Source organism: Sminthopsis crassicaudata, chromosome 5 (assembly GCF_048593235.1).
Source record: "Sminthopsis crassicaudata isolate SCR6 chromosome 5, ASM4859323v1, whole genome shotgun sequence".
In the NCBI taxonomy this organism is placed as follows: Eukaryota; Metazoa; Chordata; class Mammalia; order Dasyuromorphia; family Dasyuridae; genus Sminthopsis; species Sminthopsis crassicaudata.
In genome coordinates this window covers 99960902-100032990 of record NC_133621.1, presented here as the reverse complement: position 1 = coordinate 100032990, position 72089 = coordinate 99960902, and the positions used below count along the sequence as shown (strand labels likewise).

The following is a 72089-nucleotide window of genomic DNA, read 5'->3' as shown; positions in this document are numbered from 1 at the left end:
AGAGTTCCTGTCATACCAATTGCTAGTACTGCTCATTGAGATTGATATCATGTGAGACTTTGCTATATCTTATGCTTTTTCTTTTATTTGGTTTTTGGCTTTGCAATTTTTTGCACCTCTCTGTTTCTTCCCCAGCACCTTTCTAGCAAAGTTTCTGCTCACAAAGCAAGTACTCAGTAAACATATTAAAAGAGACTGATGATCTGCTATCCAGATCTCTCTGCTTCTCTAGCAAGAGACACTAGAAGGTTTAATATCACTCTACTCCCACATTAAAGTACTACTTTATCTATCATTTTATTGTTGTCAACAAAATTCTAGCATTGCATATTTTAAAAAATCCATTGTCAGTCTTTTGTTTCATACTCATTTCTCAATGCTTCAGTTGTAACAAAGGATATAAAAGAGAAAGAAAGGATTACATCAGCAAAAGTAAGCTAGGCGGCAATTAAGACTGATAGTATATATAGTATTCCATGCCATAGACCCTCATTGCCTCTTAGTTCATGGAGAAGAACTCTACCCCATTGACCACTAGGAGGCACTGAGGTTACACTAAAATTGGGTAGAAATTGTGTCTCCATGGAGGAAGGGAAAAGATTTCAAAGACTTGTTTTGGCTTTATCTATCACTGATGATCAGCTAATTTTGAGAAGGAAAACATATGTCTTGGCAGTTAGGCCTGAATTATAACTGTACTAAAGGAAGATGAGCTTGTGAAGAAGAAGTCTTTATTTTCTAGGGACAGAGATAAACACCATTGAAGCTATTAGGAAATGGGATTCATAATCCATCCCATATTTTTATCTGGCTGTCAGTCAAGGCCTGCCTCATCTTGTGGGCGGATGGCAGCGCAAAATGTGAATGGGATAAGGAAGAAGCAAAGTGGGAGTGTGTATGTCTGTGTGAAGGGGAAGGTATGTGTATAGTGGGAAACAGAAGGAGAGAAAAAAAAGAGGGAGGCAGGAGAAAGAGGAAGTCCTGTGTCATTTCAGGACACTCTGAGACTGGAGAATGAGAAGGGACAATAACATTGCAGTAACAGTGCACCTATCATGGGCAAGATCCCCGGGATCCTAGACCGCTTACACCAGAGCTAAGAGATATCCTCTTCTTCCCTAACCTTGGTATAGGTAGCAAGTTTTTCTGCTGTGTGTGTGGTAATTTTTCTCATAAGAACAGGTTTGTTCTTGGTGTAGATTGGAAATTGCTGATTCCAATATAATTTTTTTCCTAGGATATATGTCTCAGTTTCTTCTTCTACAGATCCAATGGCTGCCAGTTACTCAAACCCAAGAGTGTGCTGGGAAATGTCTAACAGTTGCCTCCTCCTCTATAATGTATGAAGCAATTTATTACTTTAATCTATATTATTAACATTTTATCCAACACTTTCTTAAATCTAGACAATCAATAAAAAATAAATCCAGCTCTGATTTGAGTATTTGTCAATTTCTGAGGTATAAATGTTCCCACTTGACTTTCACCAGCAGATAAATATTGACTCTGAAACTCTCCTGACCAAATCCCAAATTATCTAGTGACTGTGGAATATAACCTTTTCTCTGGACCCAACAGTATCCTGGTATCATCAGGGGCAAGATTCCCAGATGCTATTTTATATTATGCAGAAGGAAATAATTTTTGATTGATTCATTGCTGAGTAGCAAAAGAATTTTCATTTCACGATTTCCACCATTCTTAGAAGCAGGATGATAATCCTGAATTTCTGTGCCAACATTAAAGTCTCAGAGCTGTGGAATTTTCTTTATTTTGTGCACACTCTGAACTGTTTTCTTTTCCATAGAACTTAAAAGTTCTCATTCCTCTGCTTTTCCCCCAATACTGTGTAGCTACTGATTCTCATACTCCCCCAGTCCTTCTATCTAGTGAAAAACAAACAAACCCCAAACAATATTTTAGTTGATTCCCATGTGAATAAAAGCTACATTAATATCTTTAAAGAAATGTCAGTTGCATGGTGAGATTAGAAACTAGATATTAAGATTGGGAGGTGAAGAGTACATAAGGAGTATTCTTTTTCAGTACTTTGTAAAAGGGAGAGAAGACACCACATATTTGAGGGGGGGGATGCTGCAGTCAATTGAAGAATTTTTTTTTTGAAGGATGAAGAAGACCCGGGCATGTTTGTAAGTATCTGGAAAGGAACCAGTAGATAAAGAAGGATTAAAAACAAGAATGATAGAGTTAAAAGTTTTCAGAGTCAACAGGAAGGGATTACATCAAGACTATAGAATCAATACTTCTCCTCATCAAGGAGAAGGCAACATTTCTCCTTCTGAAGCTGAAACAAAGCAATAAAGAATGGAGACGTGATGTATATACTACTGGGGGTGAAACCCTGAATCAGTCCAACATCTCTGGAAAAAAACTGGGAATTTTACCAGAAAAATATAGAGAATTGGCAAAGAAACAGTAAAAATAACTAACAAAATTTAATAAATTTAAATATTAAATATTAAATTTAAGAATTAAACATTAAATTAAATGTTAAAATTAAAAAATAAAAATAATAACTTCAATAAACTTTAATAAAATAATAACTTTAAAATAAAACCCAATAACTTTAATAATTTGGCAAGATGAAAAGCAGATCTGCAAAAGACATTATCATTTCAATAAAGCAATTAAAAAGGGATAAACATGACAGAAAGAGAAAAGTTATTTAAAATAACTTCAATAGACACAAAATTTTGGGAGCCAATCTATTAAAATATTCTTAAGATAATAAAACTGTAACATATTCTTAACAGAAAAAAAGGAAGAAGAATAATTGTATATGTTATTTATGTATGTATGCATATGTGTATCTATATATGTGTATGTGTATCTATCTATCTATCTATGCACACACACAAGAAAAAGATGCTTATGAAACTGACTGAATGGCAAGAATCAAAAACAATTGTATTCATTTGTCCAGAGTTTAGTTGTTCAAGATTATGAACTAATTGGGGAAAACTCTGACAAAAACTTGAAAAAAATAATAAGCAATTAAATTTTTCAAAGTTTTAAAATAATATCTAATACATTTTAAATTCTCAATGTACACTTGAATTCAATATGAAACACCATGTTAAAAATGTATGAAAACAGAAGGAAGTGTCTATCACAATTACAAGAAGGAAGAAGACAGCAGAGATAAAAAATAAATAATTACTTTTATTTCATATACTGAAAAGCATCTAAGCAAATAAAACCAATGCAGTTAAGATGAGAAAAGAAACTGTTAAAAGGGAAAAATTGCATCAAATATCTTTGATAAGTGTTTGATATCCAAGATATATAGGAAATTAATAAAAATATGTAAAATCAAGGGCTATAAATAAGTGATCAAAGAAAATGAGTGTAATTCTTAAAAGAATTATAATCTGCTAATAGTCAAATGAAAAAATTTTCCAAATCAAATTATATTTAAAGCAAAGACATTATAAAATCATTTTATTCTCCCACAAATTGGAAAGATGACAAAGAATGGAAATAATCAATACTGGAAATCATCTAACATGCTGATATAAGACTGATTGTTCCATTCATTCTGTAAATCAACTTAGAATTATGCTGAAAAAATATGACTAAATTGTCCATACTCTTTCATTCAGAAATCTCACTGCTAGGCATATAACCTAAGGAAGTCAACAAAGAAATGTCCCATGTTATCAACATTTTATGTGGTAGTAAAGAACTAGAAATTAGAAAATGGATAAACAAGTTGTGGTAAACAAATTCATCAGAAGAAACAATGGTCATGAAAAATTCAGAGAAACCCAGGAAGATTTGCCTAAGTTAATGGAAAATGAAGTAAATAGAAACAAGAAAATTATATATATATATACATATATATATATACATATATATGTATATATATATATAATGACAAAACAACACAGAACAATAATAACATGTAATTAAAGTGTCTATTCTTGGATATGGAAAAAGAAAGGAGGAAACCTATTCTTTTCCTTTCATTTGAGTGTTGAAGGACTATGACTATAGAAAAATCAAGCATGCTGCCAGAATTGGATAATACGTTACTTGACTTTTTGTCTTTATTTTTTTCTTCCTCTGTGACAAGGAAAGATTTGCTGGGTAGGAGAAAAAAGAGAGAATATATTCAGAAAAGTCTGTGATATAAAAACAAAAGGCATCATTGAACATAACTTTAAAAGACAAGAAAAATAATTGAAAGAATATCCTCAATAATTGGCAGAATTAGGTCTCATAGGACATTTGAAATATTTGAAAAATGCTTCATAGTAGAAAAAAATTTAAATAAATTCAAAACATAAGAAAGGAGAGAATGAAGCTCGATGTTGGCCCTTTTCCAGGTTGATGAAAAATGCATAAGGATGACTATTAATTATTGTAAAGCACAAGATTCTTTTTTTTTTTTTTTAAATGATCTGACTAAACACAAAAAATATGCCTTTCTGTGGAAGGCAGCAATCCCTAGGAACGCCCTTGATCACGTTTCAACTTGGAACATCCTAGTGCTTTTAAAATCTGGTCAAAATTGCAACATCACAGATAGTCCCCCTCAGGGTAGGTGTAACCTTAGTGTCCCAGCTCCTCTCCTAGTGCATCCTAGAGAATGAGCCCATGCTGAAGAGAAGCTACAAATCTCCTCTGACATCAACATGAGCACCGGATTCCTTTATTTTGTGACCTGCTCTTTCCTGTGGACAGGTAGGGCTGCTTAGACTTTGGGAATAACTCAGTTTTTCCTTTGCTGGGGCTTAGCTCAAAACTTTAATATTTCACTAACTTTCAGGATCTATATAGTGACTTTTTTTTAACCTTTTCCCATAGTCCCCTTGAATGCTGGTTTGATTCAAACCCCAAGGAATCTAATCACCAGGACTGGACAGAATGCAAACCTGATATGCAAGCAGAATTTGGGTCACAATGCTATGTTTTGGTATCGACAGGATTCCAAGATGGGACTTCAGATGATGTTTTACTACAATAATAAACAGCTTATTGAGAATGCTACTGTCTCCGATCGCTTCAGCCCAAACAATCCTGAAAATTCTCTCTTGAATCTTCACATCACATCCTTAAAGTCAGAGGATACAGCTACATATCTCTGTGCCAGCAGTCAAGCCACAGCATTGTAAGATCACCTGTTCTCTGTGCACAAACCTCTCCAGGCGCCCACAAGAAGCAGCAGGAGGAAGGATGGGACATGAAATGTTGGTCTGGGAGACAAGGAGAACATCTCATTTTTTGGAAGAACCTCAGTGGAGCTGGGTATGGGTATTCTCATGCTCATCTTCACAACCTCAAAAACTCAATGTTGTCGAATTTCCCATAGGCGATCAGGCTCTGAGAAAAGTAGTCATGCTATCTAAACTCTAAAAATGAAGTCATTTCTTTCATCTAGAATGAAAAATATAGCTGCTGAAGTGAGATGAATTTTCTTATTGGCTCTCACTTTACTTTCCCAGGAAGGGAAGCCTATTCAAAAATTATAATTTAAAGTTATTTGGTAAAAAAAAAAATACAAAAAGAACTGCAAAGTAACAATGAATTTGTTTTCCCAACTATATTAATCCAAGATATTGTTTTCCATTAGAGATGTACCTGTTGAGACTGGGATTGGCTGGTCAGAGGAGCCCCCCCCCCTCACAGCACAATGCTGGGCACAAGAATACTTGCACAAATCAAAAAGGATATCACACTCACACCACATAATGTCTTTTTTAAAATTGCTTTCTATCATTTGTTTTAATTTTGCTTTCAAATAATAAAATTTTATTTCCTTTTCCTGTTAGCTCTCTCTCCCATTCACAAACTCTATTTTGGAGAAAAATTGTAACAAATGTTAATAATCAAAAAAAAACAAATTCTGCATTGGCCAAATTCAACAAATAAATATCTCAATCTGTGTCCTGAGTCCATCACTTCTCTGTCAGGAGGTAGATTGCATGCTTCCTCATGAGTATTCTGGAATCATAGTTGGTTAATAAATTGATAAGAGTTCTTAAAAGACATGGCCTAGGAAAAAAGGTTTTGTTCCTCTGCCATCCCGTATAAGCTAATTCTATTGTACGGGGATCGCACTGTTTTTTTGGAGGTGGTCAATACTGTGAGATCCCTAACTTACCCCACTTGAGAGCAACCTCAGTGTCCCACACAAAATTTTTGTCAAGTGAAAAGTAACAGCTGCTTCTCAAGCCTGACTTTACTCCTCAAGTCCAGGGTTTTTAATCTCATCTTTGAAAGCTCTGCAATTCAACTTTATCAGCCAACTCACAGGTAATTTGGTTCTGGGAAAGTAGTCATATTAACCAAACTTACAAGATATTGTTTTATAAACCAGAAATAGAATAAATACATTGCATTTATAATTACTGTAAGTAAATATATATACACTCTTGACTATCAGTAGTTAGTCAATAAACATTTATTAAGTGTTTACAATGCATTAATTCTAAGCATCTCTTGCCATGAAGAAAAATTTGTCAGAAAACCTAATTTAAAATTAAATGGTACTGGATGAAAATAGAGAACAAAACAAACTGCAGAGAGATGAGGTGTATTTTTCTCGAATTGTAATAGCCCTATGCATTTTTCTTCACCAGAAATAGACTTGTTGAAGAGACTGGAATACTTGGGTGTACTGATGGAATACTAGTCAGTGTGATCTCCTTTCATGACAGTGCTGGGTCTACAAATACCCTACAGTTAGCAAAAAAAATAAGAAAATTGCAATGGGATGGGGATTCATGTGATCATCAAGAAAGGTTTCTCAAGTAAATAGAAATATGAATAATCTAAACAAAACAAATAAATGTCTCAATCTGTACTCCCAGTCCATCACCTCTCTGTCAGGAAGTAGATAGCATGTTCATCATGAACCATGGGTTGGTTAATAAGTTGAAAAGAGTTCTTATTTTAAAAAAATTTTTATTATAGCTTTTTATTACAAGATGTATGCATGGGTAATTTTTTAGTGTTGATTCTTGCAAAACCTTCTGTTCCAACTTTTCCCATTCTTCCCACCTACCCCTTTCCTTAGATGGCAGTAGACCATTAAATATGTTAATGAAAAGAGTTCTTAAAAGGCTATTCTTTTCTGAGGGAGGCAATAATCTCTAGGTTTATCCATGATTCAGGGAAAGATTTTATATCTCTCTCCTCATTATGGATCATAGCGGATCCTATTGTTTTTGGAGACAGTTAAGACTGTGACATCAAAGACTTACTCCACTTAAGAGTGGGTGGAGCCTTAGTGTTAAAGGTAAGAGGAGAGAGATGCAACTAATAAGTGACCTCATTCTGAGTGATAGATAATGCATGAGATGCTCCAGACAAAGGATCATAAAACACATACAAATTTGGCCATTTGAACACAAAACTCTGAGAAGCAACAGTAGCTGTGGTTTAGAAAAACATCTCTGCTCACCTGCACACAGTATAGACCAGCTTCTCAACTAAGAAGACCCTAGTGTTTTTGGAGCTAGTCAATTATTTTTTTATTAATTTTTATAATTATAACATTTTTTGACAGTACATATGCATAGGTAATTTTTTTTTACAACATTATCCCTTGTACTCCCTTTTGTTCCAAATTTTTCCCCTCCTTCCCTCCACCCCCTCCCCTAGATGGTAGGAATTCCCATACATATTAAATATCTTATAGTATATCCTAGGTACAATATATGTGTGCAGAACCGAATTTTGTTGTTGTTGCAAAGGAAGAATTGTATTTGGAAGGTAAAAATAATCTGGGAAGAAAAACAAAAAAACAAACAAACAAAAATGCTCACAGTTTATACTCATTTCCCAGTGTTCCTTTTCTGGATGTAGCTGATTCTGTCCATCATTGATCAATTGGAATTGGATTAGCTCTTCTCTATGTTGAAGATATCCACTTCCATCAGAATACATCCTCATATAGTATTATTGTTGAAGTTTATGATCTTGTGGTTCTGCTCATTTCACTCAGCATTGGTTGATGTAAGTCTCTCCAAGCCTCTCTGTATTCCTCCTGCTGGTCACTTCTTACAGAGCAATAATATTCCATAGCCTTCATATACCATAATTTACCCAATCATTCTCCAATTGATGGGCATCTGTTCATTTTCCAGTTTCTAGACACTACAAAAAGAGCTGCCACAAACATTTTGGCACATACAGGCCCCTTTCCCTTCTTTAGTATTTCCTTGGGATATAAGCCCAGTAGTAGCACTTCTGGGTCAAAGGGTATGCACATTTTGATAACTTTTTGGGCATAATTCCAGATTTGAGCTAGTCAATTATAAACTCATAGATTTACTTCCTCTAGGAATGGATATGACTTCAATTCTCATCCTATTTTAAAGCTTAGAGCCCCATGTCCATGAGAAGGCATTACCCTCCCATGACACCATCCTAAGTACTCGTTTTTATCCTGTGTGACCATTTGTCTCCTGAGGAAGATGAGGCTTTTCACATTGGGGATGACACAGTCCTACTCTCAGTGGGCTTAACTCCTAAGATTCCATTTCCAAAAATAGAATACAGAGAGAAAAGACAAAGGAGAGAACAGAAATTTACAGCTGCTGCTCCTCTATCCCCCAAAATATATACACGAGGAGTTATATGGTTTCTGGTGTATATTCCATCATCTTTCGAGGAGGAGATTTAGTAGGAAGCAATATTATCTATGATCTTTTCTATCATTTTTTACAATCTCAACTTTGAAATTGTTCAAAAACACCCCCAACCAAAAATTAAACTCGAAATACAAAAATTAAAAGGAGAAATCAATAAAATTGAAAGTAAAAAAACTATTGAATTAATAAATAAAACCAAGAGTTGGTTTTATGAAAAAGCCAATAAAATAGATAAACCTTTGGTAAATTTGATCAAAAAAAAGAAAGAGGAAAATCAAATTGATAGTCTTACAAATGAAAAGGGGGATCTTTCCACCAATGAAGAGGAAATTAGAGAAATAATAAGGAGTTACTTTGCCCAACTTTATGCCAATAAATTTGATAACTTAAGTGAAATGGATGACTTTCTCCAAAAATATAGGCTCCCTAGATTAACAGAGGAGGAGATAAATTGCTTAAATAGTCCCATTTCAGAAAAAGAAATAGAACAAGCTATTAATCAACTCCCCAGGAAAAAATCCCCAGGGCCAGATGGATTCACATGTGAATTCTACCAAACATTTAAAGAACAATTAGCCCCAATGTTATATAAATTATTTGAAAAAATAGGGGATGAAGGAGTCCTACCAAACTCCTTTTATGACACAGACATGGTACTGATACCTAAACCTGGTAGATCGAAAACTGAGAAAGAAAATTATAGACCAATCTCCTTAATGAATATTGATGCTAAAATCTTAAATAAGATATTAGCAAAAAGACTTCAGAAAATCATCTCCAAGATAATACACTATGATCAAGTAGGATTTATTCCAGGAATGCAGGGCTGGTTTAATATTAGGAAAACTATTAATATAATTGACCATATTAATAATCAAATTAATAAGAACCATATGATCATCTCAATAGATGCAGAAAAAGCATTTGACAAAATCCAACATCCATTCCTACTAAAAACTCTTGAGAGTATAGGAATAAATGGATTATTCCTTAGAATAATCAGGAGTATATATTTAAGACCGTCAGTAAGCATAATATGCAATAGAAATAAACTGCAACTTTTCCCAGTAAGATCAGGAGTGAAACAAGGTTGCCCACTATCACCATTACTATTCAATATAGTACTAGAAACGCTAGCCTCGGCAATAAGAGCCGAGAAAGAGATTCAAGGAATTAGAGTAGGAAATGAGGAAATCAAACTATCACTTTTTGCAGATGACATGATGGTATACTTAGAGAACCCCAAAGACTCTGCTAAAAAGCTACTAGAAATAATTCAAAATTTCAGCAAAGTGGCAGGATACAAAATAAATCCACATAAATCCTCGGCATTTTTATATATCACTAACAAAATGCAACAGCAAGAGATACAAAGAGAAATTCCATTCCAAACAAATGTTGAGAGTATAAAATATTTGGGAATCCATCTACCAAAGAAAAGTCAGGAATTATATGAGAAAAATTACAAAACACTTGCCACAAAAATAAAATCAGATTTAAATAATTGGAAAGACATTCAGTGCTCTTGGATAGGCCGAGCGAATATAATAAAGATGACAATACTCCCCAAACTAATCTATTTATTTAGTGCTATACCAATCAGACTCCCAAGAAACTATTTTAATGACCTAGAAAAAATAACAACAAAATTCATATGGAAGAATAAAAGGTCAAGAATTGCAAGGGAACTAATGGAAAAAAACTCAGAGGAAGGTGGTCTAAGTGTACCTGATCTAAAGCTATATTATATAGCAGCAGTCACCAAAACCATTTGGTATTGGCTACGAAATAGACCGGTAGATCAGTGGAACAGATTAGATACAAAGGACAAAAAAGGGTACATCTATAGCAATCTAATCTTTGACAAACCCAAAGATTCCAACATTAGGGATAAAAATTCATTATTCGGAAAAAACTGTTGGGAAAACTGGAAATTAGTATGGCAGAAATTAGATATGGATCCACACTTAACACCATATACCAAGATAAGATCAAAATGGATCCATGATTTAGGCATAAAGAGGGAGATAATAAATAGATTAGAGGAACAGAGGATAATCTACCTCTCAGACCTGTGGAGGAGGAAGGAATTTATGACCAGAGGAGAACTAGAGATCATTATTGATCACAAAATAGAAGATTTTGATTACATCAAACTAAAAAGTTTCTGTACAAATAATACTAATGCAAACAAGATTAGAAGGGAAGTAACAAATTGGGAAAATATTTTTAAAAACAAAGGTTCTGACAAAGGTCTCATTTCCAAAATATATAGAGAACTGACCCTAATTTATAAGAAACCAAACCATTCTCCAATTGATAAATGGTCAAAGGATATGAACAGACAATTCTCAGAGGAAGAAATTGAAACTATATCCACTCACATGAAAGAGTGTTCCAAATCACTACTGATCAGAGAAATGCAAATTAAGACCACTCTGAGATACCACTACACACCTGTCAGATTGGCTAAGATGACAGGAACAAATAATGACAAATGTTGGAGGGGATGTGGGGAAATTGGGACACTAATACATTGCTGGTGGAGTTGTGAAAGAATCCAGCCATTCTGGAGAGCAATCTGGAATTATGCCCAAAAAGTTATCAAACTGTGCATACCCTTTGACCCAGCAGCGCTACTACTGGGATTATATCCCAAAGAAATACTAAAGAGCGGAAAGAGACATATATGTGCCAAAATGTTTGTGGCAGCTCTTTTTGTTGTAGCTAGAAACTGGAAGATGAATGGATGTCCATCAGTTGGAGAATGGTTGGGTAAATTGTGGTATATGAAAGTTATGGAATATTATTATTGCTCAGTAAGAAATGACCAGCAGGAGGAATACAGAGAGGGTTGGAGAGACTTAAATCAACTGATGCTGAGTGAAATGAGCAGAACCAGAAGATCACTGTATACTTCAACAACAATACTGTATGAGGATGTATTCTGATGGAAGTGGAAATCTTCAACATAAAGAAGATCCAACTCACTTCCAGTTGATCAATGATGGACAGAGGTGGATACGCCCAGAGAAGAAACACTGGGAGGGGAATGTAGATTGTTGGCACTAATGTCTGTCTGCCCAGGTTGCATGTACCTTCGGATTCTAGTGTTTGTTGTGCAACAAGAGAGTGGTGTTCACACACATGTATTGTACTTAGACTATATTGTAACACATGTAGAATGTATGGTACTGCCTGTCGTCGGGGGGAGGGAATAAGGGAGGGGGGGTAATTTGGAAAAATGAATACAAGGGATAATATTATAAAATATATATATATATATATAATAAAAAAAATTAAAAAAAAAATAACAACTCTAAAAAAAAAAAAAAAAAAAAAAAAAAAAAAAAGAAATTGTTCAAAAACAATCCTAGAGTGCAATTAAAATTTTGTTGATTATACACGGCATGGATTTCTTATGTATTTGATAAAATAGCAACACTCTGATTTCATCTTCTTGAGTATACTGGTATTGCCTAAAAATGTATGTCAATTAAGTTTTGAGGAGCTCAAGTACAAGTGTAGCAGCTACACTGTCATTCCTGATTCGGAGATGATTTAAATACTGGTAGATCTGACTGATCTTGTGCTTTAGCTGTTTATTTCTACTAAGCAGAGAAGGCTCAAGGGAGCATTAGCAACACAGGAGGAACTGGAAACTTTGATCTCGAGGTCTCCTTTTTCCAACATAGCAAAAGTCTTTTTGATTATTTCTAACAAAGTTGGACATAGAATGGTGTAAAAGAAAAGGATGGGGAAAAGGACATACTAGAAAGTCATATTTGAGAGAGCTCTTGGGGCATGAAATAAATAGGAAAAGAAGAGGGCAGAAGAGATCATTTGGGAATATACAAGTCCTATGCCCATGCTCTGATGTCTCTTTAGATAATTTCCAGAGAAAAACTAAGTGGAATGGCACAGGATAAAATTTTTATATGCAAAGAAATATCTCAATGAGGAATTTCTTCATTATCTACCTATAAATCATCTTTACTTTTTATGTCTATACCTGTCATCTACATTAATATCCCTGTCTGTGTTATTACTAGGCAAATATACTTATAACTTGATATAAAGATATATCTGAGGCATCTCTGACTTTTTTCTGTATTTCTCTTTCTTGGCCACTTTGGAAATCTCTTATCTCTCTGTCTCTCTCTGACTCTGTGTATATTGTGTGGCTTTTCCTCTTAAAAAAAAAGTAACTTCTTTCTTTCCCCTGAATCTATTTGAATTATTTTTATTGTCATTTCTAATCTCTCAGAGTTTTACTAGCTGTATTGTTAAAGACCATCATCTTTGGAAGAAAAACAAAACAAATAAAATTGATATAATTAATAAAATATGGATATTACATGTACATAAATAATTATATATAGAATATCTGAAAATTTGTGCATATACACTATCTCCAGATGACAGGAATACATGTTTTTTATCTGTGTGTGTATATATATGTGTGTATATAACATATATGTATAAATACATATATATATATATATATATATAAAATCATATATATATATACATACATATACATCACACAAACATATTTCTATATGAAGGAAGTCCAAAAACTGGGCTTTTTAGAAGTTTCCCTTGTGTTTTTGTGTGAATGTGTGTGTTTCGATTCAGATAGTAAAAATGCTTTGAACATTGTAGCAAAGTAATACTTTCTCTTTTAGCCTGTTATCCAATCCATACTCAAGAGCTACTTGGCCACTAAGCAATTCATGTACTAGGCTTTGAAGGGGTGTTTCTTCCTCTTCATATGAGGTGTTTTTGTCCTATTTAAGAAAGTAACTCTTGGATGAGGAGTCTCTGGAGAGAGTGATAGCACAGATCAAGGCATCTTAAAATGGAGAGGGAAGATTTTAAGATGATCAGCATAGTTTATTAACAAGTGGTTTAGGTTAGGAGTAGTTCAGTGCTATTACGAGTGACTCTACCTGCTTTGACCCCATCATGAATACCCAGATCCTTTGCTATATGGTCATTATTCTTTTGAGAACAGGTAAATTCTGGGGACAGATGGGAAATTCTTACTCTGAATTTATTAACCCCTAGCTTTCTCTCAGACAGAAGTCTTCCTTAATTTCAGTCTCTCTATTTCTATCTCTTTTCTCATAGGTCTAATGGATGTTGGAGTTACCCAGACCCCTAAAAACCTGATCACAAGGAAAGGAGAGAATGTGACATTTAGCTGTGACCCTATCAAAGGACAGACTTGGGTTTATTGGTATCAACAGCTTTTAGAAAAAGAGATTAGATTTTTGATTTATTTCCAAAGCAGCACTGCTATGGATGATTCAGGGATGCACAAACCTCGATTCTCAGCAAACTGTTCCCAAAACTTACTCTGTGTGCTGTCAATACAACCCACAGAGCCTGGGGACTCAGGCATCTACTTCTGTGCCAGCAGTTCAACCACAGTGCTGCAAAGTCTTCTTTTTCCTGTGCATAAATTTCTAGCAATCCTATACAGGAAACTGCAGCAGTTTATTTTATTTATTTATTTTTAAAAATTTTAACATGGAATCTGTGAACTTGGGTTTTTGTTTTAAATATATAGTTTGGCAACTATATTTCAACAAATCAGATTCCCTTTGTAATCTTGTATATTTTGTATTATGGATTTAAAAATATTATTTTGAGAAGGGATCCATAGACTTTACCAGACTGCCAAAGGGGTTCATATCTCTCTCTCTCTCTTTCTCTCTCTCTCTCTCTCTCTCTCTCTCTCTCTCTCTCTCTCTCTCTCTCTCTCTCTCTCTCTCTCTCACACACACACACACACATACACACACACACACGAATTAATAATTTTTGAGGTAAAGTATAACATGAGTGACATAGGGATTAAGGTAAGCACTGGACATAGAAGTCAACCGCAGATTATTTTACAGAATAAAAATAATTTCATGTCAGTTCTCCATGTTTGCAATAATTCTCCAGTGGAACTGTGATTTCACCCAGGTGAGTCCTTCTTCCAAGTGTGCAGTTTAAAAATCTACCTTTCTGTCCCTGCTGTTGGAAAATGCAAAGGGGAAGAGAAACAGATTGGACACATCAGGATTCATCCGCATCATGAAGTACACAAGGGCAGTCACTCATAGCATAAAAGAGTCAATATTATTTATTTTTTAAAAATTCAGCTACAGCCTATTATACATTTAGAGCTTTGTGCTTGGAGACTAGAAGACCTGGGATGCAATCTCACATTAATCCTAAAACTGCTAACTATGTGATCCTTAGTAAATCACTTAAAGTATTGTGTGAATTTAAAAATAGATTTTTAGAGAGAAAAGCATTCTGATATAAGGGAAAGAACACTAGGTTTAGAATCAGAGAAGCTGGGTTCAAATCTTGACTCTGCCACTTGTGGTTTATGTGATCTTGGACTAGTCATTTATAGTTCTAAGAGCCACAAGTTCGTCAGCTATAAAATGAGGAAGGTTGGATCAGATAAAAGTGCATCACATATCATTTTCATCTCTAAGTCTTTGATTTCATGATTATCTCTGTATTCTAGAGAGACAATCAGAAAGAGAGAACTTGGCTAATGTGAAATAGGTGAACAGAAACTTGTAAGAATACAGTCAAGAGAGACAATAATTTTGACCATACCAAAATTCTAGACTTAGTTAAATCCAGGAATCTAGTCTGCAGAACACACTTTTTTGTCCACCTGAGGACAATTTTCTTACATACTTCTAGATATTTTGGCCTTCATCCTAGGTACAATTTGTTGTCAAGTCAGGTTTTTCATTCACTGGTTTTCTAGGAAATATGTATTTTCTATTTATTTCCAAAATGGTTTTAATCTTCATCCAGCATTGGCAACTGAGATAAAAAATAATGGTTTAAGTAAATCTGACAAATATTGTAGAGATCATGCAAATTTTCTCATGCTATGTTATGGAAAATCTAACAAATAATTTTAGATGATACCATCAGATGTACTTAAAATTGATTTAGTAACCAGACTCATGGAGTAGACATTAATGGGCCAGTGACAGCTTGGGAAGAAGTCTTTAGTGTAGTTCTCCAGAGATTTCTCATTGTTCTATTATTGTTAAATATTTTAGTTCAATGGTAAATTACCTTATAAAGGGGCATGTTTGCAGATGGCAATGAATTTTGACAGATAGTTATGGGGTTACTTTGGAGAAAACTCTGTCAAGATGAGAAGATGTGGAATTGGCACCTGAAAGAAATTCTTTTTTTTTTCTGAAAGAAATTCTTTGTACTATTCTTCCAATGCAAAGAGATACCATCCACATTATTCTTATTCTTAGGTCTTATTCTTTTAAAAAAGTTTCTGACCTGGTGATTGAAGGCTTTTCCCTGCCTTTAAACTCGAGTTCAAAATTTCTGCTAGGAAAGTACATCTTTAACCAAATCCGCCCCCAAATTATCATTCTTTTCCTCCAGATCTTCACAACGAATGTATTTGTGAGGTATATGGGGTATTCAGGGAAGAAAAGCACTTATTGTGTGAGAGCTTGTCAAGCTCTTTTCATGGCTGCTCATCCACCTTTGGTATTAACCTGTTATCAATTCACCTGAGATTTCAAGTAGTTATAGCATGTGCAGCAACTATGTCCCAATAAAACTATCTCAACAAATGGTTTACACTGGGTTGAGGGTAACCAATTGGAATCAGATCCATAGACCATCAGACGATGTCTTCCCCAAGCATGTGAAGACTTATCCTGGCAGAATAGCTGGATGAAAACAGTTTGTTAAATGATTTGACTACTGAAGCAGGTGCTGTGGAATGCATAGATCTTGATACACCAAGATCATCCATTGCATCTGAGGCCATCTCCAATCACATTGATTCTTGTACTGCCACTGGACTTTAATGATTTACGCTGACAACTTTTTTGCTCACTTAAATCAAGTTTACTGGTAAGTCAAGACATCAGTTTGTGATATCATTTATCTTCTTTTAAAATGAAGGATCATCATCAACAACAACAATATTTATATCCTGTCTTACAATTAAATACTTCATTCACAGAAATATGAGGTTTGGAGCATAGAATGGTAATACAAGGAACAGGACTCAATCACTTTTCATGGAACATTGGGAGTGCAGAGTTTCTGGTTCTTTGAATCATTCAGAATACTCACTTAACAACCTTGGGCAACTCATTTAACCTGTTGGAGCCTTGATTTTTCTCTCTAGGAAGATGTAGAGAGTAATATTTAGTGTTCTTTCATCTTAGTAATTAAGTAAGACTTTTTTTTTCAATTTTTCTACTAACAAAACTAGAATTCAAATCAATCATTTTAAGTTTAGTCATTTTGGATCTTTTCCCTACTTAGTTCATGCCTCAACCAGAATTTGACTAAAATATATTCCATGTTAGTAAAAGAGACAAGAAGGAGGGATAGCATAATTTTAGCAATTCATTTATTATATTCAGTGATTAGAAGAATAGAAAAATAATTACTCCCAAGTGGTAAACTATTTTTTTCTTGTTAAATTTACAGAAAATATTTATATGATCAAGATTTTGTGTGTAATCTTAAGTGTGAGTTGGAGGATTCCCCTGTGGAAGTTTTCCAAATCACTGAATCAATGATTAGAAAAATTTACTATTGGCACTTCATGTTAAGCAATGATTAGACCACTTTTAGGTATCACCTTACTTATAGTGATTAAAAATAAGCAAGTATAATTAGCACCCTGTTTCAATATTTTAGAGTTTTATAATACTACTTAGAATATCTTGGGTAGTCCTAATGAATGTTGGGACAACCTCGGTGAAGTTGTCATAATGCTCCATCAGAGGACAAACTGATAATTCCCAGGGATAATAGAGAAATTTTACTATTCTTCTATAGAAAGAGAATAGGAAAAAGACAAGTTTTGGGATTGTCGTCCTCAGTCTCTTTTTTCTTCAGGAAGAAGAGAGATCAGTAATCAAAGACTCTAATCCTTCTATTGCTTCTGGGCCCACTATGTACCATATATACTGGGCAGCTGGGAGGAAATGAAGATGACTCTAAACAAAGGAATGGGGGAGAAACATTAGCAGCAGCATTGGTAGTAGTTGGTGAGTGCTAGATCTATAGTTCCTGATCTATTCTGATAGATCAGGACTCAGCTCAAAATGTTTTCCTTAAACTTCAGTGTCAAGTGCCTTCTCAGATAAATGTTCTTTCTTCTCTCTCCCTTTCCACAGGCTCAGTTGTTGGTGAAATCAAGAGATCTCAAGAGTTCTGTAGGAGCAGGACAGGTGGTAATCTTGAGATGTGACCAAAATCAAGGAGATAACATTATGTCCTGGCGCCAAAAAGACATAGATCAAGGACCAAAAAAGCTTCTCTTTTTCTACAACAAGGACATTTCAAAGATAAAGACATACACAACACCTTTCCTTCTAGCCAAACACCACTCTCTGTTACCTCTTTCTCTCAGTAACATATCTTTGTGCCACTATGAAATTAAAAGCACAGCCCTGCATCCTCTCTGTGGGTGAAGCCTCTTAATTCCTCCACAAACTCACTAATTCTCAAGAGCCTTATGCATGACATTTTCCAAGTTTCATGTTTTCCTATTCCCCAGAGAAGGGGAGTAGCCTTATGTCTTAACTGGTCCATTTTATTCTGATGGGTTGAAAGTTCTGAGGCTGAGCATAAAAGTAAATAAAGAGCATCTGTCAACTTTCCTTCATTGTTTCCCAGGAAGTGGCCACAGTACTCTTTTTGAGATCCAAAGCCACAGTTCTGAAGAACCACAGAATAGTTTTTCCCCATCCAAGACCACAAACTCAATGAAATGTATAATGGAACTCTGGCTAGGGGATTTAAAAGAAGGTCCTATGTAACTAAGAAGAAACAAAGATACTGCATTAAAGCCCAGTCTTCTACAAAGAGTAACTAAGTTCTGCCCTTTGAAAAACTATATTTATTATAAATAATCTTTACTCTAAATTTAGAATTTCCTTCAATTATTATTTAAAAACCATTATTCTGATAAATATCCACAGATTTCATCAAATCGTCAAAGAAGTATTTGACGCAAGAGAATGAAGAATTATGTATGTTTCATTGAGTCTCTAAACCTTGATGAGAAAAAATAATACATCTTTATTTTCAATAACCTTTAACTGAAATTTGGAATTTCTTTTAGTTACAGTTCTAAAAAAACATATTATTCTGATGAATATTCATTGGTTTCATTGATAGCCAAAGGAATGTATGATAGACAAAATGATTAAGAACCACTGTTGTGTGTCCATGGTGGGAATGACCTTAGGCATCTCATTTGTCCTCTCAGGGATTTCATTTCCTCATTTTCCAAATGAGGGCTGTGATCTCTAGTCTTTTCCTCTTACACATCTTTAGGTTCTATGATACTGCTAGAATAGGTAGAACTAGTGAGTAGAAATCAAATGGAAAGTTATAGAGATCCATCAGGAGGTGAACAGGTACTTTATTGGGATAAAAAAGAAAACCTTCATTATTCAAGAAAAAAAAGAGAACCAAAAATCTGGGAATCCAAGTATCCTTAGGATCTCCTCTCAGGGAATAATGGCTCCTGAGGTCCAAAATATGCCATGAGTGCTGAAAAGCTAAGAGAAAAAATATAATGGTACTAAAAAATACAATGGAGAGGTAGCATCATGGTCTCTGGGAGAATGTAATGGGAAATCAAGAGATCTGGAAGGCACATGGTGATGGATGTTGATGGATTTATGTAAGGCTGGAGAAATGGTAGTACTGAAAATTTCAAGTGTATCAAGGGTTATGGAATTTGATGTAGAACATACCCATTTGCATGGTATTACTTGAGGTACTACTTAATACATTCCTATATTTAATATGAACTCTAGGGCAATCCAGGGGTATCTCTGTTTATGTCCTAATTCATTAGTGAAATTTCAATTTATATTTCAATTATCTCTCAAGTAACTAAGTATAAAACCTCCATAAGTTGATAAAACATTATTTTTTTTCATAAACTGGAGACATTTCCTTCCCCAGTGATACATGCAAACATTTCCCTAAATATTAAATATCATTTCCTAGGATTAAAAAATTACTAAAGTTACCAAATATATAAATGATGAAATCTATGGCAACATAAAAACATAAATTTTGATGTTGTTTAATGATTTTTAGTTGTGTCTGACTTGTGACATCATTTAGGATTTTCTTAGCAAAAATACAGGAGTGGCTTCCCATTGTCTTCTTTAGCTCTCAGGCAAATGGGGTTAAGTGATTTGTGCAGATTCACACAACTAGTAAGTGCCTGAAACCAGATTTGAACTTATGGAGAAGAATATTCCTTACTCAAGGGCTAGCATGCTCCCTACTTGTTGTGCCACCCAGCTGCTGCTTTTTCTCTTCCAGCCTGCACTCTCTCCAAAAAACCCTCCACAGCTGGTATATGTTTGAAGCTGGATTTGAACCCGGATCTTGTGGATTCCAGGTGTATTGTTCTATCCACTATGCCATATTTATAATATTTTAGCTATGAGAAGTATCAGTCAGCAAGCATTTATTAAATACCTATTTGCTGAGCAGTTTACCACATTGAAAATCACTAAACTTTCAAGTCACTTATCTTCATTTCTGAAAGCACAATTTCTCACCAATTAGTTTTTTATTAAAATTAAGCAAAATCCCTTCTGAAAAATTCTCTTAGCAAAATAAAGGTGAAAAACAGCTTCAACAGAAGATCTCCCCTCCTTTCTCTCTGTCTTCAGCTTTTCCTTAGGTATGACAGTTTTTTTGACAAGACTCATTTCTCACTGAATCATCTTTAAAAAATCTCTTCACAACATGAATTAAAACAATTCTCACACAAAAGTTTTACCTCATCCTCTCTCCATCTTCAATGATTATAGACTTTTTCATTCTCCTCACTAGAATCTCAGGTGTCTTTGGGAAGAGGATTAAAAAACTCCAAATTGCCTGTTCAGCAGGATGCTATTATCCCTTAGGCTAAAGTAACAGTATTGGGCATCTCTAGGGGAGAGGCTAATGAGACAGGTCTTTGACTAGGTTAGAGAAGTGTCTTACTCTCTCTAATTGTTCCTCCATCTTCTTAGCCTTGCGCCTTCACCTCTGAAAGGGCATGCAGAGGAATCTAGAGGAGCGAAGTTGGAATACAAAATAGTTATGATATAGATGATGAAACAACTCTTCCTCATGAACTGGTACCATCAGTTTCCATAGCAACCATTTATTAAGAACTTAGTATGTGTTAGGTTAAGCCCTATAAGTAAAGCATACTTGAGAAAAAAGTAAAAGATTTAAACTCATGGTCATGTTTCAAGGAAATGTGAGGAACCTTGACCGGTAGCATAAGGAAATAAAGAGGGAGATTTTATGGAAATAGTTGCTAAGGTAGTCTGGTTCTAAAGAGCATGAGATTAAGGAAGATAAAGATATCTATTTCTCTGCTTAGCTAAAACAAGTTGAAAAAATATGAGAGGGTAATATTTTCCCTTCTCTCTGGGGTTTTGGTGGCGTCTGCTGGCAGGACAGAAAGGAGAAATTGATTGTATATCTTCAATACTCATCTTTTCAACAGCGAACAAGAGAATCCTACTCCCATTGGCCACCAGGGGACACTATAGTTCCATTAAAGTCCAGAAGTCTCTGCATAGGGACAGAAAGAACTGAGGAGGGAAAACAAAAAGAATTGATAATAAATATTTGATCAAGGGATTATTTACATATCTCTCTATTCTGTGAATATTTAAATAGAAGTAATTCATCATCTAAGTCTAGACAAGTTTGGATAGCTGTACCAGAGGAGCATAAACTCTAGCTTCTTAAATGATGGTTTGTGATTCCATATTCTCATAACTGAATATGGGGACTGTGGACTTATGATTTATTATAAGTAAATGTTAGACTTGTGTACCTTTTTATTATATAGATATATACCTATATAGCTACATATCTGGGATCATGTAAAGGTTTCTTAGACAAAAAAAGAGATTGTGAATGGAAAAAAGTTTATGAAATCCTGGTATAAACCACCATTAGGACTTATAAAGTTACATAAGCTTTGGAAAATCAGTCTAAGTAAGGAAACGAAAGAGGAAATGAAACTCAAGCTTATTAGACACTAGAATATACTGTATTTCCATTGAAATTTAGAGGCTACTAAGAATGAGAAAAGAGATTAGATCTGGATGGGAAGTGGAAAATACATGTCCATCAAGTTGTGAAGCAGGTGTGTGTGTGTGTGTGTGTGTGTGTGTGTGTGTGTGTGTATCTAATATTTCTGCCTCATCAAATAGCTCCAAACCTGTTAACACAATTTCTTTTGAAGGGAGAAGTTTGTAGAGAGAGGACCAAGTGGCCATATAATTAATGCAGGAATAGGATCATCCACTTCATATAAGGATATGTGAATGCCTTATTGAATGGAACTACTCCTTCTAGTCATCCAACCTCTCTTCAGCCCATTTCAAGCATCTCTGTAGAAGGTTGTTTAGAACAAGGAATAAAAACAGAAGAAGAATCAAGAATCAAGGCAAGCCCAAGTCAAAGGATGCTTTGGATTCCCAGTTGTTATCACATATAGATATAGCCCAATGGTCATAGGAGATCCCTAGAGTACTAACCCTCTAACTTCTGGACAACCTTTGAGTTAAGGACATTCCGTTGCAAATTAATCTCCTCGTAATGGATGAATCTAGGGCTGAAACTTCTTGACCTATGCTTGGAAGATCCAAGCTCCATATCTTTTTTGGGGGTTAGGATTACAGCATGAAGTTCCTTTACAGGGTCAATCTCTCAAATTCTGCCTTCTATTTACTAATAGTGAAGTCAAGAAATCTCCAAGATATCTGGTTAGAGGGGTAAGAAGAAACAATGAAATGTGAACAGAATAAATGACATATATATGTATATCTAGCTACTATTGGGACCTGAAACAGAAACCATAATGGATTCTTTATTACTATAACAATGATCTAGAAAAGGAGGAAAGGCATTCAGAAAATTTCCAAACCAACTTCTTTCTGTTGTCTTCATATAAGCTCTCTTTGTTTGGTGGATGGGGCCACATGTCTCTGTGCCAATAACAAATACACAGTATTTCAGAATCATCTTAACCCTGGTTATAAGCTTCAATCAACATCCATCAATCCCTGTTGTTAGGAAGCTCATACATGACCTTTATGCATTCTTTTCAGAGGCTCAACACATGATAGAGCTAAAGATAATACCTGGGAATATCAAGCTGAAGAACTGCCAAGCTCTTCACTTATAGAAGAAGATGGTGAATTATAGAGGAAGGAGATGCAGCACATGATAGCAGAGACTAGCAACAAGAGGGATACCCAAAAAACTTATGCTTATGGAAAAAAAAAAGTAACATACTCCATGGCATCTTTGGAAGACCTAACAAATTCTGAATTTGAAAGCTGGGTAACATCAGAGTGTGAATTTTCTTAAATGTGTTTGTAATGTGACCATATGAACCCTGTGTTCCTAGAATGTGTGTTTTCACCCTATGATACTGGTGGTATGTTAACATATGGTAAAGTGCAAGATAATTTGAGAAAGAAGATAGGGAATCAGGGAAGTTTCCTATGGAAGATTGGAACTGATTTGAATCTTGAAGGAAGCTAAGAATCCCAAGAAGCAAAAAAAAAAAAATTCTAAAAATATATAAGGGACAAGCTGTGCCAAAGTAAGAGGTAGGTGATAGAATCCAAAGCTTATTGTTTTAAGAACAAAGAAGAGAAATTTGGGCAAAATGAAAGGCTTTCAATTTTAAGTTGGGAAGTTTGAGTTTTATTTTATAGGTAATCAAGAGTCAGCAAGGACAAGTGACAAATAGGACAAGGACATGGAGAGACTTGTGCTTCAAAATTATTTTGGTATCTAATTGGAGGATCAGTTTTTAAAGAGAGAACCCAAGCAAAGACAGAACGATTACAAGGCTATTATAATTGACCAGACAAGAGGTACTGAAGACTTCTATTTAGATTGTTGTTCAGTTGTTTTTTAGTCATGTCTGACCCTTTGTGACTCTGATTAGAGTTTTCTTGGCAAAGATACTGGAATGGTTTGTCATTTCCTTTTCCAGCTTGCAGATGAGGAAATTGAGGCAAACAGGAGTAAACGACTTGTCCAGAATCACATAGCTAATAAGAATCTGAAGGCTGTGACTAAAGAATAACCTGAGAGACAGAGTTTTGGGGTAATTAATAATCAATTTATTAATTAGGTTAGATAATAATAAATTGACTATCAGTGGTTTCTCTTGGAAAATTAGACTCCCAATATAGATACTGAGTGCTTTAAATATCTCTGTAAAACAGGATGCCCCTGGTAAGTAAAAATCAATCCTCATCCATGGACAAGGATCATGATATTTGGCTGCCTCCAGCTGCCTTTTAATATGAACAAGGGAATCCATTTGTACCCACATCACTCTGCCTTTTTTTGGTTTTCTCCTTCATAAACTGGGTCACCCTAAACTTTAATGGAGGGTTACAAGGACAGTGAGTCATTTCCTTGGAGCAAAAACTTGCCTAGGGTTGATTTTTTTTTTTTTTTAATACTCTAAACAAATGTATGTTCTCCTAGTTGGGTGGGGTCTGGCCCAAGTTTGAGAAGCATGTACCCTGAGGGTACATTTCATCAATCAGTTGTCTTTTTCAGAGATTAACTGACATAAAAGCCTGGATCCTAACTAAATAATGAGCTATTAATATCATACAAAAATAATAAATTTTTTTCAAACCAGATTTGAACTCAGGAACATGAGTATTCCTGAAGCCAGGCCTGCAACTTTATCCACTATCCCACCAGCTGCTCTTTCTATTAGGGTTATGACCATGGCTATGGAAAGGAGACCCTGGGAAGAAGCCTTCTTCATTTTATCCTAGGGAATGGTATCAGATTTTATTCTCAGGTTAGAGTAAAGTGAGGTTCATGATCTGAATATCCATGGATTAATCTATTCCAGGAACCATATCTGGTCATTCTGAGAAAAGGGATGAGTGGGTAGGAGCTCTCTGTTCAATAAATCACATGTAACACTATCTTAGACCCAGAAAAACTTTGAGCAATTGACTAAACTTTTAAGGGTTTGGGTTTCCTCATTTGGGTCCTTTCCCACACCAATATTCTGGGTTCTATATAGATATGTGGGATGGGATGAGTAGAGAGTTCTTGTGAATGAGGCTGATTTTTAGGTGAAATTGTCCCACAGTCCCACTAGAGGCCATACCATAGCTACTCCATGTTTCTATAAAATGAATTTTGAGGAGAGGAGGGGCCAGACGCAGAGAGAAAAGAGAAAAAGAAAGCAGAGAAATACTGAGACTCCTCTTCATCTCAGCCTCTCCCCAAAGCACAAGAAGGAAGCCAAGAATAAAAATGTTGTTTCTCCTATTGCTCTTGGGGCCTGGTATGTATTATGAAATCTACTGATGTGGGAATGGGGAAGCAGTAGTGAAGGTACCAGGGAAAGAAGGGGGAGAATAGATCTTCTTAGAGGGCATGAAGGAGTACTAAGGGTATTAAAGCATTGCTTCAGGCAGTAAATGAAGTACAGTATGGACAGGATTCTACCTCACCCTCAGGGGAGAAAGGTAATATGATGGTATTGGGTTCTGAAATGATATAGGCAAGGGTTGGAAAAATGGTGGTTGGAGAAAGGCAAAATAATATACATTTTCCCAGTTATGGCTTTCTCTGAGTCCAGAAGTGACTGCTTTCTCTTATCTCTCCATTTTGTGTTCTATCAGGTGCTGGTCTTGGGGAGCTCGTTTCTCAGAAGCCAAGCAGAGGGATCTGGAGGAGTGGGACCTCAGTGAAGATTGATTGCTATCAAAATGAGGGTCAATTTGCTGCCATGTTATGGTACCAGCAGCTTCCACAGCAGGGTTTGGTGCTTATTGGTATTGTGAACCAGGGCTTCGAAGCCACCTATGAGAAGGGATTTAATAAAACCAAGTTCCCTATTACTCAACTAGAGTCAAAATCTTCCACATTGACAGTGATTGGTGTGAGTCCTGAAGATAGTGGCCTTTATTTCTGCAGTACCAGTGACACAGTGAGAGAACTCCATCAAAGTCTGCCACAAGAACTTTTGCTTTCCCTCTCTTAGTCACAAGAAGAAGGCAGGACTTTTGAGCAGAAGGAAACCACAGCCAAGAAAACCAGGGTGGGTGGGAACAAGACAGAGGATGTGCAGCCTGGGGTATCTAACTAGTAGGAGATGCAATCATAATGTGAAAGACTGGTTTAATATATTGGCCAGCATAACACATATTCATTCTATTTGAAAAAAGGATGCTGGCAGGGAGAATGGGTCAAGACCTCAGAGAATAGAAAATATTTTATTTTTCAGTCATGTCTGACCTTTGTGATCCCATTTAAGGTTTTCTTGGCAGAGATACTGGAGTGATTTCCCATTTTCTTCTCCCACTCATTTTATAGATGATAAAACTGAGGTCAATGGTATTAAATTTGGTTGTCGAGGGTCATATAGCTAATCCTATCTGAAGTCAGATTTTGAACTCAGGAAGATCAGCCATGTTAGCAAGACAAAAAGGAGGCTCTTTAACCTTTCCAAAGTGATCTCCAAATCTTTTTTTTTTTTTTTTTTTTTTTTTTATTCTAAAGCTAGAGGCAGGATAACGTACAATAGAAAGAGCTCTGAATTTGGAATAAAAAATACTGAGCTTAAATCCTGAATCCATTATTTATTTATTACCTATGTGGCCATGGGTAAATCATTTAGTTTCTTTGCATTCAATTTCCTTATGTATAAAATGAAGGGTTATATTAGATTTCTTCTAAGGTTCCTCTCATCTCTATCTCTAATGGCCCAAAGGCTATGAATGCTTTCTTTATAGATTGTCCTGGAAAAGGCAGAGCAGCAGTCTGGGCAGCAGGCAACCACTGTGTGAAAATGAGGGGTCTCTCAGGTAGGTGAGGAAATCAGTCAGAATCAGGAGAGGAAAACCAGAAGAGCAACTCTTTCTGGAGAAGAACTCTTTGTGTTCTCTTAATCAGCAGTCATGTATTATTATATGTGATAGTTTTCAATTGGATATATTTGGTGGGTTGAAGGACATGGGGGTTCATAGATTTGATTGCCCAAGTAGTTAACATGGGGAAAATGAGCAACTCTTTCAGATAAATATATATAAAGATATTAGGGAGTCTGAAATTTTTTTTACAACCAGTTCAGATCAATCCAGCCCAGTCCATCCCACCTAGTCCAATTCTCCTCTACCACCATGACAATATAGACAATTGTAAAGATCAGGTAATATTTTTAGAAGGAAAAATCAGCTGTGGCCTTTTTAAAGAAAATCCTCTTGGTATATGGGAGACTAGTAGGGTAGAAGACATCTCAGCTAGATACCATCCAATGGTCACAAGGAATTCCATCTCTTTCTCTTCAGATGACAATAGTCTTGAACTGGGATGTCCCAACGAAGCCCAGGCCCCACTATGGACACAGTTGTGTCACCACTTTTCTTTAGCAGCTGATGCATCCTAGGAACAAATGGCAAATCTTGAAATAAGGTTGTAGATTTAAACTTTAGCTTACAGCTTTAACTCACTAGCCCCAATGCAGGATCAACTTCCTAGCTTCTTTCCTCTTTTTTTGTGTTTTGTGATTGATGAATTCATTCAGACTCAAAATATTTAGTTACAGGAACAGGTCAGACAATGAACCTGAAATGTGACCAGTATCAGAAACATGATACTGTGAATTGGCACCAAGAGGATTTAGGGGGAAAATCAAAGCAACTGCTCTATTTCTAGTACCAAACTCTTTTTTAAAAATTAATTTTATAATTATAATTTTTGACAGTACATATGCCTGAGTAATTTTTTTTAACAACATTATCCCTTGTATTCATTTTTCTAAAATTTCCCTTTCCTCCCTCTACTCCCTTCCCTAGATGAAAGGGAATCCCATATATATTAAATGTGTTACAGTATAACCTAGATACAATATATGTGTGTAAATCCAATTTTCTTGTTGCATGGTAAGAATTGGATTCCGAAGGTATAAGTAACCTGGGTAGAAAGATAGTAGTGCTAACAATTTACATTCACTTCCCAGTGTTCCTTCTCTGGGTGTAGTTGTTTCTGTCCATCATTGATCAACTGGAAGTGAGTTGAATCTTCTTTATGTTGAAGATATCCACTTCCATCAGAATACATCTTCATACAGTATCATTGTTGAAGTGTATAATGATCTCCTGGTTCTGCTCATTTCACTCAGTATCAGTTGATGTAAGTCTCTCTAAGCCTCTCTGTATTCCTCCTGCTCGTCATTTCTTACAGAGCAATAATATTCCATAACATTCATATACCATAATTTACCCAACCATTCTCCAATTGATGGACATCCATTCATCTTCCAGTTTCTAGCTACAACAAAAAGGGCTTCCACAAACATTTTGGCACATACAGGTCCCTTTCCACTCTTTAGTATTTCTTTGGGATATAAGCCCAATAACAGCAATGCTGGATCAAAGGGTATGCACAGTTTGATAACTTGTTGGGCATAGTTCCAAAGTGCTCTCCAGAATGGCTGGATCCATTCACAACTCCACCAACAATGCATTAGTGTCCCAGTTTTCCCACATCCCCTCCAACATTCATCATTATCTTTTCCTGTCATCTTAGCCAATCTGACAGGTGTGTAGTGGTATCTCAGAATTGTAGGACCAAACTTTTAAAAGGGATAAAAATATTCCTGATTTTTCCTGAGGCAGCCAATTATCTCCTTCCCTGATAGATTACACATCTGTGAGACCAGAGATTTAGAACTCAACTCCACTCAACTCCCAAATGCCAGGATATGAAGACAGTATAATGAGTTTATAATGAGTTCCTAAATGAAACAGTCCATTTCTTCCTGGATCTTTCCAGATTCCATATATATATATATATATATATATATATATATATATATATATATATATATATATATATATATATATATATATTTTTTTTTTTTTTTTTTTTTTTTTTTTTTTTGCTGAAAGCTGATAGGGCTTGAGCCCATAAGAATCTCTCATCTTGATTTTGCTGAAGGCCAAATCTAAACTTTATCTTGACTTAGTCAATCTTTTCCTGTTTTTTTTTTTTGTTTGTTTTTTTAAATAAATTCTACAGATGCTGGAGTCACTAACTCCCCTGGAAAAAAAGGGGGAGGGAAAGAGTTACATGATAAATTTATTATATATCTAAAAGGAATGGCAAGTTGTCGATAATAGATTTTTAGTTCCACATATGATCATCTTTTTTTCCCCCTCTCTTCTATTCTACTATGTTATGGAAACTTTTTTATTTTTTATTAAGTTTAGAATAAAATAAATAAAACTTTAATATATATACATATATATTTAAAAATGAAACTCTGTACAGATAGGTTATTTCTTGAACTATTGCTTATTTTGGAAAAATAAGTTGTTCTTGCCTAAGAACACCTTTATTTTGCAAATTTAAAAAATTGAGCCAAAAATTTTATATAGCTCATTTCTAAAATAGAAAGGAATGGTGTCATTAGTGGAAATATTTGCTTAATAAATAAGTCTATTAAAATGATGTTAATAAATCTAGTATATTTTTAATTAAAAATCAAAGAGAAATTCAGATTAGATATCCTGTGCAGTAGACCTATGATCCAATGACCTTAACTAGAATTGGGCTTACAGTACTTGAAATAGGTGAAGGGAAAGATGGGGCAGCCCAGTCCTAGTTTGTATTGATGCCTAAATATCCTGGATTCAAGCTCATTTTCCAATTCAAGTAACTACCTTTGCATTCCCTCTGTTTTTTGTTTGTTTTGTTATCTGAACGTGTTGTCCTGAAACTTAGCTATTGACATGATAGTTTAGAGGTCTTTCATGCCCTTTTCTTTAAGTGACATTTTGGGAGAAAGAAGGAAGAAATGATTGTATATTGTGCAAATGCCCTTTGGCTGTGATTTAAAGCATGTTTAAGGCATATTTAAAGATTGTTTGATCTTTTCAAATTCACACTCAGTTTCAGATCAGAAGGAATATTTTTCCCCAGTGAAAACTTTTGAAAAGTCTCACATTTTCCAAACATGTAAAGAACTTAAAAAAAAAAGTTTTCATCTTTCCCCCCAAGATTCAGTCTTTATTATTTATCCTTATCCAGTAAGTCAAAAGACAAGATTTTTAAATGATCTTTACTGTAAAAACTTCATTGAAGTTTATTTTATATGTTTTCTTTCCTCCAAATAGAAGTTCATTTGACTTATCTTTGAGTTAGAAGTATGTGGACATTGGCTTAAGAAATCACCAGAGAACTATGGAGTTCAGAAAGTGTTGGGCTGAAAGTTAGCTCCATAGCAATAATTGGACAGAAGTTATAAAACTTCTTATTTTGTCTCCCAGAGAGTGTACAAACACTTATTCTCAGAAAATGAGAGTGGATTGAACAACCAAATCTGAAAGACATGACCTAATAACAAAGAAAACCTGCTCATTCTGAGTAGAGAGCAAACAGGCAGATAACTTTGGATTCACTGAGTCATCTAGAGAAACGAGCACTAAATTTAGAGTCTGAACATTTATGTTTGAATATCAAATCTATTATTTCCGACTTGTGTGGACAAATCATTTGACCAAGTTCAGTTTCAGTTGCATTGATCGTTGGGTCCTGAGATCTGAGGACTCCCTTGTCTGCCTGAACTTATCTTTAAAAAGTGACTAAAGGGTATTTCTCATGCTTTTTGCCTACTGATGGATTTTGAGGTGCTTGCTCTAGGAACCAGAATTGCTAGTCATAATTTCATCATTCATTCCATAGATGAGAATTTATTAGATTAGTCTAATAGCATTACATTATCTTTTTCTTAAACTTAATAATCTCTTATTTTTCCAATTATATGTAAAGGTAGTTTTCATTTTTGTAAGATTTTTTTGTTTCTCTCTTCCTTCCTTGTTATGATTCCTACAAGGTACTAAGACAGTGGAATGGATAGAGACAATAATTAACTAATTTAGCATAGTTCAGTATGATTGATCTGATCCTCCAAGGAGATGTTATGGGCCAGAACTTGAAACAAGGTACTAAGTGGAATTGAGGAGACAATAGTTAAATCTAATTTAACATTGATTTAATCCTACAACAAATAATGGTTTCCTAGTGATATAATGATTGGTGTGTGCTCAGTGTACAGCATATAAGCAAGAAGCTCTCAGGGTCAGACACAGAAGTCCACTCTTGGAGCAGGGTCAGATTCATTCCAACTTCCACCTTTGTGCTGGCTGGAGACATTGGGGGGATGAGAGGCTGCAGCTGGCAGAGACAAAGGACTAGCAGCAAGAGCTCTCGGAACCAAGGAGAGAAATAGGCCTCTCTCTAAGAAAGCTAACTGGGTCCAAGGACAGAGACAATATTTGGAAAGAGATAATAACGGATTTGGACTCTAACTCTTGGCTGAATTTAAGGTGATTATTGAACTGAACTGAAACTAAGGCTGCTCCCAGAAGCTCCCCAAGAAACCTGCTCCCAGTGAACATTATAATTTAGAGAGGAACATTACACTTTCTTATTCCCCCCTCCATAAAGCAACAATCTAATATAGGTTATAGATATACAATTATTTTAAACATATTTCCATATTAGTCATGTTGTAAAAGAGAATCAGAATAAAAGGGAACACCCACAAGAAAAAAAAAAAAACAAACAAACAAAAAAAGGTTAAAATAGAAGGTTTCAATTTGCCTTCAATCTCCTTAGTTCTTTCTCTGATTGTGTATGGCATTTTCCATTCCAAGTCAATTGGAATTATCTTGGATCACTATATAGGTAAAAAGTGCTAAGTCTATCACAGTTTATCATTGCATAATCTTGCTGTTATTATGTGCAAGTTTCTCCTGATTCTGCTCATTTCTCTCAGCACCAATTCATGTAAGTCTTTTCAGGCTTCTCTGAAATCACCCTGCTCCATTTCCTATAGAGCAATAATAACACATTATATTCACATCCCATAACTTATTCAGCTATTCTCCAATTTGGAGACATCCATTCATTTTTCAGTTTCTTGCCACAAACATTTTTGCACATGTGGGTCCTTTTCCTTCTTTTATGGTCTCTGTAGGATACAGACGCAGTAATAGCACTGCTGTATCAAATGGTATGCACATCTTTTGACTCAGCAGTATCTCTACTGGTCTGTATGCCAAAGAGATACTAAAGAAGGGAAAGGGACCTGTATGTGCAAAAATGTTTGTGGCAGCCCTCTTTGTAGTGGCCAGAAACTGGAAACTGAGTGGATGCCCATCAGTTGGAGAATGGCTGAATAAATTGTGGTATATGAGTATTATGGAATACTATTGTTCTGTAAGAAATGACCAGCAGGATGATTTCAGAAAGGCCTGGAGAGACTTACATGAACTGATGGATGAGGCCCGAGATGAACCAAATCAGTTCCAAGTGTTCAGTATTGAAGAGAGCCATCTACACTCAGAGAGAGGATGGTGGGAACTGAATGTGGACCATAACATAGCATTTTCACCCTTTCTCTTATTATTTGCTTGCATTATTGCTTTCCTTTTCAGGTGTTTTTTTCTTTCTACATCCTTTTTTATTCTTGTGCAGCAAGATAACTGTATAAATATGCATACATATATTGGATCTAATATATATTTTAACATAGTTAACATGTATTGGACTACCTGGCATCTAGGGGAGGGGGTAGGAGAAAGGAGGGGTTTTGCAAGGGTCAGTATTGAAAGATTATCCATGCATATGTTTTGTCAATAAAAAGCTATAAAATACATTTAAATTAAAAATTTAAAAAAAAACAACAAAGAGTATGCACAGTTTTATAGCTCTTTGGACATAATTTCAAATTAACATTATAGTATCTTAAAATTTAAAGCAACCTGAGATCACATAATATGATCCATAAAAAAGTCCTTTCTACCATCTACTTGGCAAGGTCCACCCAGATTCTGTTTGAAGATATCTGGTGAGAGGAAATCCAATAATCCTTGAAGTTACCCATTACATTTTTAAGTAGGTCTAAGTTTTTCCTTACATTAGATCTAAATTTGACTTTGTAAAATGCACTTGAAATGTTCTTTGCTTTGTCATATCTTTTTCTATTTCAAGTTGGCCTTGCAAACATTTATTTCAATGCTATATTTGATTATATAATTGAATAAAAAGAGAGTTAAAGAGTTTAAAATATTTTTCTCCAGAGACATGCACAATTACTCAGAAATGGAGAAAGATAGCCTTGGAGTGACATTCTGTAGATTATATTCTGTCAGACCCTTTTATGAAAATTATAGACAGACCTCAAGTAATTCAAGATGTTTTAATATTTATTATAAAGTATACTACAAAAGCTTCTCAAGCATTTAAAGGTCTTTACAATCTGACTGATAGCTACATTTATTATACATTATTCCTCTTCACACATTTCACAAATAGTCTGCTTAGGTGGGATTTCACTTCCTTGCTCTTTGCCTTTGAACAGGTTGTGTATCCTATGCCTAAAATACTTGCTTTCCTTCCCCCTACTTTTAGAGCTTTCAGGTCCCTACGAGGCTCAGCTCAAGGGCTAACTATAATAAGAGGCTTTTCTTGATTTTCCCAGGTGTCAGTGACCCTAACAATTTACTGTTTTGCATTTATTTTGTATCTGTATTTACTTAACTATAAACATGTTGTATGCTCTGTTCTTCCTTCCAGTCAAATGCAAGCTTTTTGATGATAGTGACAGTCTCATTTTTCTGTTTTGTCTCCAATGCCCAACACAGTGTCTGGCTTAAAGGAGACATTTTTAAAATGCATGTTGAGTCAGTGATTTATTTTGAAGAACTTAGTTTCTTTTCATCTGTTTTAATTTGGGGTAAAGTTTAGTGTTAGAATTCTTAATTCATGCAGTGCTTCTACATGCTTTCTAAGAGAGAGAATAATGTTGATGATGTCCAGCTGTATCTTTTAAGAAAAGAAAAAAAATGGGATTTTCAGAAAAGCCCTACCATCTTCTCCATGAGAACTCATTTCTTTCACAAATCACTTTTATATTACAAATTACTTAACATAACATTAAATATTAGGATAGGTTGCATCAAGTTTCCCTGATAATGGTCTTATTTCTAATGTATTAACTCACATTTATAAGAAGATCCATTCCCTTATTGATAAATGATGAAGGGATATGAACAAACAAGTTGCTAAAATAAGAAATTCAATTCAAGCTATAACTATATGAAAATGTTTCAAATCCCAAATAACTGGAAAAATAAAAATTAAAGTAACTCTGATGTTCCTTCTCTTACCTATTATATTGACAAATGTGACCAAAAAAGAAAATTACAAATGCTTAAGGGCCCTGGGAAAAAAACGCATTCATGCACTGTTGGTAGAATTGTGAATTGGTCTAGTTATTCAGAAAGATAATTTCCATGTTCCCCAAATCACTAAATTGTGACTTAGTAATATCACAGCTAAAAATACCCCAAAGAGGTAAAACAAAGAGGATACATTTGTGCAAAACTATTTGTAGCAGCTCTTTTTATAGCAATAGAAATCCATAAATTAAGGGGATGCCCATCAATTATGAAATAACTGAACAAATTATAAATATGAATATAATAGAATACTATTGTACCCAAAGCAATGGCAAAATTAATACTTTCAGAGAAAATTGATGACTTGTATGAAGTTATTCAGGGTGAAGTGAGCAGCTCCAAGAGAACAATTTATATAATGACAGCATTGTATAACATTTATACCATGCTTACATTAAAGAATTTTAGAAGGCAAATCACATTTCCAGAGGACTAAAAATAAAACAATTTTCTGTCAGAGAGGTGATGAATTCAAAATGCAGAACAAGGCATACAGTTTTAAACATGGCCAATGACAGGATTTGCTTCTCTTTATTATATATATTTACTAATGTATATTTGTTATAATGTTTAGTTTCTTTAAAAAAAAAAAGCTTGTTCAATGGTTTGAAGGTGGAATGGAGAAGAAAAAAGAAAATAAATTCTTGCTAAGTAGGAAAAATAATTTAATTAAAAATACTCAGGAGCAGTTTAAGCTTCAGTATGCTTTCTATGAGACATCAAATAATTGCTAAAAATCTTACTACAGAAGAGTTGAGTTTGACCAACCCAATGGAACATATAAGAAATGGGCTGACAAATATTTCAAGGCAAGACAATATTTGAAGAGAAATCCTATGCAACTTTCATCAAAAACTATGGACCTACCTGTCACTTTATATCCTTAGGAAGTGCCATGATATTGTGCTGTGTGATGGGTGACATCTGAAATAATTGAGAAATAAAGGTCTTAGAATATCAATTTATTAAGCAAGGCATGCCAATTGTATAACAATTCAGAACCATATCTTCTCAAGTTGGCACTGGATTCTAAATACAAGTGAAGACTGCTTTCTATATATTAAAAAACACAATTAAGAGGATATAAACCAGGATATAAAATTAGATAATCTAATTTCTAATTGAAAGAAAGGAATTAATCAAATTTCTTTCATCCCTCCTCCCCTCTCCCCATTTCCTATGGAACAAAAAGATCCCAGGATGGAGTTCTTTTGAAATAGGAGAAGGATTTGGCTCCTTAAACCCATCTACTAAACAATAGCTGAGGAAGGTTTCCATTTGCTTAGGGTTTTGGCAGTAATCTACTCTTTAGTATTGATCCAAAGGAACAATTAAAAAAAAAAAACAACTTTTACTATGGTGATATCAGTGAAAATAAAGAGAGGTAAAGTTATTAATATTATGGGAAGAAGGGGCAGCTAGGTGGCGCAGTGGATAGAGCACCAGCCTTGAATTCAGGAAAACCTGGGTTCAAATCTGGCCTCAGACACTTAACACTTCCTGGCTGTGTGACCCTGGGCAAGTCACTTAACCTCCCAGCCTCAGGGGGGAAAAAATTATGGGAAGAAGATAGGAGAAGAACATGAAAAAAATTTTTTTGCATTTTGGAATCAATAGGCCTGGATTCAATTCCTACCCTTTTATCATTTGGGTGACCTTAGGTAGAATATTTCACCACATTTAACCAGTGTGAAGAGGTTGGACTAGATCAGAAGTGTCAAACACCTGGCCCCTGGGCCTCCTTGGGGTATACAAATGACTCAAGGGCAGCCATAAGTGGATTAAAATGTAACTGGAAAATGTTTAACAAGATAAATAAAACACACACAGCACATGTTAGTGTGTGTTTTTCTACATCATTATATAGCTAACAGAGAAATCCTTATGCAACGATTATTAGTCCCTATTCTATTTGAGTTTAATGTAGTTAACTAGATTACATCTAAGGCCTTTTCCAGCTCCAAGTGTGACTCCTAAGCCATCTATCAGAAAGCTTTGATAGGCTTGGGTTCTGTATTAGTCAATTAAATTTAAAACCCTCTCCCCTAACAGTAACTGTTGTCATTGACAGTAGCCTCTATATTTCCAGCTTTTGTCCATATTTCAAGGGACTTGGATCAAAGACCTCAGGGAGAAGCTGCATGCTTCCTCTTGCTCCCCCTACTCCACTATGGATAAATCTTGACAATTCCTAACAATGGTTGATCAATGGTTGAGACAACTGGAATAAACATTTATGTAACATTTTCTATGTACCAGGCACAGTGTTAAGTACTTTTAAAAAAGATCTCATTTGATCTTGGACAACAAGCCTGTGAAGTAGGTGCTATGATTATTGTCATTTTTCAGGAGAGGAAACTGATAAAAAAAAAAACCCAGGGATAAAGTAATGAGCCTTGGGTCAAACAACTGATAGGTAAGTGTCTGGGGCTACATTTTAATTCAGGTCTTGCTGACTCCATATTGAGCACTCTAATTCCCCATGTCAGCAGCTGCTGTGAGTACAATGTGAGATGGAGGGGAAAATATCAGATTTGATTCCTTTAAAAATAGGAGGCAATAGTTACAGAAAATATAATCTAAGTGTCTCCTAGTGATTTTGAATTCTAGCTTTTTTTCTACAGTTCTTAAAATCATCCCCCATCCTCACGGCCATGAGGATGGGGTTGGGTTTATAATGTAGGGAAGTGCAGCTTTTCTTTCTTCAGGACAATCATCCTGCTGGCCTGGGCTGTTTGGGGCAGTCTGTCAGAGTCTTCCCCTACATAACTTACTTAGAGAACATTTTAGTGACAGTTTTTCATTTTACTAAATCCTGTGAAGTCAAGATGTGCCACTTCTTATCTATGGAAGGAGAAATGATAAAGGAAGAGGAGCTGTAAAATCAAGCAACTGAGCAAGAAGTGACTGGGAAGGGGGTAGGGGTAGGAGAATCTGGCAGAACTAATAAAGACTTTCTGAGACTTAGTTCAGATGGGCAGGGAGGAAGAGCTGGCAGAAAAGCATTCAGGCAAGTCAGAATACTACTACCAAGAGGTTTTGCTCCTGGAAACCCAACCAGAAAGGAGAATGAAAGGCTTGTCAACTTTGTCTCACTAGGAGGCTCTGTGGTTTCACTGAAAATGCAGAAGGGACTGGGATTGTCCCCCAAGGGAAACAGTCTGAGGGGGAAGAAGGGAAACTGAGGGGGGGACAAGGAAACAAAAAAGAACCCCCAGTAGAAAAGGTTCATGCTTTTAGAAACTTCAATATCAGTTCAGGGATGAAAAAAATAAGTACAATCAATACAAAAGACAAACAGCCTTCTATAATTCTTATCTCCTGCCCACCCACTACTGAAAGAGGCTAGCAGGACAGCAAAGGGTTCTTTGTGGTAGATAAAGTGGATGGTGGGAAAGAGAAGGAGCTGGGTAGTGATAAAACTAGAACACACAGAGTTGAGTCTCATTTGCTTTTAGAATCCACAGGATTTTGAGAGAGCAAGAAAAGAAGCTTTGGAGAAAGGGGAAAACAGATAAATATCTGGTTCTGGAGGTTAATTTTGGTGATTTGTCCCTGTGAGCAGTTCTCAACTTCAGTCATGAATGACTAGGTTGTTCATGAAGTCTATGTGGAATTCTGAGTGAGAGGGGAGATGATAAGAAGGTCTGATTGGTCACATTCTAGATGGGGCTAAAACGGGATTTATGATAAACTATCAAACAGTATAAGATAAGATACTGAGTTCAGGAAATTGTGTAAGTATTGAGCAGGAAAGATGAACAACGATGTCAAAGAGATGAAATGGAAGAATCATATCAATACAGTTATGTCGGGGCAGCTAGGTGGCGCAGTGGATAGAGCACCAGCCTTGAATTCAGGAGGACCAGAGTTCAAATCTGGTCTCAGACACTTAACACTTCCTAGCTGTGTGACCCTGGGCAAGTCACTTAACCCTAGCCTCAGGGAAAAAAAAATATAGTTATATCTGTGTGTGACATGATGCAGGTAGATGGAGTAACCCCATTAGTTATTAAGGTATGGGACTCTTCTCACATCGAACAAAACTCAGTCCAAATTTCTTTTATAGGAAGCCTTTTCCAATCTCTCTAGGTTATAGTAATTTCTCTCTTAATTATCTCCTATTTCATCTTGCATATAGCTTGTTTGTATTTTGTCTCTCCCTTTAGAACAGGGATGGGGAACCTCCTAGGCTGTAAAAGGCTTGTGAAATCATTTGTATAATAAACCATGGGCAATGATAAGCTGAAAGCCAGGTACAATTACCTTCTACCACTTGAGTTCCACAAGTTGATAATTTTGTATGTCTGGCCCAGAAATGACTGTGCATTCCCTAAGGGCAAGAATTGTCTTTCGCTTCTTTATGTATCCACAGAGATTATTAATGTGCCTGGAACATAGAAGACACTTAATAAATGCTTATTGATTGATTAGCAAGTCAATTAACAATCATTTAATTAAGCTCTTACTATGTATTAGGGGCTGTAAAAACCAGTTTAGCTCTAGGAAGAGAATGAAACAAGAAACAGGAATGATAGGGAGTATATTTCCAAGTATTACTTAGGTGGGTGGGGATTGGGGAGGGAAGATTAATAAAGCCAATGGCATCATTGGTGGAAACCATCCAACAGGGACAAGAGATTCCCAGTGCTCTGGCCATAACACATAAAATACCAAATGACCAGCCATAGCCCACCTAGGTACACATCAATTGCAGCTCTGATTCTACCATGGGCTCCAATGTTTTCTGCAATGTGGTTATTTTTCTCCTCAGAGTAAGTGAGTCTGGGGCAATGAGAGAACGTCCCTGACCTGCACCTGCCAGGACCCAGTTTGGAACTTTTTCCTCATGGTTTCCTGCTAATCTCCTAACTTCTGCCTCCCTTCATCACATATTTCACAGATGACAAAGTTAGACAAACCCCAGATATCTGCTTCAAAACCCCCAGATATCTGCTTACAGTGGCCAGGCAGCCTGTGGTACTGAGATGTGAGTAGGATCTGGAAGAAGATTATGTATTGGGGCATAGGAATATGGGGCAAGAACCAAAGATAATGTTCTACTATTATAAGGAGCATGAAATATGGATAAACAGCCTTCCTGATAGCTTCCACGGCAGTCCACCAAGTAGTTCCTTCTGTTACCTTAACATCAAATCTCCAGGGTTGGGGATTTCAGCCACATATCTCTGTGTGGTTGGTGGGGCTACTGCACTGAAGAGTCGTTTCTTTTCTTGGCACAAACCTTCTGCATCTCCAACAACCAACGGCTACTCTCAGGAACACTGGATGTGGCTTTTAAGGAGCTCAATTCATCTCCAAGGTGGGTTTGTGGCTGCACCTGCTCTGTGTAAAGAGAGAAAGGGATGGATATTAACCCTTCAAGAACTGGCAGAAGCATGCTAACTAGAACTAAATTGGGCTCCATGTTTGTATAAAGTACTGAGGTTGAGGAGTTCTATGAGACTGAGCAGGAGAGGCAGAAGGAATTGATGAAACTATTAAATGAGAAGGTGAATTACTCTCTGGCAAATTCAGCAAAATCCAGATGGCAAAGAAAGGACAAGTGAATGGGATGAGAGGATTAACAAAGTGATGATACTATTGAATTGATGCTGTGCAGAAGCTTTAGACAGGTATGGGTGGAGGAGGTAGGACAAAATGCTAATTTCAGTAATTTAAAAAAAATTTTTAATTAATTTTTAAAATTAATTAATTGATTGATTTTTGAATTAATTTTTTAAAAAAGAAAGCCAATGGAGTTTCTAGGTGGCTAAAGAAAACTACTGTTATAATGAAATCTTGGGCAAGAAATGAAAGACTCTGGAATCCCTGGTATCCCCTAATGCAGGGGTAGGCAGCCATTTTTCTGCCAAGAACCAGTTAGATGTATATAATATCATTTGTGGGCCATATAAAATTGTCAGCTTAAAGAAGTCAAGCAGTGGAAAGCTGTTCTACCTGTCTTTCAGATCATCATTGCCTGACATTAATTATGCAAACAATTTCATGAATTTAATATAGTCTGGGGGCTGGAGGATCCCCATCCTTAAATTAATGTCTCTTTTCTCATATTAGCTTCCTCTTGTGTATTGTCTTCTCCCATTAAATTATAAACTCCTTGAAAACAGGAACAAACTTTCTTTTTCTTATTTGTATCTCCAGCATTCAGCACAGTTCCTGATACTTAATAAATGTTTATTGAATTGATTGGAATTGGTAAGGTTTAGTTAGGACTTTTTCAAGACAGGGAAACTTGGAAATGATCCATTCAGTTTCGATGCATTCTTCATTTTAAAATTTCTATTTTTCTCTAATATGCCTCTCTTCTGTCTCTTAAACCAAAGCTTCCATCAACACCCAATTATCCAATCCCATTGTTTTAATCACAAACCTTTCAGACTAACTCCTTCTCTTTGAATCTTTACAACTGCTTCTCATTCTTTCCTATCCCACACCTGTGTTTCTTGTGATATCTTCATTTTTCTTCTATTGCTTTTATGCTGTTCTTTGTAGCATACTACATTTTTGATTTTGATATATTTTGTGGGCAAACGGCCGTGTATCTTAATCCAACTTCTCTTATATTCTTTCTCCTTCAACTTCCTTGCTTTAAATGAAATTTGGCTCTCCTAAAGACAACACATCTATTCTTTGATTGTTTCTTTGGAGGTTTTACATTTTCTCTCTGCCTTGGATTCTATGAAATAAGGATAGAGAACAGGGGTCTTGATGAGACTTTAATACCAGTTTTGGATTGTCTCCCTGTATCTTTCTCTATCTTCTCTTATAATGACTGAAGCTATCCATTGTTCCTTCTTGCCATTGACCTTGCTTTTAGATTTCTTATACATCAGATCATATTGTTTCTCTACATAGTGTCCCCCACTATCATACTCACTGGTTCCAACTTTGTCTTTGGTAACCCATCTGATAACCCAATCATTCCTTGGGTTGCTTATTTTGTTGGCTTTATAGAACTTCTCTCTGTTCTACTTCAGATATACTTCAAGAATATCCTTAACTGGGCTATCTTACAAGACACTGATGCTTCACTTCCAATATTTAAACTTCCTCACCATTCTATCTGATCACAGCACCTTTCCTTCAACCCATCACTAACTAAACCCAATTTTTTTATTGCTACTGGAATTTTTTAAAGCAGCTAACCTTTTGCAATTTACTCCAATGACTAAACTCCTTGTAGCTAGATTTCAGTCCTTGTTCATTGTGGATTCTAAGGTAGGCCAATTTAATAGTGTCCTGCTTAACATTTAAATTTTATGATTTATCTTACTTGTCATTATAATAAAGACAAGCAGCATATATGATAGTACATGTGCATAGCATGTCCTTAATAAATATTTGTTGAATAATAATAATGCATACTTTTAAAAGTCAGTTATATGATTTTATTGATATAGGGAGATACTAGTGGGGACTTTGTTGAACAGTGCAGATTATGATATTGAGAGAGTTGCTAGAAAGCATAAGAGATAAAGTACTTTTGCCCAGCACACACACACACACACACACACACACATATACACACACACACACACATAGAGTCAGAGTCATCTCTGAACAGTCACCATGATTACAGATATAGGACCTTTCTGAATGTAAAAACCCACAAATCACTCTAGACCCTCCAAAAACCCTTTATTTTAATAATTTTGAGCATATTTATTTAACATACAAAACAAAACAACACAACACACTATACCCAAAACATTGCAATTTCTATGTGAGATTATTATCTTGCATAGTCTTGGAAATCACGCTGTAGCAACTTCTTCATGTATTTCCTTCTCCTATTAAAAGCATAATATTCAACTATCACTGATGGATAAAATCCCATGAATGAGATGACAGAGATATTTCCAAAGAGAATATATTTCCCATAGTTCTTTAGTGCACTGAAACTTTTAACAAAATTTAACTGTTTATAATGAATATATATTTATATAAATGTATTATAGTAAATTATAAAATAGATGAATAATATATAGTATTTATGCAGTTATAACTTATTAAGTTTTAACATTTTTGTAGTATGCTGCATATCTCTAAAAATTTATTGATGGCCAGCCCACAAATAACAAAAACTGTGAATGTAAAACCCTAGAATGTTGAGGGATACATACAATGTCTCCATGTATTGGCCCATGTATGGATGATGTGATGCTAGCTGGTAAAGCACCTGTGCTTTTGGGGGGGGGTGAGGGTGTTAATTTGATAGGTCAAAATTAGCATAAGCAGCAGAGAATAGATCCAAATTTTGTGGCATCTCAGTTTCAGAGCCTGCATTGAGCGCATATACATCTGGGAGCAAAAATCACATCTCCCTCTACTTTAGTGTTGGCTTGCAGCTTTTTCAAATTAAATAATTTTTCATCAGTGTGGTAGCTGACCTTGATTATGTATTTGTTTTCATTGAAGGCATCTGACAGCCTTACTGAAGCATGGGAGCAAGCACACAACCTTTTTTCACTCCTTTAGTGATTAGAAAAACATGAGAGCAGTGTTTAGAAACACACAGACACAGACACAGACACAGACACACACACACACTCATATATATATACATATACATATACATATGCCCATATATAGAAGTGTGTATGTATGCATAAATGTATGTATATCAGAAATGGGACCCAACCTTTCTGACTTAGCCAAGTTTTTTTTTCCCTTTCCTATACTCATGGTATTATAGCTCTTATTATATATATATATATATATATATATATATATATATATATATATATATATATATATATATATATGTATATACCTCTAAATTCTGACTTATTTATGTACGTCTTATCTCCCCAACCAGACCTTAAGTTTTTGCACAGTAGAGAACTCATTCTTTTTATCATCTTCATCACCTAAGAAAGCACTTTCTCCTTAAGTTTCCTAAAAATGTTCACTGAATGAATTCAGGAATGAATTGACACAGATCCAGACAAATGTAAAAGAGCACTCTTCATTACAGTTGATGATGGTCAATGTTGTCCTCCTCCTGACGAGTACTTTGATTGGTGCTTCACACATCCCTGGCCTAAACTAGTTAGTTCTTTTAATGTTCAGTTTTGCTTTGATAAGGATTGGAATACTGGGGAAGGAGATAAGGGCTACAGTCTGATGAAGTTATCTTGTTTGCCACTAGAAAGAGTTGTGGTTCTTTTGAAATTCAGAGTTCTCTGAAAGGACTTTGCAAAAGTCTGAGAAGGAAGTTTGACACCTGAAGCACAGTTACACCCATATCAAGAACATTGGTGTCATTTTGCACCTCTGAACTTGCCAATCAAGATAGTATAAAGGGAGAAGAAAGAGAGCCCCATAGTTATTGGAAATAACCTGTATTAAAACATTGCCAAAGACATTGTGATGGATCAGTCAGAGAGACAGCAGGGGAACCAGAGAGAACAATGTCCTAAAAACATTGTCTCCCTTAGAGAAGAGAATATCTTGGACAAGAGGGAAGCTGATAGTGTCAAAGTTTGCAGAGAGATTAAGAAGGATGATAATTGAGAAAAAAGACATTAGATTTGGCAATTCAGAAATAATTGATAATTCTAAAGGGAATAATTTTAGTTAAATTATGTCTTACAGATGAGGGGATTTGTGGGCTAGAAGAATAAAGTGACTTGCTCAAAATGTCACTGCCACTTAATGGCAATGTGAAGATTAGAACTCAAGTGTCTTTACTTCTAATATGAAGGTGTTTTTCTTTTAAAAAATTAATCTTAAAAATAAAAAAATTCATTCATACAACAGAATACCAAAAGATGATTGCAATTGAAACCGTCAAATTCCAGCATGTGTGTGCAGGTATGTGTGTATGTGTATCTACAATGTTATTCTCAAAATAAACTCCCAAACTTGAAATAGCTTTAGAAAGAAATTTAAGGAGTCATTTGACAGAGGCAGAAAGCCAGAAATTAGGGGTGGCTTTCCCCTCTCCTACTTCAAGTTCTGGGTTTCTGTTATCTAGGATTTTGACAAAGATTTCTGCACATGAGTCCATAGGAATCATCTGATAAAAGTACTGCACAACTCAAGTTTGAGTGCATTTCCAAACAAGTTCTGGGAGTGGGCTCCCAAAACAAGAATGCTTTGGGCAAATCCAGGACCTGGAAGAAATTCCTTATAGCCATTATATATATGTATATGTATATATATATATGTATATGTGTATATATATATTATATTATATATTATATATAGCCTTATAGCATTCCTATAGAGTTACTGAGGTCTGATGACTTTTTGGGTACAAAGACATAAAGTTGGATTTAAATTATAAAGTAATTTTTCCAAACAATATAATAATGCATTATTTCCACAGTATATATGCATATATGTATACATATACATATATATATATATACACATATATATTTACACATACATGTAAATATAATTATCCATCTATATATCTTCCATATATTACTTCCTAAATTTCTCTGCTTGTTTATGTTTCTTTCTGAAACATCAAAACTGAGGCTTTTTGTCTATATTGGCAAGTTCAAAAATCAGAGTTAAAACAATGAGAGCAAAAGACATAATGCCCATACACTTGGGATAGTACTCCTATAGATTGGGAAACCCACTTCTTCTACTTGCCCTTCTTAGAATTGAGAGGTCCTTTCCTCTAAGTTCTTTTTGCTTTGCTTACCTGATTGCATTTACTCCCTTTTATTCAAACTATCGCTGTAGAATGGGTGGGAATGGGGAAAGTGTAGCTCCCTCTTTGCCTTCTTCAAGACAATCATTCTGTTGGCCTGGGAGGCAGCACTGTCTGTGAGAATCTTACTGTGAGAATCTACATAACTGACTTGAGGAACATTTTAGTGACAGTTTCTCATTTTACTGAATCCTGTGAAGTCAAGATGTGCCACTTGGCACATAAAGGAAGAGAATTTGTAAAATAAAGCAGCTGAGCAAGAGATGACTAGGAAGGGAAAATGTGGGTAGTGATTGGAGACTTTGGCAGAATTAATAAATGTTCTAAGGCTTACCAGAAAGGCAGGGAGGAAAGGCTGACAGAAAAGCGTCATATATAACCAAGAGGTTTTTTGTTCCTGGAAACCCAACCAGAAAGGAACATTAAAGACTTGTCAACTTTGTCCCTCTAGGAGGCTCTGTGGCTCCACTGAAAATGCAGAAGAGACTGAGATTGTCCCCCAGGGGAGACAGTGTGTATGGGGGGAAGGGAATGAGGTGAAAGGGAAAAGGAAACAAAAAAGAGTCCCCAGTAGTAAAGGTTCATGTTTTAGGAACTCTAAAATCAATTCAGGGATGAAAAAATAAATACAATCAAAACAAAAGACAAGCACCCTCCTATAATTCCTGTCTTCTGCCCACCCACTACTGAAAAAGGGGCTGACATAGGACAGCAAAGAATTCTTTGTGGTAGATAAAGTGAATGGTGGGAAGGAGAAGCAGCTGGGTAGTGATGGAGCTAGGACCGACAGAGAGTTGAGGCTCATTTGCCTTTAGAATACAGAGGATTTTGAAAAAGAGGAAGAAGATGATCTTTGGAGAGTGAAGGGGAAAACAGACAAATATCTGGTTCTGGAGGCTAACTTTGGTGATTTATCCCTGCGAGCACGAGCACTTCTCGACTTCAGTCATGGATGATTAGGGTATTCATGGAATCTATATGGATATCTGAGTGAGAGGGGAGATGATAAGAAGATCTGATTGGCCACATTCTAGATGGGGCTAAAATGGAATCTATGATGAGCTACTAAACAGTATAAGACAAGGTATTGAGCTCAGGAAATTGTGTAAGCCTTGAGCAAAAAAGATGAACAAAGACATTGAAGAGATAAAATGAAAGAGTCATATTAATACAGATATATCTGTGTGTGACATGATGCAGGCAGATAGAGTTATCCTATTAGCTATTAAGAAATGAGACCCTTCTTCCACTGAATAGAACTCAGGTCCTTTAATTTGGAGTCCTTTAATTCCCAACTAAAATCTCATCTTTTATAGGAAGCCTTTTCCAATCCCTCTTGAATATAGTGATTTTCCCTCTCTTCATTATTTTCTTTTCATCCTGTATAAAGCTAGTTTGTATCTCTTTGTTTATGCTGTTTCTCTTTTGAAGGTGAGAATTGTCTTTTGCCTCTTTTTGTATCCACAGAGATTATTACAGTGCCTGAAACATAGTAGCACTTAATAAATGTTTATAGATTAATTACCTAGTCAACAATCATTTAATTAAGCTATTATTATGCATCAGGAGCTGTAAAGACCAGTTTAGCTCCATGCTGCTCTCTAGGAAGAGAATGATATGGAGTACATTTCCAAGTATTGCTTAGATGGGTGCAGTTTGGGGAGGGGAGATTAACAAGGCCAGTGACATCATTGCTAGAATTGACTCTCTCTAGAAACCATCCAGTGGGGATAAGAGAGTCTGAGTGCCCCAGCCTTCATACATGAAATGCCAAATGTCAGACCATAGCCTAGATAGGTAAATCCCAATTGCAGCTCTGATCCAACCATGGGCTCCAGTCTTTTCTGCTGTGTGGCTGTTTGTCTCCTCAGAGTAGGTGAGTCTGGGTCAAAGAGAGAAAAGACCTGACCTGTACTTGCCAGGACCCAGTTTGGAAGTTTTTCCTCATGGTTTTCTAACTTCTGTCTCCTTCCATCACAGATTTCACAAATGGCAAAGTTGCCCAAACCCCCAGATACCTGGTTACAGAGGTCAAGCAGCCTGTGATACTGAGATGTGAGCAGGATGAGGAAGAAGACAATATGTACTGGTACCATCAAGAAATAGGGCAAGAACCAAAAATGATACTTTTCTTTCATAACAAATACATGGCACGGATAAACAGCACTCCAGACAACTTCCAAGGCAGTCGACCAAGTACTTCCCTTTGTTATCTTGATATCTCATCTGCAAGTTTGAGGGACTCAGCTATCTATCTCTGTTCCAGTGGCAGAGTAAGCTCTGGGGCTCACAGTACTACAGAGTCACATGTTCTCTTGTTATAAACCTTATGCATCTCTAACAACCAGACTCTATTCTCAGGGACATTATTTGTGGCTTTTAAGAAGCTCAACCCATCTCCAGGGCAGGTCTGTGGCTGCGAGAGAGAGAGAGAGAGAGAGAGAGAGAGAGAGAGAGAGAGAGAGAGAGAGAGAGAGAGAGAGAGAGAGAGAGAGAGAGAGAGAGTCAGATTTTTTTCCTCCAAAGGATAGAGGAGACATGATCTCATTTGTAGGTAGCAAGGGGAAAAAAAAACAACAGTAAATGGAAAAAACTGAGCTTTGATGGGGGAAGAGAGAGGAGGTATCTTGTTTATAGTTTAGAGCTCCAATTCTATTTTCCTTCTGAAGCTACAAGAGTCATTTTGTAGAAAGGCCCTAGTCTCTACACTGGATTCTTAATCAGTTTGAGCCTGATTACCATAGCCTGGTTGTATTAGGCACAGATTTCTTCAACTCTTAAGAAACAGTTAAATGTCAATACAAGTTTCCTAAGCTCAATAATCTTTGTAGCAGAATATATTCTCTGCCTTGAATGAAGGCAAACATCTCTCCCTTTGATTAGGTAAACTTTATTTATGATGACCTTGAGCTAGAAGACTTTCCATGTGTGTTCTTTTTTTAAACTTAACTCTGTGTATTTGAATTTTTACAGTGTTGCTTTTAAAACTTCATGTATGCAACATTCTTCAATCCTTCCTTTCTCCAATTTTTTTTATAGGACCTCTGTTGTGATATAGGAACTTTCCAATGAGAAAAATTTCTGCCAATTCCTGTTAGCTGCTGACCAGCATTTCATAGTCTTAGTGAATTGTTTGGGGACATCAAGAGGTGGAGGACCACCTAGACAGCTTGTGTCAAAGGCTAAACTTAAGCCCAGTAATTCCTGACTACCAGAGCTGTCTCTCTAGCTATTCAACCATACGACCTCTTTTCTTCCCCCATGGAGTCAAGAAAATGTATTTTATTCCTGGCTTTCCCCACCAGCCTCCGATAATCTATTATCATTTTAGTGACATAACTCTTAACCAGACCCAAAGATTTCTCCATTACTTTAAAGCAGGTTATTTCTTCAAGAAACCTGAATCTTTGTAAATTGCAAAGAATAAAGGTATGTAGCCTCTATCTAATCCTTTGTCCAAGAGTGTGTTTTTGGGAAGTGATGGGGTAAACCATTGCATATAATGCCACATTTGTGTGTGTATATTGTCCAGTTTTACTAAATTGTTTTCCTTTTTTGTTTTTTGTTTTCCTTTTGTTTTCCTTATTTTTTTTTCCTGCTGCATTTGAGGTTAAGTGACTTGCCCAGCTAGGAAGTGTTAAGTGTCTGAGGCCAGATTTGAACTCAGATCCTCCTGACTTCAGGTTTGGTGCTCTATCCACTGCACAACCTATCTGCCCTCCTTTTACTTTTTAAAAGAAAATTTTTTGTCATTAGGGAGGGCTCTCTGGGAGCCGAAAGAAAAGGGATACAGAGAAAAATTTTGATATCAATAGCTCCCTCATCTATAAAATGAGTTGGAGAAAGAAATGACAAACCACTTTAATATCTTTATCAAGAATGGAGTCATGAAGAGTTGGGCATGACTGAACAATAACAAATTTGTACAAAAAAAGAAACGGTTCATTCAGATATAAACTTATCCATATTCACAATCTTTGTTCACAAATCTAAAATTCAAAAGAATCTCAGGATAGAAGAAAAAACATATTAATTAGGTGCTCTCTGTGTACAAGTGGCATAAATACAAGCAAAGAAAGACCAGCCTCTGACCTCAAAGAACTTACATATCAATGAGAAAAGGCAAGAAATGAGGGAAGGAATGAGGGATACTTTGTGTAGAAGCCAGGAATCCACCTTATTGAAGAAAAAAGACCAGCCAGATCTGTTCACAAAGGAAGGCTTCAAGATACCTCATCCTTGTTCTGAGTGGTTGGCAAATCCCTCCTTTAGGGAGAGAGAACTATCCTCTCTCAGAGAGATCTTAGGTCTCTCTCCACAAACAAGCCACACCTGATGAACAGGAGGAGCCCTAGAGCTCTTAATCCCACAGATGCTCCACCCCAATGTAGCAGAGCTCTAGCCTTCAGAGATATCTCCCTCCTGTCCTGAGACCACTATGGAAAGTAGATTCTTAGGCTGGCTGACGGTTTGCCTCCTAGGAACAGGTGAGTCCTCAGGCCAGAAGAACAGGTCATGGATTTTGAAACTTTTTATTTTGGTTGTAATATTAGCTTTCCTCTTGAAGCTTCTCTCTCCTCCCACCACAGGTTTGACAGATTGCAGTGTTCTTCAAACCCCAAGATACCTGGTCAAAGGCAGAGGAGAAGTAGCAATATTGAAATGTGATCAGGATCATAATTATGATGATATGTACTGGTACCAACAGAAACCAGGACGGGAGCTAAAGCAACTTCTCCGTTACTTTAAGTTGTCAGATGTTACCAAAGAAAAGGATGTCTCTGAAAATTTCCAAGCCTCCCGGCCAAACATTAACTTCTGTTACCTTAATATCAGTTCCCTGAGTTTGGAAGACTCAGCTACATACTTTTGTTCAGTCAGCTTACACAGTGCTGTAGAAGCATTTTTAGTGGGGACATAAACCTCTCTCTTAATTTATGCCCACCAACACTGGCTTGTAAGGAGTCTTCTCCATGCAAGTTGGTTTGTGGTTACAGTAACTTCCTTTACAGAAAGAAGTTAAGTTAGTCCCTAAAAGCATGGATGGAAAGCACATGGAGCATAATTAATAGAGAAGCAGGTGTTGAGTCAAAAGTGACTCTTGATAAAGTCACTCTAAGTTTTGATATGAATGAGTATGGTGATTAGGAATGGCTGTGAATCTGAGCTGAGCAGCCAGGCTATACAATAGAATGCCAGGTTTGAAATCAGGAAAACTAATTTGAGTTCAAATCTGGTCTCAGACACTTACCCCTGTTTGCCTCAGTTTCTTTATCAGTAAAATGAGTTGGAGAAAGAAATGGCAAATCACTCCAGTATCTTTGCCAAGAAAACTCTAAATGGCATCATGAAGAGTCAAAGGTGACTGAAAAATGATTGAACAAGCAGGGAAGGCAGATGAAGAAAGGGCAAAAGTGCTAAGAGAGGAGCAGAATCTAATATCAGATCAAATAAATAAAAGGACAGAGTTTGTGATTCTCAGAACTATAGAATTTCAAAGACAAAAGAGCCCTGCCAGATCAGTGAATCATAAATTTAGAGCTTTATGGGACTCTAAATATTATCTGTCTATTGTGACCTGTTCCTTTTGCAAATGTGAAAAAATGGAAGCCTCCAAAGATACCAAAATGTCTAAGATCATGAATAAGCTACATATTGGTAGGGTGAGGACCTACATGTTCCTATTCCTGTTACAGAAGGGCCTTTCCACTTAACTCATTTGGATAAAAGAGTTAAAAAGATGGAGTAGGATAAGAATTGAAGATGAAGGGAATGGAATTGTAATTTCTCTCTGAAAAATGAAGCTAGGGAAGAGAAAAGGAAAACCGTGTTGATAAAGTATTTCTTAGTTAAGCCCTTTCCCTCCTACGTAAAATATTATAGACAAACTTATAAAGAATATACAGAAGGATAAGGAAATAAAGATTAGGAAAGTTAGTCTGGTGTAGAGATGGAGAGGAAGGTTAGGGCAAAATTTGGGGGCAGATAGCTACTTGTTCAGAAATTTAAAATTTATTTTCCTAGATCCTGGGAAGCCACTAAAATATTTATTAGCACAGAAAGGAAAAGGGGTGTACCATGAGAAGAATGTGTTAAAATGTGTTGAGAAAGTATCTCTCCTCCATTTCTCTGTGAGATATAAACACCTAAATGTGTATGGGAGTCTATGGGAAATATCACATCACAGAGAGACACAACCAATAGGAGACTAGGAAGCCTCAGATAATAACTATATTCTAGAAGCCAGGAGATACCTCATGCATTTCTTGTCACCATTATGGATACCAAGTTCTTCTGCTGGGTGGTCATTTGTGTCCTGAAGGAAGGTGAGTCTTGAGCACAAGTGGGAAATCCTTATCTTGGATTTGCCAGACTTAGATTCAAACTTTCCTCCTTTGGACCTCTAGATCTCTGTCTCCTTACTCCACAGGCTTTGCAGATGCTGGAGTTTTTCAGACCCCAAGAAGCCTGGTCAAAGAGAGGAAACAAAAGGTGGTTCTGAGATGTGATCCAATGAAAGGACATAATTATGTGTACTGGTATCAATGGCTCACAGGACAAAAGTTGACATTGTTGGAATATCGTGATGATAAACAAGTCATCCATAGTTCAGGAATATCCAAGCCCTTATTCTTTACTGAATGGCCCAGGGGCTTACCTTGTAGCCTGAACATCCAACCTGTAGAAATAGAGGATTCAGCCCTTTATTTCTGTGCCAGCAGCTTAACCACAGTGCTGCAAACTAACACCTGTCTATGTACAAATCTTCACCAACTCAGGAAATAGAAAAAACATGTCTATATGGATGGGGAAAAATCATTAAGAAAAAATTGTAGGTATCTAAACTAGGTTATGCTACTGTCTAGGAGAGGTACCAAGAAGAAGGAGAGAGAAAAATTTGGAACATAAGGTTTTGCAAAGGTGAATGTTGAAAACTATCTTTATATGTATTTGGAAAAAATATTATTAAAATATTAATTTTAATAAAATATTATTAAATATTATTAAAATATTATTAAAATCTGAGAAAAAAGAAAGAAAGAATTAAGAATATGGGCCATTTCCACTTGGCCACAAAATTATTGATTAATTAGGGGAAAAAAGAATTATCAACCCAAATCTACAATTCTAATGATCACTAGTTTGATCTCCATTTTCCTGAGACTGAAAGAAATTGGTCAACATGGCTGGCACACTGAGTAGATGATAAGAATGTGGTGGAACAAGATTCAGAGTTTGACTCAAATGATATCAGTGATAGAAGAAAGGTGCTACTCCTTCTTCCATCTTGGGATGTGGGAAGGACCAATAACTCTGTCATCAGTCACTGGGCTCCTAGCTTTCAGTGCCATTGAGAAACTTAGAGTTTCTTTTTATGGTGGGGGTCTCTAGAACAAAGCATCCCTTTATCTCCTTTGTTTTTCCTCACAGGAGTTCTACAGCAACTTATACTCTCCAGCCATTGTCACAGAAAGCATCAAAAGCTAATGAGACTTTAACCCAACAACCAAAGAGATTCCTAATGTAATCATCTCTAACAAACCCTGAGTGGTTCTTCCACCTAGATGTTTGGCTTCTGCTTTATCTCTTGTTCTTCTGGAAAGTTTTCATTTCTTGCGAATGACTATAGTTATAAAAATTATAATTTCATATGTGCATTAGCATAATGGAATCAATAATATAAAAATTATAATTCCCTATGTACATTAGCATAATGAAATCTAGTAATATAATATAAAAATGCTCCATAGGGAGCAGCTATAGCTCTTAGGGAAAGAATTATTTGGAGAATATTCCCTACATAACACATACTATTCATAGGATCTTGAGTATATCAATTCACCCATTTGAATTTCAGTTTTCCCATTTATAAATTGGGACCATAGTCACATAATCATAAAATCATAGAATTGTTAGAATCAAAGCAATATTCAGAAGATGTATGGTAGTAGAGGTTATAGAGTATTTAAGAATAATGAGCTCAAAATCAAACAGACTGCTCAAATCCTGCCTCAGATACTTATTAGTTATATCATCTTGGGCAAGTTACTTAATCTGTGTCCACTTCAGTTTCCTCATCCATAAAATGAGGATAATAATAGCACCTAGGTCCCAAAGTTGTCCTAAGATAAAATATGATAATATATGTAAAATCCTTTGCAAACCTTAAACTGTTAATTAAATGCTAATAATCAGGTGGTGGCAGTGGGTAGGCCCAGAGTCAAAAAGATTCATTTTCCTGGGTTCATACCTGCTTCAGAAACTTACTAGTTTTGTGATTCTGGGAAGGTCACTTAACTCTATTATCTCAGTTTCCTCATCTGTAAAATGAGCTGGAGAAGGAAATGACAAATCATTCAAATATCTTTGCCAAGAAAACTCCAAATACAATCATGAAGAGTTGAACATAACTAATTAACTAAACAACAACAACAGTGATAATTATGATCAAGGAATCAATATTGGGATTCAAATAAAAAGTGATGCTTATTATCCATATGACTTTAGGAAATTGTTTTAGCCTCTCTGAAATGCAATTTCCATTCTGGAAAATAAAGTGGTTATACATAGAATTATAAGGACCATTTGTGAGCAATAGAACAGGGCAGTTTCAATGATAACTGTTATTTGGATCAATACCAAGTATTACAAAGTTTGTTTTGATTGAGAGCCTCAAATATCTTCACCTCAGATTCCAGAAAACATGATATTCAAGAAAGCAGGAATTTTCTCTTGCTGCAATCTGTCAGAGTAAAGGGCTCTCCCCACTGAGTGTCTCCTGGTATGGGACACAGTAGATAGAGGCAACTCCCTGGCTCAAACAAGAGAGGTGGCCATCCCTTCAATGACTTTTTAGTTTCTTTCTACATATAAGGACAGTGAAATATTTTCAATGAATTGTCTCACTTCATCAAAACTCTTACATTTCCATTTTTCAGATTGTATACAATTTAGAGCTATAAGGAATGAGGGAAACTATCTAGTATACCTTTCTTATATTATAAAAGAAGGAACTGAAATATCATCAGCCCTTTGCTTCCAAATAGTCTTCTCTACACTATTCAAGATGGACATTTTATAACTTTTGTTCTTAACACACTCTGAAGGGTCAAACTGTACAATCATTTTTCTTGGTCAAGCCTTCCTCCCTAGTGCAGAATCCAAACCAATTTTAGTTCAGTTGAAGTCTACTTCCTACAAACTCAGTCTTTAGTAAAGATATATATTTGTTAGGCAGATTCTCCTAGGCAGAACTGTTTGTTAACAAATAAAGGCAAGAGATTCCTTACTATTCTTGCTCCTAATTCTGTCTTTGGGACTGGCATTTCCTCAAATTCTGGGATTTGATACAATTTTCCTGTCAATCAATCATTAAGCACATGTCAGAGTCATTGTACTAAGTGCTGGGGATAAAAATTCAAGAATGATATATTTGAATGTAAGGACATATGGCCAGGAGAGACAAACTAAATTAACAGAAAGTCATTGCAGAAGGGGCACTAATTATGTTGAGGGAATCAGCTGAAAACTTCAGACGTATACAACAACTATCTTTAAGTATTTGAGGAGATGTCATATAGAAGAATTGAATGTGTATTTTCTTGGAAATAGAAAATGGAAAAGGAACAATCAATGGGAGTTAAGGAGATGCAGATTGATTACCCAGAAGACTGGGTTGGAGCTAGAAAAGGTGTGTTTCAAATACTCCTACAAATTATGTAATAAAGACAAACATAATTTTCTTCTTTGGATTTAGCTTCTTCCCTATAAAAGGGGTGATGGTGGTCTTCATCATGATTGTCTTAGATTAGGTAATCATGAAGGTTAGATTAACTATTCCTGCCTTTATGAGGTAGCAGATCCTTCTTCTGGATGTCTTCTTGGATACAGGTGAGCTTTGTACCATTGGGAAACCTCCAACATGGACTTGGTAAATATAAGTATTATTTTTCTTTACCATGTGTAAAGGTCCGGAATTGTAAAGGTCCGGTCGTCTCTTAGTTGTCCTTGGGGACTGCCATCTCAACTCAATCCCAGACTAGACTAACTCCTTGCCCTCCTGCCCTCCTCTTTTATCCTTTTTTTTCATTATATAATCTTTTTTAAATTAATTTTATAATTATAATGTTTTTTGACAGTACATATGCATAGGTAATTTTTTTTACAACATTATCCCAGAATTCATATGCAACAACAAAAGGTCAAGAATTTCAAGGGAAGTAATGAAAAAAAAAATTAAATGTAGGTGGTCAAGCTGTACCTGATCTAGAACTATATTATAAAGCAACAGTCACCAAAACCATTTGGTATTGGCTAAGAAATAGACTAGTTGATCAGTGGCATAGATTAGGTTCACAGGGCAAGATAGTGAATAAAAATAGCAATCTAGTGTTTGACAAACCCAAAGATCCCAACTTTTGGGATAAGAATTCATTACTTGACAAAAACTGCTGGGAAAACAGGAAATTAGTATGGCAGAAACTAGGCATGGACCCACATTTAACACCACATACTAAGATAAGATCAAAATGGGTCCAAGATTTAGGCATAAAGAATGAGATCATAAATAAACTTGAGGAACATAGGATAGTTTACCTCTCAGACTTGTGGAGGAGGAAGGAATTTGTGTCCAAAGGAGAACTAGAGACCATTATTGATCACAAAATAGAAAATTTTGATTACACCAAATTAAAAAGTTTCTGCACAAACAAAACTAATGCAAACAAGATTAGAAGGGAAGTAACAAATTGGGAAAACATTTTTACAATTAAAGGTTCTGATAAAGGCCTCATCTCCAAAATATACAGAGAATTGACTCAAATTTATAAAAAATCAAGCCATTCTCCAATTGAAAAATGGTCAAAGGATATTAACAATTTTCAGATGATGAAATTAAAACTATTTCCACTCATGAAAGAGTGTTCTAAATCACTACTGATCAGAGAAATGCAAATTAAGACAACTCTGAGATACCACTACACACCTGTCAGATTGGCTAATATGACAGGAACAAATAATGATAAATGTTGGAGGGGATATGGGAAAACTGGGACACTGATGCATTGTTGATGGAGTTGTGAAAGAATCCAGCCATTCTGGAGAGCAATTTGAAACTATGCCCCCAAAGTTATCAAACTGTGCATACCCTTTGATCCAGCAGTGCATCCCAAGGAAATACTAAAGAAGGGAAAGGGACCTGTTTGTGCCAAAATGTTTGTGACAGCCATTTTTGTAGTGTCTAGAAACTGGAAAATGAATGGATGTCCATCAACTGGAGAATGGTTGGGTAAATTATGGTATATGAATGTTATGGAATATTATTGTTCTGTAAAAATGACCAGCAGGATGATTTCAGAAAGGCTTGGAGTGACTTACATCAACTGATGCTGAGTGAAACGAGCAGAACTAGGAGATCATTATACACTTCAACAATGATACTGTATGAAGATGTATTCTGATGGAAGTGGATATCTTCAACATGGAGAAGAGCTAATCCAATTCCAATTGATCAATGATGGACAGAATCAGCTACACCCAGAAAAGGAACACTGGGAAGTGAGTGTAAACTGTTAGCATTTTGTTTTTTGTTTTTTGTTTTTCTTCCCAGATTATTTTTACCTTCCGAATACAATTCTTCCTTTGCAACAACAACAAAATTCGCTTCTGCACATACATATTGTACCAAGCATATATTATAAGATATTTAATATGTATGGAAATGCCTGTCATCTAGGGGAGGGAGTAGAGGGAAGGAGGAGAAAAATTCGGAACAGAAGGGAGTACAAGGGATAATGTTGTAAAAAAAAATACCTCCTCTTTTATCTTAGCAGAGATTGTAGTGAGAACTCAACAGGGCTTGTGAGAAAATACTTCAACCAATGAACTTGCTCCTTTTAAAGGTTGTATAAACTGCTTTTCAGAATTTCAAAGGTGTAAACTCCCCCTAAGGCTGGAGCTAAAGGTATGAATTCTGAGCTGGAGAATTGCCCAGACAACCTGAGTTCTCACCTTGTAATCCTAACAACCATGTTCCTCAGATTCTCCTTCTACAGGTCTTATGAGTTTTGGGATCACTGAATTTCTCAAGCACCTGATCACAGAGAAGGGATAGGCAGTGGTCCTGAAATGTGACCCTTCATTTCTAGACATCTTTATCCCTGTTAGGCCAAAGAAAAGGGGAGGAGACAGTATCTGTTGAACAATAGAGATCAGATTGATTCTATTCTCAGCTAAATGACTTGAAGGATTATATTCTATCCTGAAGATTCAATATAGACTCAAATTCCAGGATATGTTGCTTGGAAATGACAATGGGAACTGTTTTCTGGGAATTCTCATTGACAACTCAAAAGATCTGAGGGAGCCCCAGGACCTAAGTCATCATTGCAGAAGTAATCAGATGATTTCTCATGGGTTACCATGAATTACTTTGCAAAATTACAATCCAATAAGGCATACCAGAACTTTAATTTGAAAATCCAAAAGTTTCTGGATTTTTTTTCTGATTATTTTCTTATTTTGGTGACAATGGCTTGAAGATTATTGATTCTCCTCATAGTAACTCTTTGTAACAAAGTCTCATTTCAAGTTCTCTTAGTACAATTAAAATTGTCTTTTGGAGTTGAGAATTTTTTATTAATTTTGTTTGCTCATGAAAGGTCCTCTACTAGTGCTCTTAAGTATAAGCAGAAAAAGAGTGGCAAAGGTAACCAGATGTGTTTATTTAGAGTAATTATGTTAGGAGCTATCTCCCTAAGTTTGCTCTAAAAGAATTCTTTACTAAATTAGCTAATGACAACAGTTAAGTAGTGCAGTATATACCTATAATTGGGAAGAACTGTGTTCAAATTAGGCCTCAGGCACTTACTAGATGCCTGGTCCTGGGCAAATCACTTAATTCTTTGTCTCAGTTTCCTTATTTGTAAAATGATCTGGAGAAGAAAATGGCAAACCATTTCATTATTTTTTCCAAGAAAACTGCAAATGTTTCACAAAGACTCAGACAAAACTTAAATAACTGAACAATGACAAACCAGTTAAATTTAAACATTAAAGACTTCCAAATCATAAATTCTATCTAGCTACCATGGGATAAGTGGATGTTCTTACTGTAGGAGAAAACAAGAAATATGATTTTAAATTGAAGCACAAAAGACAAACCACAAGGGAAATTCAAGAAACTGTATTTTATGAAGACAAAGGGAAATAAGCATAAATGAGGAAATTGATCAAATGCCAAAAAATCTTGAGGTAATTAAAGTTGAGAGCAACAAACACTTCCAAAATCAAGAGCCAATGGTATAAAGTTGTCAGGATGTCAAAGCTATGTCCAGCAAAGTAATTGATGATCAAAAAATAAAATTGGTGAAATTGAACATAGAAAAAAATGAATGAGTCCAAGAAGTTCAAAAAAGAAACTGCTTCTAAAGCTTCACAAGGAAGAAATTATAAGGCAATTGAAGGAAAATCTTAGAAGATCCCAACAATGCAATCATATCTCAATGTCAGAGTGATCTGGTCACGTCCAAGCTTCACACATACCACTGACCTGTGAGGGTGGCAGTGCTGATTTTAAAAACAGATCATGTGAGGCTTAAGAGAAGTTCGCAAATTAAAGTAACAGAATAAATATTTGACAAATTATCAGAATCAGCAATCAAGCAACAATTTTTATCTTGCCAGTGAAGTAAAGGATGGAAAGAGAAAGACCTTAAAAACAAAACCCAAGATGTTAACTCTTATCTTTTCTCCAAATTTTCCTAAATTTATAGAAATTACTTCTCTAATGAGATAATGCACATCATCTCTGCACAAAAAGCAGATTTTACAAGAGACTTTGCCAAATCTTGGACATTTGATGAACAAAGTCACTATTAGTTACTTGTCTTAATAACTATTTTGATAATTCCAACTTAGGCCTACTCCCAGAAATAACTTTCAGTTCCATAAATGATCCTACAAAAGAGACTCAAACTCCAAGAGCAAAAAATACAATTCTTTATTAGATCATGGTGTATAAAATCTCTACTCATGTTACTTGCCCTAATAGAGTATAATAATAGAGTATAAACCCCATAAAGACAGAGTGTCTTAATTTTTCTTTGAATCCCTCAGATGGCATTAATAGTTACTTAGCTCTCTCCTGCTGTATTTTAACCAATGTTCACAAAAATCCATTTCTAAAATGTATTTGAAAGAGAAGTATCATTATCTCTTCAAAATATCTTAGAAAATCATATCCTGGGATCTCTGAGTACTTCTTTTTTTTTTTTTTTTTTTTTTTTTTTTTGCAAAATAAAACTTATCCAAAGGGGGGGGGGGAAAGATTACTATATTATGAAAACTTTGAAGGCACGTGTCTTATTTTATTGTTTATATGCATTGCTTTGGGTGAAATGTCACTTAATAAATATTTGTTGGATGCAACTGGGTTAAATTGAAAACTTATGTCTTATTTTATTATTGTATTCCCAATGCGCTGGATAAAACAATCACTTAATAAATATTTCTTGGATGCAATAAATTTAAAAAAGTAATTTTTGTAGAATAAGTTTTAAGAATATAAACATATGTAATTAATTTAGCTCTCATTTTTATAGATCTTAACACATTAAATTAACATTTTTTTCTGATTACAGTTAGATATTTTCCTATTCATTAACTTAAGTTTAATTACTTCTTCATTTTCCCATTAATCACTTTAAAGATGAACACTTTAAATTCTTTTTTTTTTTGACATTTGTCTAAAATTTCACTGAGACACTACTCCCTGATTCCTGAAGTTAATCTCTGTAGTTTTCTTTATAGTAGTTGTGTTTAGAACTCCTAACTTCTCCCTCACTTAATTATTAAAGGGATGCCCTGAAGCTTTGTATCCTATAAATAAATATATAACAACAATAACAAATGTAAAGTGATTTAGAAAGACAATAGAAACAGAATAAATCAAGAAGAATCTACATCTACACAATGATAAATACTGAACTGGCTCTTGAAAGAGATGGAATGAATTGAGCCTTGATGAATTGCTTAGACTCTTAATGTATTCATATAATCACAGAGCCAAGAGACTGATACCATTTGTGCTTACAAAAGAATTGAAGTTTCCCTACCTTGTTCCATAGAGACTGCTCTTCTCTGGAAGTAGAAGTGACAGAGATAATGACATCAGAGAGAAATCATGCTCATTGAAGCTGTTGATCACAGATCTCTACTTTCAGAAACTAGAGCCCTGAGCTGGTGAGATGGTCCATTCTTGCTTTGTCTCTGACATGGACATCAGGTTCTTTCATTGGGTTTCCATTTTTCTACTGGGAGCAGGTGAGATCTGAGGCCACTGGAAACCCTACGCTTATCAGTTATTGATGTTCCTTTTTCTGACTTAATGCTTCTATCTCTTTCTCATGCAGGATTTACCAATTCTGGGATCATCCAGGTCCCCAAACAGCTTATTACAAAAACAAGCCAGACAGTGACACTGACCTGTGTCCCTCTTTTTGGACACTTTGGTCTTTACTGGTACCGACAGATCCCAGGGAAGGAAATGGAGTCACTGGCATACTTACAGAACAATAAGGCTTTTGATATCACTGGATTGCCAAAACATAGATTCCTTATTGATTGGCCTAAAGGATCACCCTCAACACTGAAGATCCAACCCACAGAGTCCTGGGACTCTGCTGTCTATCTCTGTTCTGCCATCTAACCACAGCATTGCAGAGTCATTTCTTTTCTGTACACAAATTCTCTTTCTTTTCCCTCCACACTGTTCCCTAGTCCCAGGCAGGGCTCCTCCCAGTTCCTCCCTCCCAGGAAGAGGAAGTAGGGTTATAGCATCAACCTCAGGAGCCTTTTGTAGAGTGGGGTAGAGCATTAACTCTTAAATGTGGGACGTTGATTGTTTATTATATGACAACCAAAGTGTCTACCAGCTCTAAATCTCTGGTCCTATGGAACTTTTGCATCATCCTTTACAAAAAGTATTAGGTGCTGGGATTGTGGGTTACTCTGTCAAAGGTGGCAGAGCCATCTCCCAGTATTTTTTAACCACCAACGGCTTTTTATTTGTGATTAAAGATTATTCTCTCCTGCATCCTCTCCCTCTCCACTCTCCTTTTTTATCCCAATTTCTTTATACAAACTTATTCCTAACACATGCTCAGGTCAGTCTTCTAGAATGCACTGAATCAATGTCCATCATTACACCCAGAGCCACATTAGGGAGGGGTGATTTCATCTTTGATTCAGTGGGAAATATTTAAAAGATGCCTGACAACACTGCCCATGACTTTGCCCACCTAGTCTACCTTGTATCATAGACAAGAAGAAGACTTAAATCTCCTTAGCAGGTAAGCTTCCTCATGGTCAAACCCCAATTAAACCTACAATTTGCTCCTATCCTATACATTGCTACTTGTCCCAGGTCCAATAAAAGGTCTGATTATGAATTATTAACTAGGATTATTCAATTTACAAATGATAATTAAGTACTTGCTATGAACAAGGGACTCTGCTGGGCATTGAAATGCCACAAATGACTAGAGATAGGAGTAATGGAGGATAGAAAAGCATTTGGATGGCATAGTAGATAGAGTATTGGACCTGTGTCAAGGAGACCTGAGTTCAAGTCCAATTTCAGATACCAACTGGCTATGTAACCCTTGGCAAGGGACTAATTTTTTATTTGCCTTAGTTTTTTTACTTGTAAAATGAGGAGAGAGACAACAAATACCACCCAGGGTTGTTGTGTGGATAAAATAGCAGAGTATTCATAAGGTACTTTGTAATCCTTAAAGTACTATATAAATGCAAACACATGAATCCAGTGAATCCAATGAATCCAAATGAATCCAAGTTCTCTGTGTGTGTATATGTTTCTATCTCTATCTCTTCCACCTCCATCTAGGGAGAATTCTCTAACTGAGGTACCTATTATACTCTGGACATGATTACTTTACGAAAATCAATCAATCAATAAGCACCTACTATGTGTACTGGGAATGCAAAAAGCATCCAATATGTGCACTGATAATACAAAAACCAAGAAAAAACAGCCCCTTGAGGATCTTATATTATGAAAATATGGAAAAAATGACTGATTTATATGCGATTTTGTGAAGAAAAAGATTTATAAATACTATGTTATTGATTGCAGTAGCAATTCAGTGAGATATGTAGTATTTGAAGAAGGGGAAGTTATTCTGGATTTATGGAGAAAATACTGACCTTCCTGACTCTGAATAACTGCAACAAGAGGAAGAATTGGTACAAGTTGAGTTATAATTATGTCAATGCTGAGTAAAATGACAGACATCCACCAGAGAGCAGAAGAGAACATTGGGTAAAATTCACCAAGATAAAAGAACCGACATTTCAATTGATCACAGTCTCTCCTTTGAGAAAGAAGTACAATCTTCAAGAAGATGCTAAGTCTTCTATTACTTCTAGGACCCAGTATGTGCCAGAAATCCTGGGGATCTGGGGATGAAGTCATGATGGGATGAAGTGCATGCTCTATATGAGAGCTAGAGAGCATTAAGGGAGGGCAATTGTGTGGTAAGGGAGATTTGGATGGCCAGGTTACCAACAAGAGCGAGAAAATGGGGTTTGAGGGATACTAGAGAAATGAGATAGTGAAGAGAAAAAAAATTCCATTATGGATATTTGTCTGATTGCTACTTTAGATGCCTGCAATATTGATGTTCTTTATCTCTCAAGGTTCAGGTCTTGGGGCTCTCATAGCTCAGCAACCAAGCAGAGATATCTGGAAGAAAGGATCTTCTGCACTGATCCATTGTCATCAAATTGACAGCCAATTAACTTTCATGTACTGGTATCGTCAGCTTCCCCAACAGAGCTTGGTACTGATTGCTACTGCCAACGAGGGCACCACAGCCAGCTATGAGAAGGAGTTTGATGAAACTAAGTTTCTCATCAATCGCCCAGATAGAAAATCCTCTACGCTTGAAGTAAATGATTTGAGTCCCAAAGACAGTGGCATCTATTTTTGCAGTGCCAGTGACACAGAATGTGACTTGAATGAGACATTAGATCAAGAACCATTTCTCTTTCTCTTCCCACAGTTGGCCTATCTGGGAACACTGAAGGAGGCAACAGTTTTGGCTGAGACAACAAAGTAAATTGTAGAATCAGTAGGTGAGGTGGGGGTAGAAAATCTTAATTCATATGATGAAAAGAGACCACTTACAAAAGACTTTCAGAAAGACTATAAAGGACTCCTAGTAATTTAACATAAATAAAGCCCAAGAAACAAACATTATACAATTCCCCAATAAATAAATAGTAAAAGATATATATATATGTATATATATATGTGCATATATATGAACAATTTCTAAAAGAATAATCGCAAACTACCAAGACCCTAATGAAATATTTCTCTAAATATATAATGATAAAATTAATTCCAAATGAAGCAATTCTGATATTCTACTTCACACTCAACAAATTAGCAGAGATGACAAAAGACAGAAATGTTAGAGAAGCTATGAGAATAGAGATGTATAAATATACTATCAATAGAGCTGTAAATTAGTTCATCTCTTCTAGAAAACTATTTTAAATTTTGTGAGAAAAATAAAAAAAAACCTCTTAATATACTCTGACCTAGAATGAGGCTTCTTAAACTTTGTCCACTCCTTTTTCTCCTGAGAAAGTTTTACATGATACCAGATATATAGATATATAAAAAAGGCATGCAAAGAAAATGTTTACCCTATAATAAATAATTTCATGACCCCTCCATTCAGTTACATGATCTTATATGGAGTTGAGATCCACATTTTAAGAAGCTTTGACCTAGAGATCTCCTACAATATATATAACGATCCTTCCTGCCACAAGGAAGATAAAAACAGTAATGCCAATTACATTCATACTTAAATATTCACAGCAGAATATATAACACAAAATATGAAGCCAGGTGATTCTTCATAAATGAGGTAACTGCTAATGGAATATTTATTGCAGCATAAAAAAACTGAGGAATTCCAAGAAATATTATAAGATGAGTTTATATGAGCTGAGGAATAGTGAAATAAGCAGAAATAAGAAAATGATATAAATAGAAGCTAAAATAATATACATGAAAAATCACTAACATAAAATCTAAGTAATTATACTAATCAGTGTTGTCTATGGTGTACAGATGATGAAAGACATTTTCAGAGAATTATTTCATAGATATGATGAAATACAAAGGGATGATAAACTTGTAACTCTGGAAGGATATAGTTGATTTTTTTTTAAAGAAATATACTGAAAGTATTCAGGAAAAAGGGGTTGGTTGATGGATTGGGATCATAGATGAGATAGGAAGGTCTAGGATTGAAAATATTTGTAGAAGTTTGCCTACTATCACCATTACTATTCAATATTGTATTAGAAATGCTAGTCTCAGCAATAAGAGTCCAGAAAGAGATTAAAGGAATAAGAGTAGGTAATGAGAAAATCAAACTATCACTCTTTGCAGATAATATGATGGTATACTTAGAGAACCCCAGAGATTCTAATAAAGTTATTAGAAATAATTCACAACTTTAGCAAAGTTGCTGAATACATAATAAATCCACATAAATCCTCAGCATTTTTATACATCACCAATAAAATCCAACACCAAGAGATACAAAGAGAAATTCCATTCAAAACAATTGTCAAGAGTATAAAATATTTGGGAATCCATCTACCAAAGAAAAGTCAGGATTTATATGAGCAAAATTACAAAACACTTGCCACAAAAATAAAGTTAGATTTAAATAATTGGAAAGACATTAAATGCTCTTGGATAGGCTGAGTGAATATAATTAAGATGACAATACTCCCTAAACTAATCTATTTATTTAGTGCTATACCAATCAGACTCCCAAGAAACTATTTTAATGACCTAGAAAAAATAACAACAAAATTCATATGGAAGAACAAAAGGTCAAGAATTTCAAGGGAATTAATGAAAAAAAAATCAGATGAAGGTGGCCTAGCTGTACCTGATCTAAAACTATATTATAAAGTAGCAGTCACCAAAACCATTTGGTATTCTAAGAAATAGACTAGTTGATCAATGGAACAGGTTAGATTCACAGGACAAAATAGTGAACAACTATAGCAATCCAGTGTTTGACAAACCAAAGATCCCAACTTTTGGGATAAGAATCCATTATTTGAAAAAAAACTGTTGGGAAAACTGGAAATTAGTGTGGCAGAAATTAGATATGGACCCACACTTAACACCATATACCAAGATAAGATCAAAATGGGTCCATGATTTAGGCATAAAGAATGAGATCATAAATAGATCAGAGGAACATAGGATAGTCTACCTCTCAGACTTGTGGAGGAGGAAGGAATTTATGACCAAAGGAGAACTAGAGATCATTATTGATCAGAAAATAGATTTTGATTACATAAAATTTAAAAGCTTTTGTACAAACAAAACTAATGCAAACAAGATTAGAAGGGAAGTAATAAATTGGGAAAATATTTTTATAGTTAAAGGTTCTGATAAAGGCCTCACCTCCATGATAGCTAGAGAACTGACTCTAATTTATAAGAAATCAAATCATTCTCCAATTGATAAATGGTCAAAAGATATGAATAGACAATTTTTAGATGATGAAACTGAAACTATTTCCACTCATATGAAAGAGTGTTCCAAATCACTATTGATCAGAGAAATGCAAATTAAGACAACTCTGAGATACCACTACACACCTGTCAGATTGGCTAAGATGACAGGAACAAATAATGATGAATGTTGGAGGGGCTGTGGGAAAACTGGGACACTGATGCATTATTGGTGGAGTTGTGAAAGAATCCAGCCATTCTGGAGAGCAATTTGAAACTATGCCCCCAAAGTTATCAAACTGTGCATACCCTTTGATCCAGCAGTGCTTCTACTGGGCTTACATCCCAAGGAAATATTAAAGAAGGGAAAGGGACCTGTTTGTGCCAAAATGTTTGTGACAGCCATTTTTGTAGTGTCTAGAAACTGGAAAATGAATGGATGTCCATCAACTGGAGAATGGTTGGGTAAATTATGGTATATGAATGTTATGGAATATTATTGTTCTGTAAGAAATGACCAACAGGAGGAATACAGAGAGGCTTGGAGAGACTTACATGAACTGATGCTGAGTGAAATGAACAGAACTAGGAGATCATTATACACTTCAACAACGATACTTTATGAAGATATATTCTGATGAAAGTGGATATCTTCGACATAGAGAAGATCTAATTCATTTTCAGTTGATCGATGACTGGGAATTGAGTGTAAACTGTTTGCACTATTGTCTTTCTACCAGGTTACATATACCTTCGGAATCCAATTCTTATCATGCAACAAGAAATTTGGTTTTACACACATATATCCTCAACTTTTTAGAAGGATGAATCTATCAAGACTGGCTTTTGGGACTGCTTTTAGTAAATGAAAAGTTCCAGTAAAAGTTTGGGTATATTATGCCTCCATTCCTGTCTTGTGACCTACTTCTTTTTATATATAGAAGGTCTGTAGTATATCCAAAAACAATATTACTTCCATTTCTCTCTCCATTGATCTTCATATGAATTCTCTCCACTATGTTTTCTCACTCCAACTTAAGGTTGGATTTCCTCATGTGAATTCTTAAGATGTAGTGCTATTTTCATTACCAGGGAGGACTTCTGCTTGGGGTAGGAGAATGGAGTTAGGTGAGTAAGTAGTGATAGACAAGAAAAAGGGCACTAATAAATCATTTTTAATACTTAGAAAAACTGTTATCAACATTAAAAATTATTTCATAGATATGATGAAATACAATGGGATGACTGGAAGGATATAGTTGATTCAAAGGGAATATAGTAGCAATGCATCTTTTTTTTATTTTAAAGAAATATATATATATATGTGTGTGTGTGTGTGTGTGTGTGTGTGTGTGTGTGTGTTTGTCTGTGCAGGGATGCCCAAGCATAGATTCTCAAATGAATGGTCCCCAGGGTTACCTGGCATCCTGAAGATCCAACCCTCAGAACCTGGGGACTCAGCTGTGTATTTCTGTGCTAGTAGATTAGAAAAAGACTACAGATTCAGTTCTTCTCTATACACAAACAGTCCCCTGCTCAGAAAATAGGAAAGAAAAGATTTGTGGAGAAGCAGGAAGGGGTTAAGGTTGGTCTCAAGTTCCAGGGCTTTGTGGAGGTGGGGAAATAAAAAAAAGTGGGGAGGTTAACAAGGACTGGGAGGTTCTCAGAATTAAACTACTCATTGAGAAAGATGGTAAGCAATCTTGCCTTTTTTTTTTGTTTTAAGTGGTTAAAACTTTAAAAAAAATTAAAGAAAAACGGCTCTATTTAGATGCCCCTTCTGATTTTCAGCTCCCTATGAAGCATGATTGGAGCAAGGATAAGTCCTAAGGATGATTGTCATATTGGCCACTAGGTGGTACTATGCTTCTATTTCACTCTGGAGTACTCTGAAGAACAACAGGAAGACACTACTCAACTAGACCTTATATTCATGTCTGCATTCAACTACTCAATCAAATGGAAAGAGCCCTGAGAATTTTAAAGCTTCCTACCCACACAAATAGTTCTCAGTTTCATAAGCAAGAATCAATATCTACAACTGGTTCTTCAATAAGATCTAAATTTATTTGGAAAGTAGTGAATAATTAAAATTTAATATATTAAATTTTTTTTCTCATTGAAAAGTCTTCACCTTCTATAAGGACCATATACTCTGTCAGTCTTATAGTACTACCTCAGCCTACACACACTTACCTAAACTCAATCAAGTAGAATTCTCTAAATATTTCTAGAGGTAAACAGCAAAAATAATAGCCTTCCCTTATGTAATGAGAATGACATTATAGAGGCTAAAGAGCCAATTTTGGAATGGAATTCAAGCATCTTTGTTTTTCAGAACCTTTCAGTGTTCTACTGTGAATTGCAAAAAAAAAAAAAGTGACAACTTTTATTGGCAGAAAGAGTTTTAATGTAATGTTCCTTATAGTAAAGTATCAATTTCACTTCCTATTGCATTTTACTGATGAGCTCCATCTCTTTTAGGCACTTATAAGTCTCCCAGTCTTGAGTGTCTATAGTGTTGAAAGCCTAAGAGAGATTATGATTGGAGAATAATGGTGAGGTCAAAAAGAAATATTCCTGTGTTCAACAAAGTGCACATCCATGGGTCTGAGAAGAGAAGGTTATCTCTAGAGGTAAGTCTATTTTAAGCCACTCCCTTATTTTGTGGAGGACACACCCCATCTACTCAGTTTATTCAGTGAGAGCTTTAAGAAAAGTGACATCACAAATAATTTATGTGTCATGTTCCACATAGTCCCAGGCTATTTACATGCCCAAAGGCAATAGATCTGGGCCTGGAAGATGCCCAGTTCCTGGCACAATTTGACAATGGTCATTGGTCTTCTCTGCTGTGTGGCCATTTGTCTCATGGGTGTAGGTGAGTCCCAGATACAGATGGGAAAATCGGTTTTGAATTTTCTATAGCCTAGGCCAAACCTTTTTCTGATCTCTACATCAGTTTCCCTCTTATCTTTTGTCTCTTTTCCCCACAGGCCACATGGATACTGGAGTTGTCCAGCACCCAAATTTCTTAATCAAGGGAAGTGGAGAAACTATAGAGCTGAGCTGCAACCTCATCAAAGGACATAATTATATTTACTGGCATCAACAGATCCTGAATAAAGAATTAAAGTTTCTAATTTACAGAAGAAATGAACAAATCTTGGATGATTCAGGGATGCCCAATTGTAGATTCTCAACTGAATGGTCCCCAGAGTTACCTGGCATCCTGAAGATCCAACCTTCAGAACCTGGGGACTCAGCTGTGTATTTCTGTGCTAGTAGCTTAGGCACAGAGCTACAGATTCAGTTCTTCTCTATACACAAACAGTACCCTGCTCAGAAAAATAGGAAAGAAAAGATTTGGGGAGAAGCAGGGAAGGGTTAAGGTTGGTCTCAAGTTCCAGGGCTTTGTGGAGGTGGGGAAATAAAAAAAAAGTGGGGAGGTTAACAAGGACTGGGAGGTTCTCATAATTAAGCTATTCATTGAGGAAGATGGCAAGCAATCTTGCTTTTTTTGTTTTAAGTGGTTAAATATAGGCACAGAAATGAATTTTTGAAAAAAGAAACTACCTTCAATTAACTGAGGAAAAGGTTTTCAGAATTCAAGACAGAAAGCATGCTGTTGTTCAGTCATTTACAATTCTTTGTGATACCATTTGGGGTTTCTTTTGGCAAAGCTGCTAAAGTGGTTTGCCACTTCCTTTTTCAGATCATTTTTATAGATGAGGAAAATGAGGCAAACAGGATTAAATGACTTGCTTAGGATCATACAGATAGTAATTTCCGAGATAATATTTAAATTCAGGAAAAGGAGGCTCCCAGATTCCAAACCTGATACCCTTATCTATTGTGTACCTACATTTTAAGCATTTATAATTTGCCATTTATTACTTGCCTAGTATATGCAAAGAACTATATTAGACAAAAGAAAATTGTATACAATAGATACTATATAAATGCTTATAATCCTTTCTTTCCCTCAGAATAATCTTCAGTTTATGAATTATCTTTCTAAAATGTTACCTAGAACTGATTTCAGTATTCTAGTTAAGTCTGGACTACCAGAGAATTCTTTCTCTTAATACAACCCAAGACCACAATAAGCCTTTTTAGCTGCCATAAAATAAGATTTGCAGTTCACTAATACTTAGCTTTTTTTAGATGAATTGTTATCTAGTTCCATTTTAGCCAGTTAACTTTTTTAAGCTCAATCATTTGAGTTATACTTATGGCATTAAATTTCATTTTATCAGATGTAGTCCAGTGTTCTAACCTTTCAAAATCTTTTTGAACTTTGACTCTGTCACCCAATGGGCAAACTATCCTTCTTAGCTTTGTGTCATTTAACGATTTAATCCAAAGGTCATCTATATCTATATCCACATCATTGATGAAAAATGTCAACAAGCATAGTCCCAAGCATGGAGCTCTGAAGTATTCTAACACAGAATTCTTTTAGTCTCATTTTCCTCTTCTGTAAAATAGGGTTCATTATAATAGTATTTATTTCCCAAAGTTATTGTGGAAACCACATGAGGAAACAGATCATGTAGTTTGTAAACTATAAAGTAAGGTACAGATACTTGCTATGATTTAAAGGATGGTTAATGTCTTCTTAGCTTCTGAGGTTCACATGTCAGCACTTCAATAAGACCTCCAATTCTGAGCAGGAGATGTACCTCTCCAGATATGGAGGGAGCTCTCTGGGCTGTGGGTGTTGAATGATAGAGTGATGTCACTGACAAAAGTCATCAGTGAGAAAAAGCTAGCCACATAACTTGCTTTTTTACCATTTTCTGAAGACTGGTGGTTTGAAGTGATGAGATGGTCCCTTCCATGAGCGTCAGACTCCTCTACTGGGTGGCCATTAGCCTAATGGGAGTGGGTGAGTTTCCGGTTATGGGAAATCCTTATTCTGGACATGTCTCTGAGTTAGTTCTAACTAGATTCTACCTCAGGGATTTTGTCTCTTTCCACAGGCCTTACAGCTGTAAGAGTCACCCAGATCCCCAGGCACCTGGTCACAAGGAAGGGCCAGAATGTGACCTTGAGATGTGATCCCATTCCTTCACACACTGCCCTGTTCTGGTACCGACAGATTCCAAGTCAAGAGCTGGAGTTTCTCTTCTTTTTCCAGAACAATGCAGAAATGCTGAAATCAGAGTTATTGTCTGTGAAGAGATATTCAACTAAATGGCCCAAACAGTCTTTCTCTAGCCTGAAAATTCATTCCCTGGAGCCAGAGGACTCAGCCTTGTTATTCTGTGCTAGTAGTTTATACACAGTGTTACAGAGTCATCTCATCTCTGTATGCAAATCCTTATACATGTTGTCATTTCCCCAGACTCCCAACGGTCTCTGCAGGAGCCCTCAACTTTTCTCTCTTTACAGAAAGATGTAAGGTTGCAGCTGCAGATATCTATCTTGCATGATGAAGATAGTCATTATTTTAAAAAATTTTTATTTAAATTTTTATTCATGAAATAAAATGAGCATTTTCATAACATAGTATAATTGGGAAAAAAGATTGCATTTGAAACTGCAAATCTATTATGTATAGCTTGCTATATCTTTTAAATATATGACAAGGTCATCATGAAAGTTATTTTCTTTTTTCCTTTTTCCTCCTTCAATCCCCAAGGAATGGCTACTGTTAGACATAAATATGCACATAAGAAAAATCATTCTATACATTCTTGTATATGTGTCAGTTCTTTCTCTAAGCAGATTTCATCTTTTGTAGTTAACTTGGGTATTTATAATAATCAAAATGACTTATTCACTTAAAGTGGTTCTTCAAACAAATTTTCTTCTCATGGTCCTGCTTATTTTATTCTTCATGATTTCATAGATGTCTATTCATAGTTTTCTAAGACCAGAGTTCATAATTTCTAATGGGACAATAGTATTCCATTACATTCATATACTACAATTTGTTTAGTCATTTTCCAATTGATGGGCATCCCCTCAATTTTCAATTTTTTGCCACCCTAAAGAGAACTGCTATAAACATTTTTGTACATGTGGGTCTTTCTCCTTTTTAATGATTTCTTTGGGATACAAACCTAATAGTATTATTGCTAGATCAAAAGAGTATGCACAGTATTCTAACCCTTTGTTATATAATTCCAAATTGTTCTCTAGAAGGAATGGATCAGTTATCAATTTTACCAGAAATAGAGTAGTGTTCCAATTTTCCCAAATCCTTTCCAACATTTAGCATTTTCCTTTTCTGTCATATTAGTCAATCTGAGAAGAGACACTTCAGAGTTGTTTTAATTTATATATATATATATATATATATATATATTTATATATATATATATTAATCAATAGTTATTTGGAGCATTTTTTCATATGTAAAGTCATTAACACTTAAAGTTCCAGAGTGGAAAATGTTAGATGACAATGAGTCCTGGAATGGCTCAGGCAGCTTAGGATACATGATAACAGCCCATAATTACTCAGCAGCAGTTTGCAAAGTACATTACACAGACTATCTCATTTGATTCTTACAACCCTAACACAAAAGGACCATTACCTTTATCTTCTAGCAAAGAAAACTGAGGCTGAGAGAAGTTTAAAGAGGGTATGACTTGCCAGCATATGAGGCAAATTTTGAACTTAGAGTATATGGATTTCATGACCTTTTTCCTAAAGTGTCTAGATTGGTACTCAAAGAGCTGAGGCTGGGAGAGTGAGCTGCAAAGAAGTCATTAAATAACTATAACATCATTCACCAACCATTAATTTAATTAATTTAACTAATCAAACAATCATTTATCAATCTCCTGCATTGGTATTTTTAATTCA

At 35.6% G+C, this 72089-nt stretch overlaps 1 long non-coding RNA gene across 1 annotated transcript; it reads right to left on the bottom strand.

Annotated features, from left to right (window-relative positions):
- Positions 1 to 26334: 26334 nt before the first annotated feature.
- Positions 26335 to 59883, bottom strand: LOC141542963 (uncharacterized). The gene is made up of 5 exons (XR_012482285.1): positions 59804 to 59883; positions 50945 to 51158; positions 39140 to 39340; positions 34862 to 34918; positions 26335 to 27128 (listed from the first exon to the last, which is right to left on the bottom strand). It is a non-coding gene; the product is annotated as an uncharacterized LOC141542963 (long non-coding RNA).
- Between the last annotated feature and the right edge of the window lie 12206 nt (positions 59884 to 72089).